The sequence below is a fragment of the Hyla sarda genome, chromosome 5 (assembly GCF_029499605.1).
Source record: "Hyla sarda isolate aHylSar1 chromosome 5, aHylSar1.hap1, whole genome shotgun sequence".
NCBI classification, from domain to species: Eukaryota; Metazoa; Chordata; class Amphibia; order Anura; family Hylidae; genus Hyla; species Hyla sarda.
Window position 1 is genome coordinate 99,041,097 of NC_079193.1, and position 72,089 is coordinate 99,113,185.

General features: G+C 42.3%; 2 protein-coding genes across 4 annotated transcripts; both read left to right on the plus strand.

Moving 5' to 3' along the window:
• The first annotated feature begins 7,718 nt into the window (after positions 1-7,718).
• NR1D2 (nuclear receptor subfamily 1 group D member 2) lies at positions 7,719-42,692 on the plus strand. Of its 3 annotated transcripts, none has more exons than XM_056519978.1 (8): positions 7,719-8,292; positions 19,946-20,263; positions 21,215-21,303; positions 23,729-23,873; positions 26,323-26,984; positions 27,773-27,958; positions 28,172-28,382; positions 36,228-42,692. In XM_056519978.1, the coding sequence occupies exons 1-8, from the start codon at positions 8,277-8,279 to the stop codon at positions 36,422-36,424; spliced, it is 1,824 nt and encodes a 607-aa protein (XP_056375953.1). In that variant the 5' UTR covers positions 7,719-8,276; the 3' UTR covers positions 36,425-42,692. The 3 variants fall into 3 exon arrangements, with proteins under 3 accessions (XP_056375953.1, XP_056375954.1, XP_056375952.1); XM_056519977.1 differs by lacking the exon at positions 7,719-8,292 and adding an exon at positions 8,570-9,287; XM_056519979.1 differs by lacking the exons at positions 7,719-8,292; positions 28,172-28,382 and adding an exon at positions 8,566-9,287 and having other exon boundaries at positions 36,228-36,402.
• A 9,248-nt stretch (positions 42,693-51,940) lies between these two features.
• On the plus strand, positions 51,941-56,808 carry LOC130272573 (uncharacterized). Its single transcript, XM_056518422.1, has 2 exons — positions 51,941-53,347; positions 56,385-56,808. The coding sequence occupies exons 1-2, from the start codon at positions 51,967-51,969 to the stop codon at positions 56,387-56,389; spliced, it is 1,386 nt and encodes a 461-aa protein (XP_056374397.1). The 5' UTR covers positions 51,941-51,966; the 3' UTR covers positions 56,390-56,808.
• The last annotated feature ends 15,281 nt before the right edge of the window (positions 56,809-72,089 follow it).

The following is a 72,089-nucleotide window of genomic DNA, read 5'->3' on the forward strand; positions in this document are numbered from 1 at the left end:
CTATGGGTGCACTACAATGCTCAGAAGAGAAGGAGCGCCATTGGGATTTTGAAGAGAAAATTTGTCCGGAATTGAAGGCCACTTGTGTTTACAAAGCCCCCATGGTACCAGAACAATGGACCCCCCCCCCCCATATGTGACCCCATTTTGGAAACTACACCCCTCGTGTAATGTAATAAGGGGCGCAGTGAGCATTTACGCCCCACAGGTGTCTGACAAATTTTTGGAACAGTGATCCGTGAAAATGAAAAATTTAATTTTCCATTTGCACAGCCCACTGTTCCAAAGATCTGTCAAACGCCAGTGGGGTGTAAATGCTCATTGCACCACTTATTAAATTCTGTGAGGGGTGTAGTTTCCAAAATGGGGTCACATGTGGGGGGGGGGGTCCACTGTTCTGGCACCACGGGGGGCTTTGTAAATGCACATGGCCCCTGACTACCATTCCAAACGAATTCTCTTTCCAAAAGCTCAATGGTGCTCCTCCTCTTCTGAGCATTGTAGTTCGCCCGTAGTGCACTTCAGGTCCACTTATGGGGTACCTCCATACTCAGAAGAGATGGGGTTACAAATTTTGGGGGGTATTTTCTGCTATTAACCCTTGCAAAAATGTGAAATTTGGGGGGAAACACACATTTTAGTGAAAAAAAAAATTTTTTTTTACATATGCAAAAGTCGTGAAACCCGTGTGGGGTATTAAGGCTCACTTTATTTCTTGTTACGTTCCACAAGGGGTCTAGTTTCCAAAATGGTATGCCATGTGTTTTTTTTTTTGCTGTTCTGGCACCATAGGGGCTTCCTAAATGCGACATGCCCCCCGAGCAAAATTTGCTCTCAAAAAGTCGAATATGACTCCTTCTCTTCTGAGCATTGTAGTTTGCCCGTAATGCACTTCATGCCAACTTATGGGGTGCCTCCATACTCAGAAGAGATGGGGTTACAAATTTTGGGGGGGTATTTTCTGCTATTAACCCTTGCAAAAATGTGAAATTTGGGGGAAACACACATTTTAGTGAAAAAAAAATATTTTTTTTACATATGCAAAAGTCGTGAAACACCTGTGGGGTATTAAGGCTCACTTTATTCCTTGTTACGTTCCCCAAGGGGTCTAGTTTCCAAAATGGTATGCCATGTGGTCTATTTTTGCTGTTCTGGCACCATAGGGGCTTCCTAAATGCAACATGCCCCCCAAAAACCATTTCTGAAAAACGTACTCTCCAAAATCCCCTTGTCGCTCCTTCGCTTCTGAGCCCTCTACTGCGCCCTCCTAACACTTTATATAGACATATGAGGTATGTGCTTACTCGAGAGAAATTGGGCTACAAATATAAGTATACATTTTCTCCTTTTACCCCTTGTAAAAATTCAAAAATTGGGTCTACAAGAACATGCGAGTGTAAAAAATAAAGATTGTGAATTTTCTCCTTCACTTTGCTGCTATTCCTGTGAAACACCTAAAGGGTTAAAACACTTACTGATTGTCATTTTGAATACTTTGGGGGGTGTAGTTTTTATAATGGGGTCATTTGTGGGGTATTTCTAATGGGAAGACCCTTCAAATCCACTTCAAACCTGAACTGGTCTCTGAAAAAAAGCGAGGTTCAAAATTTTGTGAAAAATTGGAAAAGTGCTGCTGAACTTTGAAGCCCTCTGGTGTCTTCCAAAAGTAAAAACACGTCAATTTTATGATGCAAACATAAAGTAGACATATTGGAAATGGGAATAAAAAAAAAAATATATTTTGAATATCCATTTTCCTTACAAGCAGAAAGCTTCAAAGTTAGAAATATGCAAAACTTTCAACTTTTTCATCAAATTTTGGGATTTTTCACCAAGAAAAGATGCAAGTTACCACAAAATGTTACCACTATGTTAAAGTAGAATATGTCACGAAAAAACAATCTCGGAATCAGATTGATAACTAAAAGCATTCCAGAGTTATTAATGTTTAAAGTGACAGTGGTCAGATGTGCAAAAAACGCTCTGGTCCTAAGGTGTAAAATGGCCTGGTCCTTAAGGAGTTAAGTAAGGATGCATTCACACCCCTTTTTTTATACAGTTCCCATATCAGGTTTTTGATGAAAAACTGATTCCTTAAAACCGGACTAAACAGTATCAAAACATGTGTAAAAATTTTAACCCGTATACGGTTTGAAAAATAATGTCCAGTTGCACCCGTTTTTTAAGAAAAAAACCGTATACGTTTTTAACTTTTCACTCCATTATGAATAAAGTTTCACTTGTTTGATTAAAATTCCAAGGAAAGAAAACTAGGCAAAGTAAAAAAACGTATGGTGCAAACCGGATGGAACTGTACGCACATATGGTTCTGTACGGTTCCCATTGACTCCCATGTAAAAAAAAAAATTATACGGTTTAATACGGTTTTTCACCCGGACCAAAAATTGTGGTAGGCTACGGTTTTGGGTATTGGAAAAAAAAACGGGCAAAACATTACAAGATGCAAAACAGATGCAACCAGATGCATCATTTGGCATACGGTTTTCAATACGGTTCTGTACGGTTTTGACATTGAAAACGTATACGGGAACTGTATTGCAAAAACGTGGTGTGAATGCAGCCTAAGTGACCCCTCTATGGAATCCTGTTCACCCACACTATAACCCAGTGTATTGGGTTTAATGTGGGTGAACAGGCTGCCAGTTTTCCTTTAGGCTAAGCTTCTACTTGTTTTTTTGTCCTGCGTTTTTTGGGTTGAAAAAAAAAGCCTGAAAAAACGCCAGTGCAATTTCCTGCGTCTGGCGTTTTTTCTGCCGTATTTCATTTGTGTGGAAATTGCACCTTGGCAGGTTTTTTTTTGGTACCCAAAATTTATTGGGTCCCCCCCAAAAAAAAGGATGCAGTAGTGATGGAAAAAATATGTATTTAACGAAATTTATATTTTTTATAAATAAATTTTAATGAATTTTTAACCTGTTAAGGACCCAGGGCATACCAGTTCGTCCTGAGTCCGCTCCCGTTCTACGACGGGGGGGCCACGGCGTGGCCCCGCGTCATAGCGGGTCGGTCCCGGCCTCTAACAATGGCCGGGACCCATGGCTAATAGCGCGCAGCATTGATCGCGGTGCCGAGCGCTATTAACCCTTCAACTTTGAACGCCGCGTCTAAAATGAAAGTGAAACCATTCCGGTTAGCTCAGGGAGCTGTTCGGGATCACCGCAGCTAAATCGCGGCATCCCGAACAGCTTATATGACAGCCGGAGGATCCCTACCTGCCTCCTCGCTGTCCGATCGCTGAATGACTGCTCAGTGCCTGAGATCCAGGCATGAGCAGTCAAGCGGCAGAATCATCGATCAGTGGTTTCTTATGAGAAACCAGTGATCAATGTAAAAGATCAGTGTGTGCAGTGTTATAGGTCCCTATGGGAGCTGTAACACTGCAAAAAAAAAGTGAAAAAAAAAGTGAATAAAGATCATTTAACCCCTCCCCTAATAAAAGTTTGAATCACCCCCTTTTCTCATAAAAAAACAAACAGTGTAACTAAAAACAAACATACCGTATATACTCGAGTATAGGCCGAGTTTTTCAGCACGATTTTTCGTGCTGAAAACGCCCCCCTCGGCTTATACTCGAGTGAACTCTCCGCCTGTCAATCCCTTCTCAGTAGTCTTCAACCTGCGGACCTCCAGATGTTGCCGATGGCTGTCCGGGCATGCTGGGAGTTGTAATTTTGCAACATTTGGAGGTCCGCAGGTTGAAGATCACTGAGGGATTGACAGGCGGTGATGATGAAGGGGGGCGGGGGGGTTATGATGAAGGGAGGGGGGGGATGATGACGGGGTGATGATGAAGGGGGGGGTTATGATGAAGGGGGGATGTTGACGGGGTGATGATGAAGGGGGGATGATGACAGAGTAATGATGACAGGGTGATGACAGGGGTGTTAATGACGGGGGTGTTAATGACGGGGGTCTGGATGATGACAGGGGGAGATGATGTATTTCCCACCCTAGGCTTATAGTCGACTCAATAACTTTTCCTGGGTTTTTGGGGTGAAATTAGGGGCCTCGGCTTATATTCGGGTTGGCTTATACTCGAGTATATACAGTATGTGGTATCGCCGCATGCAGAAATGTCCAAATTATAAAGTAAATCATTAATTAAACCGCACAGTCAATGGCGTACGCGCAAAATCCCCAAAAATATCATGAAAAAATGAATAAAAAGATCAATAAGTCCTATCAATGCAAAAATGGTACCGCTAAAAACTTCAGATCACGGCGCAAAAAATGAGCCCTCATACCGTCCCATACGCGGAAAAATAAAAAAAAAGTTATAGGGGTCAGAAGATGACAATTTTAAACGTATAAATTTTCCTGCATGTAGTTTTGATTTTTTCCAGAAGTACGACAAAATCAAACCGATATAAGTAGGGTATCATTTTAACCGTATTGACCTACAAAATAAAGAGACGGTGTCATTTTTACAGAAAAATTTACTGTGTAGAAACGGAAGCCCCCAAAAGTTACAAAATGGCTTTTTTTCAATTTTGTCTACCAATGATTTTTTTTTCCGTTTCGCCGTAGATTTTTGGGTAAAATGACAGACGTCATTACAAAGTAGAATTGCGGGTGGAAAAAATAAGCCATCATATGGATTTTTAGGTGAAAAATTTAAAGAGTTATGATTTTTTAAAGGTAAGGAGGAAAAAACGAAAATGCAAATACGGAAAAACCCCGGGTCCTTAAGGGGTTAATAAAGTTTGTGTGTTTCTTTTTTTTCTCTATTTTAATTTTTTTTTAGGTAGTACTATTACTCCGAGCATGGAACAGACTGTTCCATGATGGGAGTAGTAGTACCTGTACTAATAGACATATTGCCCAGGCTGTCAGTCGTGATAATATAATATAGCAGAGATGTGGAGCGGCTCTATACAACGCTCGAATCTCTGCACTATACTCCAGCCAGTGATGTGAATAGAACATCACTCATTCATATTTTCCGCCCAGAGTGATGATTGGCCAGATGGTGGCAGCCAATCACAGCTCTCAGAGGCAAATATGAGTGAGTGGCAGAGTGAGTGGCCGGCCGGAGTGTAGTGCAGTGCAGAGATGCGAGCGCTGTATACAGCCGCTCCATCACTGCAATAGACAGGACGATCACAGTGGATGTCAGGAGTGATCACCCGCTGTGATCTGTTCTTACCTGCAGGTACTACTACTTCCAAAATGGAGCACACTCTGCTCTATGCTGGGAGCTGTAGTACTTGCATTAACCCCTTAAGGACCGGGGGTTTTTCCGTTTTTGCATTTTCGTTTTTTGCTCTTTGCCTTTAAAAAATCATAACTCTTTCAATTTTGCACCTAAAAATCCATATGATGGCTTATTGTTTGCGCCACCAACTCTACTTTGTAATGACGTCAGTCATTTTGCCCAAAAATCTACGGTGAAACGGGAAAAAAAATCATTGTGCGACAAAATTGAAAAAAAAACGCTGTTTTTTAACTTTTGGGGGCTTCCGTTTCTACGTAGTACATTTTTCGGTAAAAATGACACCTGATATTTATTCTGTAGGTCCATACGATTAAAATGATACCTTACTTATATAGGTTTGATTTTGTCGGACTTCTGGAAAAAATCATAACTACATGCAGGAAAATTAATACGTTTAAAATTGTCATCTTCTGACCCCTATAACTTTTTTATTTTTCGGTGTATGAGGCGGTATGAGGGCTCATTTTTTGCGCCGTGATCTGAAGTTTTTAACGGTACCGTTTTTGCATTGATAGGACTTATTGATCGCTTTTTATTCATTTTTAAATGATATAAAAAGTGACCAAAAATGCACTATTTTGGACTTTGGAATTTGTTTGCGCGCACGCCATTGACCGATTAATGATATATTTTTATAATTCGGACATTTCCGCACGCGGTGATACCATATATGTTTATTTTTATTTACACTGTGTTTTTTTTTTATTGGAAAAGGGGGGTGATTCAAACTTTTAATAGGGGAGGAGTTAAATGATCTTTATTCACTTTTTTTTTTGCAGTGTTATAGGTCCCATAGGGACCTATAACACTGCACACACTGATCTCCTATGCTGATCACTGGTTTCTCATAAGAAACCAGTGATCAACGATTCTGACGCATGACTGCTCATGCCTGGATCTCAGGCACTGAGCAGTCATTCGGCGATCGGACAGCGAGGAGGCAGGAAGGGGCCCTCCCGCTGTCCTGTCAGCTGTTCGGGATGCCGCGATTAGCTGCGGCTATCCCGAACAGCCCGACTGAGCTAGCCGGGAACTTTCATTTTTAGCCGAGCGGCTCAGCTCTGAGCGCGCGGCTAAAGGGTTAATAGCTCGCGGCGCCGCGATCGGCGCTGCGCGCTATTAGAGGCGGGTCCCGGCTTCACTATGACGCCGGGCCCGCCGTGATATGATGCGGGGTTACTGTGTAACCCCGCGTTATATCAGAAGAGCAGGACCAAGGACGTACCGGTACATCCTTGGTCCTTAAGGGGTTAATAGACAGATCGCAGCGAGTGTACCTTCTGACACCCACTGCGATCTGTCTATTAATGCAGGTACTACAGCTCCCAGCCTTGAGCAGTGTGCGCTCCATGTTGGGAGTAGTAGTACTTACAGTTAAGGAAAGATCACAGCGGATGTCACTACTGACGCACGCTGTGATCCTCCTGTATAATGTATAGAGGCGGACGCTCTTCTATGGTCCCCTGCACTTCCGTATATATACACATATTCCTATTTCCCACAGACAGTTGTGATTGGCTGGAAACATCTGGCCAATCACAGCTCTGTGGGAAATATGAATATGTGTATATATACCTGAGTGCAGGGGACCATAGAAGAGCGGCCGCCGTATCTATACATTATACAGGAGGATTGCAATGGGCGATCTATTAGTACATGTACAACAACTCCCATCATGGAAAAGTGTGTTCCATGCTGGGAGTAGTAGTACTACCTAAAAAAATGTAAAAAATTAAGAAAAAAAAGTGAAAAACATACACACACTACATTTTTAGGTCCCCGCCCGCCTACATAAATTGATCCAGGTTTTAAAAATTAATAAAAATTTAGTTATAAAAAAAGATACATTTCGTTAAATAAATTTTTTTCCTTCACTACTGTGTCTTTTTTTTTTTTTAATGGTACCCTACAAAATTTTATTAAAAAAGGTATCTCCATCACTTTTTTGGATCGCTAAAGTCCAAAAAAAGAATAAAAACCGCCTGCAAAAACGTTAAAAAAAGTTAAAACCTGCATATCGTCTTTCTTGGCGTTTTTTCACTCCCATAGACTTCTATGGATGAAAAATGCCACGATTTTGACTAAAAAAAAAAAAATAAAATTTTTAATAAAAATAAAATCGCCAGTGGCTCAACATACTGCGATTTTGGAAAACCGCCAAGGAGCTGAAAACCGCCCAAAAAAAAAGAGTGAAAAAACGCCAAAAGGATAAAAAAAAAACGCCAAAGTGAAAAAAGCCAAGTGGAATAAGATTTTTGCCATTTGTCATTGATTTACAGCTAACATTTGGCCGCAGCGTTTTTTTTTTTGGCCGAAAAAAGCAGAATTGGCGTTTTTTTTTTGGCATCCCCCCCCCCCTCCAAAAAAAAAAAACAAGTACAAACTTAGCCTTAGTGTGGGTGAACAGGCTGCCAGTTTTCCTTTAAGGGGTTAATCTAGCTTCTCCTATGTAAAGTTCTTGCTCCGGCTGTTTAATCTAGAATCCTAAGCTCTTGTACATTAGAAACGTGTATGAAGAAGAAAACAAGAAGAAGTCACAAAGCAGGACACGGTGCCCACGGTAGGACTCACACAGCATGCCATGCCATTGGATGGGGGCATCGCACCTGTTAGCCTATTTCCAGCAGACATGTGTTAGGACCTGCTGTCTGGAGCTCTGCCCACCCCAGAGGAGGAGCTGCTGGCACCATGTTCTGCAATGGGTAATTCATGTCAAGCCCAGAGATCCGCCCCTGGAGAAGGCTGTGGCATAGGAAAGAGCAAAAATAGTCCCACCACTTATAGGAACCTGGGGAAGGGAAGGCTGCAGAGAGCCAGGGCAGTGGGATCCAGACCCCCAAGTCACACCTGTCTACACCGGATTGTATGGACACCAGCAAGACGGAGGGCATCACTGGCACCCAACCTTCCCGCCCAACATGGATCTGCTGGCAGAATGAGTAGCTGAAGACAGGAGGGAGAGAAGGAGGACACCGGCCCAGGGGAGCCCCCACCTGCACAAAGCACAGTACAACCGCTAAGCCACAGTTCACACTACACCATGGAGGGTAACGCAGGTAAGTCTCCTATATGCTCTGGGAAGGAAGGAGTTAACAGACCCTCCTAGTGATGATATCTATAACAGCGTTTCCAACCAGCGGGCCTTTCAAAACTACAACTCCCAGCATGCCCGGACAGCCGAAGGCTGTCCGGGCATGCTGGGAGTTGTAGTTTTGAAACAGCTGGAGACCCACAGGTTGGAAAACTTTGCTTTAACACAGATAGGAAAGTAATATATAGTGAGGAGATTTAGTGTGCTGCAGTACTGCACTCCTGCTGTGGTCACACTACAAGTCCCAGCGTGCTCTCTGAGAATTGGGTAATGGTCGCAGCATTGGTGTCGAGGTACGGTAAAAAAAAAAAAAAAGACACGAAAGTGGGTTATAGGGAGGAGGGGACGACCGCCAGCGTCTGCAGCCAGGATCCTGTCAGCCAGCGCATTCACATGGACTGGCCGCCCGAGCCATGTGCGAGCTGTGTTTACGTTCTGCCCAGCGCGGCTTTTGATTGGACGCCGGCTGCCGTGACGTAGTGATTACATAATGAGACAGGGCACCGAGCGCCTCTCCACGTGAGGCTCCCGCAGGGGGACGCGCTGCCGTGACCTACTTTCTGGAACACGTGGACTCCAGCCGCGAAGCCTCCAGCCAATCAGCAGGTGGACTGAACGACTGAAGCCCCGCCCCTTGATGCCGCATTCAGGACGGTTCTAGCAGCGCGCTAATTGGCCAGAGGCTGGGATACGGCGGACGGGACGTGCGGGCACACGTGTAACGGGAGCCACGGGCAGGAGAGCGGCATGAGTCAGGCCTTGTGACTGCGGCGCCTCAGGCCACTGGAGGATTAACCGTGTTGTGTAACTGGTGTACAGCTAGCCTCCAGTGCTGTGCCCCGTGTACTCTACGTCATCATACACGTCACTTATGATGTCACTCCATTGGGAGATTAATGTTCATTTAAAGCCTATAGTTTATAATGTGGAAAGTAATGCACTCTTGTGTCATTTATTTATGTATGTATTCATTTATTTATTTAATCCATGTGAGTGTTTATAAATTTTTTTTTATTTTATTTTATTTTTTTTTTCTCCTTTTTCAAAGACCCATTTTTTCATCCACAGAGCCAATTTTATTTATTTTTTATTTTTGGAGGAACATTTTTATTTTGTTAGGCTTCTTTCACACTACAAAATGACTCAGTTTTAAAGATCCGTACAAAGTTCAGTCTGAAAATCAGCTGAAAACGGCAGTTACGAAATCCTATACGGCCGATAGAAAATCCCATTATAGTCTATGGGATTTTTCTAATAGCCGGTTTAACCCGTTATTAATAATGGACGTTATTTTGTGACGGAAGATAGTAATGGGAGAAATAGTTCATGTGGGACAAAATTAAAAAAATAAGCGCCATTTTGTACATTTTGGGGGCTGCCGTTTCCACGCAGAGCACTTTTCAGTGAAAATGACACCTTATCTTTATTCTGTGAAGTCTAGTTTTTATTGGTACCATTTCTGTTATGATTGGACTTTTTTTTTTATTGCTTTTTATTAAAAAAAATGTTAAGGATATACAGTGACCAAAAATATGCAATTTTGGACTTTGGTATGGTTTTATGTATACACCATTGACCATATGGTTAAAGTAACGTTATATTTTTATAGTTCGGACATTTAAGCACATAGTGATACCACACATGTTTTTTTTTTTTAGTTTTTTAAAAGAAAACCACAATTTTGGTTTTTACGCAGTACACTTTATGGTAAAAACAACATGTTTTATTTAGTCTGTAGGTCAGTGCGATTAAAACAATACCAAAACCACCCCCATTAAAGGGTTAATGGCAGACCACAGAGGGGTCCGGCCATTGGCAGTGAATTTTGGTGGCTGATGGCAGCTGGGACCTTCAGTCTACGAAGCAAGCTCAGCCACATGATGCACTAGACTTGGTTCACTAAGTACCAAGGCATCATGATGTGGTCTCTCTACTATATGTGATGTAGTTCTGTGTTGAGGGGGAAAAAAAACTCAGTTGTGCTGTAGTTAGTCATTTCTTGCGTAATCTTGGGTATCTATTTAAAGCAGGGGTCTCGGACTCAAATTATCTGGGGGCCACTGGAGGTAGCAGCTGGGTGATGTTGGGCCGCATGCGCCCCTTACATATAATGCCCCCATCATGTGCCCCTCATCATCCACCAGCAACCCCCCCCCATTCCCCCTACCCCCGTGTGGTAATAGCATGAGCTGACATGATGGGGGTGCTACTTCTTGGGGTTCCCCACATTAGGTAGGCAGCAGGTTCCCCACATTAGGTAGGTAGTAGCAGGTTCCCCGCATTAGGCGGTAACAGCAGGTTCCCCGCATTAGGCGGTAGCAGGTTCCCCACATTAGGTAGGCAGCAGGTTCCCCACATTAGGTAGGTAGTAACAGTTTCCCCACATTAAGTAGGTAGTAGCAGGTTCCCCACATTAGGCGGTAGCAGGTTCCCCGCATTAGGCGGTAGCAGGTTCCCCACATTAGGTAGGCAGCAGGTTCCCCACATTAGATAAGCAGCAGGTTTCCCTCATTAGGTAGGTAGTAGCAGTTTCCCCACATTAGGTAGGTAGTAGCAGGTTCCCTGCATTAGGTGGCTGCAGGTTCCCCGCATTAGGTGGCTGCAGGTTCCCCACATTAGGCAGTAGCAGGTTCCCCACATTAGGTAGCATTGTCGTCGTCGTACCGACTCTCACACACACAAACACAGACAGACAGACACACACACATAGACACACTTACCTGTCCTGCACTTCTCCTCTCCCACACCGGCCTGACGAGTGACATCACTGACGTCCTCCTGTGCGGGTCTGTTGAGGGAAGTCCTCCTGTGCGGGTCTGTTGAGGAAACGTCCTCCTGTGCGGGTCTGTTGAGGGACGTCCTCCTGTGCGGGTCTGTTGAGGGACGTCCTCCTGTGCGGGTCTGTTGAGGGGCGTCCTCCTGTGCGGGTCTGAGGAGGGCGGGGTAAGTTAAGCCTTCCGGCATTTAGCGCTGGTTTCCCGGGACGGGAGTTTGAGACCCCTGATTTAAAGGGTGTTCCCACCTAGGTAAAAGATGGCTCCTGGTCCCCTCTGACCGCACCTGCCAGAGGCGGTCAGTAAGCATTTATTTGGCACATATGGTCTAGTGCAGTGGTCTTCAACCTGCGGACTTCCAGATGTTGCAAAACTACAACTCCCAGCATGCCCGGACAGCCGTTGGCTGTCCGGGCATGCTGGGAGTTGTAGTTTTGCAACATCTGGAGGTCCGCAGGTTGAAGACCACTGGTCTAGTGTATTGGGAAAACCCCTTTTAAAAGGGGTACTCCGTCCCTAGACATCTTATCCCCTATGCAAAGGATAGGGGATAAGATGTCTGATCGTGGGGGTCCTGTCGCTGGGACCCCTGCGATTTCTGTGCAGTACCCGACATTCGTTTAGAAGACTTGGAGTGGGCAGAAGGGGTCATGAAGTCACTGTCACGCCCCGTGTGACGCCACGCCTCCTCAATGCAAGTATATTGGAGGGATGTGGTGGCTGCCCCCTCCCATAGACTTGCATTGAAGGGGCATGACATGATGTCACGAGGGGCGTGGCAGTGACGTCACAACCCCCGCCGCCTGCTGCAAGGGTTCGGAACAAAATGTTCAAAGCGCTGGGGCAGTGGAGTACCCTTTTAGGGTTACATTCACACATATCCATTGAGTAGCAAAATCCAGTATGGAGAATTTGATGCAAAATTTGCACATTTGACCTTACCCTAAGTGATTATAACCTTTCCTTGCCTTATAAATCTGGTGACATCGTATGTTTTGTGATCAATCAATGTCAAATATAAAATATTCATCACTGGGGCATTGTTCCACATAACCTTAGATATTTCCGGTCTAAGATATTTTTTGTTCTGTAACTCCCGGTGAAGTATTAACAAAAAGGAAGTTATACCAATCTCCCACAATTCGATGCCGCTTTGAAGTTGCCAATCCCCCACTACTCTCCTCTTACTTTTTCCAATGACATTTGGTACTGCTAGTGAGGGGGCTGTTCTGGGTATGTTCATTTTTTGTTTCACGTAGCCAATGTGAAGGCATACCAAGAGGACGGCTGTTGATCAGTTGTCATCCACAGAGACCGAGCAGAAAGCGGGAGAGAAATAGGACGGCACATACAGCATTTCCAAACACTTCCCGTGAATCTAGTACAAATGCGGCCACCAACAAACAGCATCAGCTGCAGAATATATTTGCTTGTTGTTTGGCCAAGCCTTGTGGCAGGAAGAATGGTACCTTCAGTTACAACCTACCACATTATAATCCTCTTGGTAGATTGGGGGAGGGGTCTTTTGGTATTAAGTACTATCTTTTATCCAATACTACTACGTGTACGCTACTTCTAGGTGTTTTCAGGAAGTGGCATATTTGCGGTAATCTACAAAGACTGAATGAGGTTATGAATATGCCGGATGGAGGACGAAGCGGGCTTGAAATCAGCATGCAGTTGGAGCTCAGGATAGCCCCATGTGCACCAAGCCTGCTAATTAGCTTAATGGCGGAACAGACCCACAGAGAGTCGAATGGCCAGTATCATTTTCATCAGTGACTCTAACAAAACAGGGTTAGTGTGGGTGATATTGATGATAGATTCTCTTTAAAGGGTTACTCCGGCTGTCAAGTCTCCTCCCATAGACATGAATGGAGGGGGCATGGAGTGACGTAACGTCTCCGGGCCACAGAAACCCAGCATTCTAGACATACTGTTAAGAATGCCGGTTGCGACACAGCTGCTGCACCGAGATCGCAGGGGTCCCAGCAGTGGGACTGCCGTGATCAGACATCTTATCCCCTATCCAAGCAGATGTCAGTGGGCGGAGTACCCTTTAATCCCTTAATGACAATGGACATAAATGTAAATCATGGTGGGGTACTTAACGCACCATGACCTACATTTACGCTCCGCCATTTCTGCGAGCACCGGATCGGTGCTCGCGGCAGGTATCGGCTGCTATCAGCATCCAGGTATGTGCTGGTAATGGCAGACATCCACGATCGCACGGATGTCTGCCGTTAAACCGTCAGATGCCGTGTACAATACAGATCACGGCATCTGCTGCGGGGATCCGATAATCCATAATGGCGGACGGAGGTCCCCTCACCTGCCTCCGTCCATCTCCAGGGGTCTTCTGCTCTGCAAATTGTAAAAAATCACACTTGACCATAGGGTAGATTTCTTAATGCTCTATCTTTAGAATTTCGTTTCATGATACAAAAAGAGATCCACAGACCTCCATAATCTAGTTTATAAATGAATACAAAAGTAACATCACCTAAAGTGCTCACTAGACACGTTTGACAGTCCTCATTCAGCAGCCGGAGTAGCTTCACCCTTTCTCGGGCATCCTGTTGCTGATATTCCTTCCTCTCACAAGGTGGGTAGACAGGTGGGTAGTTGCCGGACACTTCCGACGTTTCGGAGGACTCGCCCCCTTTCTCAAGTGACCCTATCGTGCTCCCTCCACCATTTACATATTAATTCACATCTAGCATGAACTCAATTCTGAAACGAGAGATTATGTATTAAAACCAAAGCACATAGCGCTTAGAAATTAAAAACATATTATATGAATTCCTTTTGCAGCAATATAAAGATGTTAGTTCACAGGAATACTGAAAAGTTACAGATTTCATTCAGCTCATCTGGTTTCAATCCAAAAGACCTCTTTGTAGCAGTCTCCTTTTTATACTCTCTTCTGAACTCCCTTGCACTTCTTCAATTACCATCCAACGTAATTCACTGACTTGGTGTCCAAAGTCAGTAAAATGTTTAGCCACACCTAGTGCACTATAAGGTTCAGTCATTTTTTCTATAAGGTCTTCTACTCTGGTCTGAGATTGAGGAGACCAGAGCAGAAGATAGCTGATAACACTGATCAGTGCTATGCCCTCTGCATAGCACTGAACAGTATTAACAATCAAGTGATTGCTAAAAATAGTCCCCCTATGGGGACTATTAAAATGTAAAAAAAAAAGAAAAAGTATAGAAAATGTAAAAAATTAGAAAAATCCCCTCCCCCAATAAAAATGTAAATCATCTGTTTTTCCCACTTTACCCCCAAAAAGCGTAAAACAAAAAACAAAAACATATTTGGTATTGCCGCATGCGTAAAAGTCTGAATTATCAAAATATAGCAAGCGCTACTTCTGGCTCTTGTGGCGTCCTGAGCTGTCACTGTGCGCCGGGCCACTGACGGTGGCGTCACGTTGAGGACGTCACTCATCATTGCTCAGCGCACAGCAACAGCGCAGGACACCGCAGGAGCCAGAAGTAGCGCGGACCCCAGGAACAGGTAATTATAAAACTGGGGATGGGGGAGGCAATGGGGCACTGGTGGCGGTCTCTGGCAGCGGTGGTGGTTGGACTCAGGACCCCAGGACAGGCAGGGGGAGAGAAGCGGGAGGCGGCGGTGTTCACTGGCAGCATCAGTGGTTGGACTCAGGACAGGCAGGGGGAGAGAAGGGGTGGCGGCGGCTGTCTCTGGCAGCGGCGGTGGTTGGACTCAGGACCCCAGGACATGCAGGGGGAGAGAAGCGGGCGGCGGTGGGCTCTGGCCTCGCAAAAGCCGCTGCAGTTCATTGATTTAAAGCGCCCGCAGAAACAGTTTATCAGGGTATACCCGCATATACACACGCACCCTTATTTTACCAAGGATATTTTTTGGGGGGGGGGAATTAAAATGCACGGAATATCAGTATAAGTTATCGGCTATAAGCCTGAAAGTTCACAGGTTATCGGTGTCGGCTCTAAAAAATCTATATCAGTCGATCCCTAGTCCTTAAGGGGTTAAGGTAATTTAATGGTTCTTTGGACAGTTCTGAAACCACCAAGAATCCATTTTTGTTTCGGGGGGTCTTAGTTCCTTAGCTCCTAGTTGAGCAGTTGGTCAGTATTACAATTCCTAGAATACATTTCTCTCAGCTCTTCACAGCGCTCCGACCCTACCTACTCCCCTTCCTCATTCCTGCCAACTCCCTGTACAGAGCTGTTGCAGGAAATCTAATTTCACTGCAAACTATCACACAGTGAGGTTGCAGTACCTGCTTTATTCATACCCTGTTTGCTACTCTGTCTGTAGCACACCTCATTCTTCCCTCGCTACACCCGACTTCACGGTTTAGCTAGGTAGCTCTCGCATCATGTAGTGAAGATGTTTGTTAGCATATTCATCAAGGGGGCAGAATATTGATGAGGCAGGATTGCTGGGCAAGCTGGTTCCCCGTCTCCATTGCATGCTGGAGCTCAATAGCCATGCATAGATAAAAGTCAGAACACAGGACATTAATAAATGTGATCCCTCTTTTAAAGCTATTCACCAGCACTATAACCCAGTATACTGGTTTTAGTCTGGGTGTCTTAGATGTCAGATTGTCTTTAAACTAGGGATCGACAATATCAGGTTTTTTTTAGGGCCGATACCGATACTCTGTGTAGGTTAGGGCCTATAGCCGATAACTTATACCGATATTTCGGTATTTCGCTATTTCGCTATTTATCCCCCCCGGCGACACCACTGCAGATCATTGATTTAAAGCGGGTGCTTTAAATCAATGAACTCCAGCGGCTTTTGTGGTGCCAGAGACCGCCGCTGCCACCCGCCTCTCTCCCCTGCCTGTCCTGGGGTCCTGAGTCCTATCACCGCCACCACGAACAGTGTCTTTGAGCAGATTGTTGAGGCCCTGTGGTGGAAAGAGTCACACTTGTTGGCTGTTTCCTAACTTTGGTACCAAGACATTGAACAGAAGATCCCACAGCGGCAGACCATGTGTGGTTAATCTGAGAGGTGAGTGTTAAGTAGAACATTTGGCTAACGTGTTCTCAGTAGAGAGGTGGGGTAAGCTGCTGCCAGACCCTTTTGGTATCAGCTTGCCTCTCCAAGAACAAAAGGATCGGGCAGTTAAAATACATCATGCCTGATCTATCTCTCCCCTCTCATCTGTTGAGACCCCCATACATATTACAGTAGACAGTAAGCTTTTCTAAAACTTTTCTAATGTGTACGGGGGCCTCTACTCTGATGTGTGAAACATGATCAGTATCAGAAGAAATGTCTGTATATCAGTAATGTATCATGCATGCATTTTACATCTGAAGATTGCTATGTGTGTGTTTGGCTTTAGTTTTTAGTCTCAAGGTCTGGTGCTCTATATTGGTTGTATGGAGTATATGTCTAGGGTACAGGAATGAGAGAGAATGATGAGCAGATGGTATGTTTTTTAGTGTTGGGGAGACGGTCACACATTTCTATAGAAAATAGATTTTCGATATTTATTACATACTATGCTATGGGAAGAAATCACGTGTTCAGCCACTTTGATCCCACTTAAAAGAGACACATGGACAATCTTAACTAAACATGTGTTTTTAGTATGGGGAGGAAATGTGACTTTCCAAGCGACATTATGTAACCGTATGAGCAGGACTAAGGGAGAAAGCATATCCTGCTTTATTATAGGTACAATGACATAGGATACTCAGTACATTACTCTGTAATGTAGATAATACAGCAATGAATGCCAGACCTATTCTGTGCCTATAAGGTTTTTTAATGACTCTGTGATGGCAATGGTTTTGTAAAGCAATTTATTATGCCTCATTGTCTTTGAATTTTAGTGATTACATTTTTAAAGAGAACCTGTGAGTCCGTGATATGTTAGCTTTGCATGAAAGGTTTTAAAGAACACCATTCTGCCAGGAGAGAGTGGCATCTGTTGGGCATATTACTTTTAGAACAGTACCTTTATTTAGAAATATAATCATATAGATGTATCTGTGCCTAACTCCTCTAGAGAAGGCGAAGTAAAGCAATCGGGTCTCATGGGCTAACATGTAAACCCTATTGCACAAATACAGGGAAGACTGAATCCTTATTAAACCCATCTGACTGGACATCTCCCTTACAATAGTGTTACACTAAAAGGGATTGTTTCAATCAGACCTAACAGGCTTATGGATGCCAAATATGGGGTTCCCTACCCAGGACCCCTCTTTATGAGCCATGAAGTACTGCTCTGGTGAGTCTTGTTGTTTATATATGATATATATACCTATATATCAGGGGAAATGTCAGGCCACACCTTCCCCTGGCAAAATCAGTTATTTGCCTGTAAGCAGACCCAGCAGTGTCATATCTGGGGCTATTTCTGATGATACAGAGGCAGGCTCCCTCAATACAGTGAGCACTTGCATTTTGGAGAAATGCTAGTTTAAAGGGAATCTGTCATCTGCAGTTTATCTTCCATACTACTGACACTGTTAGATAGCTGTTAGGATAAGGAGACTTATGGCACTTTTTATTGTGCTTCCAGAAATTGTGCCAAGTGTGAAAGAGGCGTTACCAAACCCCTGAAGTGTTGAGGGAGGAAAATCCTCCTCCCTCTCCTTTATATCTCTGCTTGATTGACAGTGAGCTGGAAGCCAAGCCCTGTTTCCAAATACTTGAGCACAATTTGTATGCACAGCCCTAGAAGGAGATGTGGAAACAGGGTTCAGCGCTGGAAGCTGAGCCTTGACTTTCAGTCAAGCAGAGATTGGAGGAGAAGCGAAGAAGCGTTCCTTTTCTTAGCACTTCACAGCTTTGGGAACGCTTCTTTGACACGTGGCACCAGAGATTAAAATAATTTTTCTATGTTATGGAAGCACAGACACATATATATACAGTACAGACCAAAAGTTTGGACACACCTTCTCATTCAAAGTTTTCTTTATTTTCATGACTATGAAAATTGTAGATTCACAATGAAGGCATCAAAACTATGAATTAACACATGTGGAATTATATACATAACAAAAGAGTGTGAAACAACTCAAAATATGTCATATTCTAGGTTCTTCAAAGTAGCCACCTTTTGCAACTTTGGCATTCTCTTGTTGAGCTTCAAGAGGTAGTCACCTGAAATGGTTTTCACTTCACAGGTGTGCTGTTGTGGAGGAGGAGGTGAGATGGTGTGGAGGTGCTTTGCTGGTGACACTGTTGGGGATTTATTCAAAATTGAAGGCATATTGAACCAGCATGGCTACCACAGCATCTTGCAGCAGCATGCTATTCCATCCGGTTTGTGTTTAGTTGGACCATCATTTATTTTTCAACAGGACAATGACCCCAAATACACCTCCAGGCTGTGTAAGGGCTATTTGACCAAGAAGGAAAGTGATGGGGTGCTGCGCCAGATGACCTGGCCTCCACTGTCACCGAACCTGAACCCAATCGAGATGGTTTGGGGTGAGCAGGACCGCAGAGTGAAGACAAAAAGGGCAACAAGTGCTAAGCATCTCTGGGAACTCCTTCAAGACTGTTGGAAGACCATTTCAGGTGACTACCTCTTGAAGCTCATCAAGAGAATGCCAAGAGTGTGCAAAGCAGTAATCAAAGCAAAAGGTGGCTAGAACCTAGAATATGACATATTTTCACACTTTTTTTGTTATGTATATAATTCCACATGTGTTAATTCATAGTTTTGATGCCTTCAGTGTGAATCTACAATTTTCATAGTCATGAAAATAAAGAAAACTCTGAATGAGAAGGTGTGCCCAAACTTTTGGTCTGTACTGTATGTATGTATGTGTATGTATATATATATATATATATATATATATATATATATACCGTATTTATCGGCGTATAACACGCACTTTTTAGGCTAAAATTTTTAGCCTAAAGTCTGTGTGCGTGTTATACGCCGATACACCCCCAGGAAAGGCAGGGGGAGAGAGGCCGTCGCTGCCCGCTTCTCTCCCCCTGCCTTTCCTGGGGTCTAAAGCGCTGCTGTCGGCCCTTTTCACCCCCTGGTCATCGGCGCTGCTGCCCGTTCTGTCCCCCTGACTATCGGTGCCGGCGCCGACAGCCAGGGGGAGAGAAGGGGCAGCGGCACCCATTGCCGGCGCCACTGCCCCGTTGCCTCCCCCCATCCCCGGTGGAATAATTACCTGAGTCGGGTCCGCGCTGCTCCAGGCCTCCGTCGTGCGTCCCCGGCGTCATTGCTATGCGCTGAACGGCGCGGCGCATGACGTCAGAGCGCCGCGCCGTGCATAGCAACGACGCTGGGGACGCACGACGGAGGCCTGGAGCAGCGCGGACCCGACTCAGGTAATTATGCCACCGGGGATGGGGGGAGGCAACGGGGCAGCGGCGCCGGCAATGGGTGCCGCTGCCCCTTCTCTCCCCCTGGCTGTCGGCACCGCTTCTCTCTCCCTGGCTATCGGCGCCGGCACCGATAGTCAGGGGGACAGAACGGGCAGCGGCGCCGATAACCAGGGGGTGAAAAGGGCCGACAGCAGCGCTCTAGACCCCAGGAAAGGCAGGGGGAGAGAAGCGGGCAGCGACGGCCTCTCTCCCCCTGCCTTTCCTGGGGGTATATTGGGGTATACACGCGCACACACGCACCCTCATTTTATCATGGATATTTGGGTAAAAAACTTTTTTTACCCAAATATCCTTGGTAAAATGAGGGTGCGTGTTATAGGCCGGTGCGTGGTATACCCCGATAAATACGGTATATATAATATTTTTTTAAAATTTTTTTAAAAAATTTTTTTTTTAATGGTACACCGGAAATCCTATTCACGATTGTGTGACATTTTTACTAACTGGCCACGTCTTTTCTTGTCTAGGTGGTGTCATTGCATACATCAGCTCCTCAAGCTCAGCCTCCAGCCCTTCCTCCTGCCACAGTGATAGCTCCAATAGTAGCTTCCAGTCTTCATCCTCCTCTCTTCCATCCTCCCCCAGTAGCTCTGTTTCTGAGGGCAGCAGTGGTGGAAGCAGTGGTGGGAGCAGCGGGAATGGTACCAGCAGAAGTGACCTTTCAAGTGGGGCACCCACCACCACAGATGACTCTCAGAAGAACCAGCAGGTGGACACACTGTGCATAAAAACAACCTATACTAGTGCAGCAATCTTATCCAAAGGACATGGCGGAGTCCCCACTAGTAAGAGATTCATCATTTTTGCTTTTGTTAATCTTCTATAAAAGCCATTGGTTATGGGGCTAGATTTAAAACTGTAAAGAGGTTGCATCAGATTAAAAAGCATAGCTCTTTTCCTAAAAAACTGTGCTACATTCAAGTAAATTTGGCTGACTAGAAATACAGAACAGAGCCCATGGACACGAATGGTGTTATTCATGGAGAAAAGCAGCCTTTGTTATTTTCATACAGCCCCATTTCAAAAAGACCTAGCAATCATTTTAAAGATATTGGTGGAGATTTATCAAAACCTGTGTGGAGAAAATAGTGGTGCAGTTGCCCATAGCGACCATTCAGATTGCTTCTTTTATTTTTCACAGGCCTCTTCAAAAACGAAAGAAGCAATCTCATTGGTTGCTATGGGCAACTGCACCAGTCTGAAAACATTTGCTGACATGTCAATGAGATGGTGGTGTACATATAGTAAATGAGAGATTTATAAAGCTCAGGGTCTCAGCTGCCCAAAGAAGTCTATGAAGAGGGATGAAAGAGAGACATATAGACACACATTGCTGTGTTAGTAAGTGTCTGAGCGACTGAGAAGAATCTCTTTTTGTCTGTGTGTGCTGTGTTTGGGAGAAATCATAGCAGCTAGTCTCCACGCCACACTGAGCTGAGCTCAAGGAAAACTAAGCATTAGGGCAGTGTTTCCCAACCGGGATGCCTCCAGATGTTGCAAAACTACAATTCCCAGCGTTTGGCAGTCCAGGCATTCTGGGAATTGAAGTTTTGCAACACCTGGAGGCACTCTGGTTGGGAAACACTGAATTAGTGATACAACTGCTGAAAAATCAAGATGCAAGTTACATAATGGTCAGTTATAGGACTCCCTCTCATGTACCCACGCATGTGGCCATTCTACACAATCCTTTGAAACAATAGTTAGTGTTAATGATAATATTTTGATCTTTTTAGAATTCAGTGGAATGATACTTCTTTGTAAAGTGTGCGGAGATGTAGCCTCTGGATTTCACTATGGCGTCCATGCTTGTGAAGGCTGTAAGGTAAGTGCCATTATTTCTACTGTAGTAAATGTGTACATGGTCCATATTGTTTGACCATATTGTCCATAGTGTTGCACTTCAGCAGCTCAGTCCCGCCTCATTGACATTTCAGCCTAAAATAAAAACCTTATTTTATGACCTTGGCATATGCCCTCAGCTTTAGAAAAGGTAATGTTCATGTTATTGCACCATTATGTGTTAGAACATGTCTGCAACTCATAGGTGGAGATTTATCAAAACCTGTGGAGCGACAAGTTGCTGAGTTGCCCATAACAATCAGATCGCTTCTTTAATTTTTCAAAGGCCTTGTCAAAAATGAAAGAAGCGATCTGATTGGTTGCCATGGGCTACTGGGCAACTTTTCCTTTAGACAGGTTTTGATAAATCTCCCCCATAGCGTCCATATGGGCCGACAGATTCACTTTAAAGGCACGTTCACAGATTTGATGCACAGGATTTTCTGCTGCAGATTTGATGCACAGGATTTTCTTCTGCAGATTTGAATGCACAACTTCTAATCGGCAGTTACAAATCCTGCGCATCAAATCTGCGCAGGATCCAGTATGTGTGAACGTATCCTAAATTGGTGCTGGAATACACCTCTCTTCCTCTGGATGTTCCATGGCTACTAACTGACACAATAGGGGACATTTATCAAAGTCAGTGTAGGTGCACCGATGTTATACGCAGGTTTTGATGATGTAGTTGGAGTGACCATGCAACAAATTTATTTAAAGGAAATCTGTCATCAGAATAACCCGCACTAAACCTGTTACACAGGCTTGTAGTGCGGGTGCGGGTGATCCTGATTAAAACGCTTCTTACCTGGTTAAAAATGGTTCAGCTGTTCTTCAGATATCTATATCTTTAGTTTTCTGAAATATCAAGTAGAAGTGAAAGGCACTAGGCACTGCAAGCTGTTAGTGTAGTCATGGACATCTAGGGTAAGTCTTGCTAGCTTCTGTGTGGGGTGCGACTTCTTAAGCAAACAATCATAAATATGAACTATGTCAGATAGATTCGAGAAATGCACTCACCACACCTAGAGGTTTGCTGTGTAACGCTGGTCTCTTTATTGTAGTCCCGGCTTGATACGGTATACAACTTCAGCTGCTAGACAAGGATACAGCGGGGAGGACGGGAGGGAGTGCAGGGGAGGAATAGCAGACTGCTACTCCTCCCCTGCACTCCCTCCCGTCCTCCCCGCTGTATCCTTGTCTATCTTTCGTTTTCTGTTATTCCCTGGCTTGGGACTCAGTGGGAGGTCTTATCATCTCGGACTCAGCTATACGTCATTCTAGCTGGACGGAGCGGCCGCCCGGCTCATGAATATTCATGAACTTATCCTCGTAGTCTAACTCCTTTTTCTAGGTCTGGTGGGGAGGGCCACGCATGCGCCGCGTTCCGTACACCCGGAAGCGGCGTTCTCCCCCCGGCTTCACTCGAGCTGCGGCCCACCAGACCTAGAAAAAGGAGTTAGACTACGAGGATAAGTTCAGGAATATTCATGAGCCGGGCAGCCGCTCCGCCCGGCTAGAATGACGTATAGCCGAGTACGAGATGATAAGACCTCCCACTGAGTCCCAAGCCAGGGAATAACAGAAAACTAAAGATATAGATATCTGAAGAACAGCTGGACGCCCCTGGCATCTTATCCCCTATCCAAAGGATAGGGGATAAGATGTTAGATCGCCGCGGTCCCGCTGCTGGGGACCCCGGGGATCGCCGCTGCGGCACCCCGCCATCATTACTGCACAGAGCGAGTTCGCTCTGTGCGTAATGACGGGTGATACAGGGGCCGGAGCAGCGTGACGTCATGGCTCCGCCCCTCATGACATCACGGCCCGTCCCCTTAATGCAAGTCTATGGCAGGGGCGTGACGACCGCCACACCCCCTCCCATAGACTTGTATTGACGGGGGCGGACCGTGACATCACGAGGGGCGGAGCCTTGACGTAACGATGCTCCGGCCCCTGTATTGCCCGTCATTACGTGCAGAGCGAACTCGCTCTGCACAGTAATGATAGCGGGGTGCTGCAGCAGCGATCATCGGGGTCCCCAGCAGCGGGACCGCAGCGACCTAACATTTTATCCCCTATCCTTTGGATAGGGGATAAGATGTCTACGGGCGGCGTACCCCTTTAATGGTGCTGGACATGTTATACATATGGTGCTAGTACACATTTTTTTGAAATTTCACTTCAGAAACCACTTTGTTTAACCCCCTTCTCTGCGATTTTTCTGCAACTTTTTCACCCATGCAACTTTTCTGAAACTTTTTTTTTTCCAGCAAAGTTGCAACAAATTTACACAAAAAAAAGGTCCCCATACACTTAATTTATAAAATATAGGCCTTTGTCAATGCATGCCAGGGGGTTATGGTACCTTCATTTTGACTCTAATATAGGGATTATGTTCTTTTTAGGGTTTTTTCCGAAGAAGCATTCAACAAAACATCCAGTACAAAAAGTGCCTCAAGAATGAGAGCTGTTCTATCATGAGGATGAACCGAAATCGCTGCCAGCAATGCCGTTTCAAGAAGTGTTTGTCTGTCGGCATGTCAAGAGATGGTACGTAACTATCTGGGGTTAAAAAAAAGTAATGAGAGCATCCAGTCTTCTCCTTTAATATTGTCATGTACCTGGTTATTATCAAACCCTCTCCCCATAGCAGGGATGGCCTTAGACTGCATGGCACTCTATGCATAATTGCCCTTTGGTACCCCCACACTATTTATCCTTGTGAAGCTCCCAGCATATACCCCTGATGGAAGGCTCTGATGTAAAGGTATAACTAGACAAGGCTGAGCCTGATACAAACTCTTGAATGGAACCTGAGCACAAACATTTACAAACTCCATGTGAAAGTTTAGGCAAGGAAACCTTTTTCTGCCAATAGAAAAAAATACAGCAGCACACTGATAGCTTTAGGATATATGTATAATATGTAACTACTATAGAGAAATGGAGGTTCTTATCATACTATTTTGCCAAATAATATTCTATGTTGTTTTTTTTACTCATTACTGCCAAGTCATATTAAAAAAAAATTCAACTAGGCCACCAAATGTTCCCTTACACTTTATGGTCTATTCTTATATACAGTATCCTGCGCATATTTAATGCACAGGATTTGAAGCTGCAGATTTTATTCTGCAGAGTTCAATCTAAACTAGCTTTAAATCTGAAGCTTCAAATCCTGTGCATCAAATATACGAAGGATAATGTATGTGTGAATGCACCCTTCAAGGTTCAATCATCAGCTCTCATATCAGGCATAAAAAATGTGTGTGCCAGACAGGGCTCCACAGAGAACATCCTATGGCTGTATGACATCAGGACAGGGTAGTGCTCCCTCAATCCTTTTCAGCTAGTGAGTGGGGCATTTAAAGGGTTATCACCTTTCCTTACTCCCCAGCGCTCCGCTTCTTCTTCAAAGTAGTCTTGGAATTATGTAGTTAATCAGACATTATATTTAAAGGAGAAGTATCATGTAAGAAAACTTATCCCCTATCCGAAGGATAGGGGAAAAGTTTCAGATCGCTGGGGTTCCAAGCGCTGGGGCCCCTCCATGATCCCCTGTTTGGAGCCCCGGCTCTCCTTCACAGCGGCGTGTCACGACCCCCGCCCGAAGCGGGGTCCGCCACGGCCCCTCCATATAGCTCTATGGGAAAGCCATCGGCAATCTTTGGCTCTCCCATAGAACTATATAGAGGGGGTGTGGCGGCCCCCGCTTTGGGCAGGGGGCGTGACGCGCCGCTATGAATGAGAGCCGGGGCTGCAAATAGGACATTGCGGGGTGCCCCAGCCCGACCCCCCCCACAATCTAAAACTTATCCTTTGGATATCCTTTGGATAGGGGATAAGTTCTCTTACATGATGCTTCTTCTTTAAAGCATATCTGTTGTCAACAAAAACTTTTTATATAATGTAGATAATACCATTATATGTATATTTGTAATATGCATTGGTTAAAAAATATGTATATTTTTGTCCCTGCAGCTATTGCCTGTGTGTCTCTATGATGAGTCCAGATAGAGGAAGTGAGGGTGGACAAGCGGGGCTCTGTGCACTTAGGACAAGCAGAGCTCTGCACACTGAGGGCAAGCAGGGCTCTGTATACTGAGGACAAGCAGGGCTCTGCACAGTAAGGACAAGCAGGGCTCTGTGCAGTGAGGACAAGCAGAGCTCTGTATACTGAGGACAAGCAGGGCTCTGCACACTGAGGACAAGCAGGGCTCTGCACACTGAGGACAAGCAGGGCTCTGCGCAGTGAGGACAAGCAGAGCTCTGCATACTGAGGACAAGCGGGGCTCTGCACACTGAGGACAAGCGGGGCTCTGCACACTGAGGACAAGCAGGGCTCTGCACACTGAGGACAAGCAGAGCTCTGCACACTGAGGACAAGCGGGGCTCTGCACACTGAGGACAAGCGGGGCTCTGCACACTGAGGTCAAGCAGAGCTCTGTACACTGAGGACAAGCAGGGCTCTATACTCTGAGGACAAGCAGGGCTCTGTGCAGTGAGGACAAGCAGGGCTCTGTGCAGTGAGGACAAGCAGGGCTCTGTACACTGAGGACAAGCAGAGCTCTGTATACTTAGGACAAGCAGGGCTCTGTATACTGAGCACAAGCAGGGCTCTGTGCAGTGAGGACAAGTAGGGCTCTGTATTCTGAGGACAAGCAGGGCTCTGCACACTGAGGACAAGCAGAGCTCTGTATACTGAGGACAAGCAGGGCTCTGTGCAGTGAGGCTCTGAGACCTGCTATGGGCTCACACATGAGGATGATTGACAAGCCAGGAGCCTGCACGGAGCCCTGTCTTGTATTTGGACTCCTCACAGAGACACATGCAATAGCTGCAGAGACCTAAAAAATATACACATTTTTTTAACTAATGTATATTACAAATATACATATGTTATTATCTACATTATATAAAAAGTTTTTGTTGATGATAGGTACACTTTAAGTAAAGGTGTCTCTCTCCCGTTTTCATTTTTTATGTTCTTTCTTGACAGCCGTTCGTTTTGGTCGCATTCCAAAACGTGAAAAGCAAAGAATGCTGATGGAAATGCAGACTGCCATGAAGACTATGATGAACAGTCAGTTTGGTAGCTCAAGACACCAAGAAGCACTGCCAGATTATCAAGCTTCACCTTCACTTTTGCCACCTATGCCCCTCCCTGTTCAAGAAAACGTAGAAGCCAATGGTCTAAAGTACCCAGATAAAAAAAACACTCCGCCTGCACCTTCTTCTCTTCCTCCATCGTCAGACGTTAGCAAAGAAGATGTTATTGGTACGGTAACTAGGGCTCATAGAGAAACCTTTATGTATAACCAGGAACATTCTGAAATCAAAACTGAAGCAAGCCACCAGATTGAAGAAAGAATGAATAACCTGAAACACATGACCACGAGCAACAATGGCCTCCTTAATAATGGTCTCAGCACTGCTCGCTGTCCTGCTAGTGAAAGCCAGAATTGTATAAATGAACAGCATCGAGGCAAAAACACTATGGGTTATTCTAATGTCCATGCTTTTGGTTACTCCAATGAACACAATATAAACATTTCAAATGGTTTTTCCCACAAAGGATGCAGTAAAGGAGCCATGTTTGATATATCTCAGGCTGACCAAATGAATGGCTACACATGCAACATTGGAAGAAGAATGCATCTGGTACAGATTTTATTACTTCTTATATTTTATTACTATAAAAGTCAATTTTTTCCTAATCTGTGTGAGTCCAGACAGGCTGAACTCAATTCCTCATGGTTAGATTTTCAGAATAGCTTTTCTTAAAGTGTACCTGTTGCTTTAAAAAACTCTTGACATGTCCTAGAACTATGTCAAGAGTTTTGATTAGTCATTAGATTGTGCAGGAAGAAAAGTGCAGCAGACCAAGACACTCCTATAGACTTACATTATAAGCTTGTCCCGCTTAACACACTCTTCTCCTAGGTAGTTCTGGCTATCGGTCGTGGTCTGAACTCTTAGACCCTGACCAATCATAACTTTTGACATGTCTCTACAACATTTCAAATTTTCACAGTGCCTATTTAATGATTCCCATGAAACAGATAATAGTATGCACCATCATTTCCTTTTAGATAAGAGATGCTCATGGACCCATAGGTATAGCATTTTTTAAAAGTCAAACCAACATGACGTTCCATGCATCCTTATTTTGGCTGTGCAACCATCTCATTGTGTGTCTGGATAAACTGTGCAAGTAGTCAGCACTTAATTCACAGCCCTAAATTTGTTATTGGCTTCCAAGGGCCAAAAGGATTGATGTGCATGTAATAAACAAAACAATTTGAATTGACTTTTAAAGAATTAAAGATCTGATTACATTTTAACAAAGCTAGGGAATCCTTTGTCATTGTTTCGTAACTTTTGTTAATATGTTAATGGAACCATGCAGTGGATTCCCAATAACGTCTTTGCTTGTTTACATCTTGCAGGTCTGTCCAATGAGCATGTCTCCATTTATGGACCCAAATAAATCAGGACCTCAGATCTGGGAAGAGTTCTCTATGAGTTTCACCCCCGCTGTAAAAGAAGTTGTAGAATTTGCTAAGCGTATTCCAGGATTTAAAGACCTTTCCCAGTATGATCAGGTCAACTTGCTGAAGGCTGGAACATTTGAGGTTAGCATTTGATTGATTTGATCACATTCTATGGAGAACCAAGTAATAAGTTTGTACTAGGGCTTAAAATAAATACATTTATGTTGAGAGAGCATGTGTGTTAATCCACTGCAAGTCCCCAAGATACTGTGAGATATGAAACTTACGCTATGTAAATTTTTTTTGATCAAACCCTTCAACCATTTGTTACCATCTTTTCTTTTGTTTTGCCAGGTATTGATGGTACGGTTTGCGTCATTGTTTGACGCAAAGGAGCGTACTGTAACCTTTCTTAGTGGGAAGAAGTACAGTGTGGATGAGCTACGCTCTATGGGAGCTGGGGAGCTTCTGAACTCTGTTTTTGAATTCAGTGAGAAGCTTAGTGCTCTACAGCTTAGTGAGGAGGAGATGAGTTTGTTTACAGCAGTTGTCCTCGTCTCTGCTGGTAAGAACAGAAGAATACTTTCTTTTTTCTCCCTTACATTGCTTGTCCTCTCCTAACATATCTTATGATCCACAATCCTGCTCACTGAGTATTTATCACAAATGCAGTGTTGTTGACTATATCACAAAATCTTTAAAGATGTGGCAGTCTTTTAGGAGCCAAATTGGCTTTGAAATAATTGCTTATAGAGGCATCTTAGAATTCTTGCTGGCTGTTTTGTCCCATTCACAGTGAATTCCGTCAGAAGAACTGCCTGACAGGTCCTTATTTTTCCTCTCTTGATCAAACGTCTAAGCTGATGTATGATCTATGTCAACTTTCATGTGGTCATAAATTACTTTTAGGGTACGGTCCCAAGTAGCGTATACGCAACGTAGTTTGCTGCATATCTGCTGCGTGTTTTTCTACCCATTAAGATCAATGGGTAGCAAAATCAGCTGCAGAAAAAATGCTGTGTATACGCTACATCGGACCGTACCCTTAGAGTTTGTTCAGCAGAGGGGAGGTAAGGGCTAGAAACATCTCTCTGAGGTGTCTTTCTGAAGGGATTTCATTCTGTGTGTGCCATATGTAACAACAAGGAGCCTGCAGAAGAGAGACTAAGCAAAATGTTTACAATGCATTCGGAAAGTTTTTAGTCCTTTTCACTTTTTTCACATTTTGTTATGTTGCAGCCTTGTGCTAAAATTTAAAAAATGTTTTCCCCATTATTTTGCATTTTATACCCCTTAATTTCAAAATGAATACAGAATTTTAGAAATCTTTGCTATTTTCTTGAAAGAAAAACTAAAAGATTGCACTGACATAAGTATTCAGACCCTTTACTCAGTACTTAGTTGAAGCACCTTTGGCAATGATTACAGTCTCCAGTCTTATTTGGTATGATGCCACAATGTTTGCACACCTGGATTTGTTTTTTTTACCATTCTTCTCTGCAGATCCTTTTAAAGGGGTACTTTGGTAGAAAACTTTTTTTTAAACAGGTGCCAGAAAGTTAAACAGATTTGTAAACTACTTCTATTAAAAATCTTATTCCTTATAGTCCTTATCAGCTGCTGTATGCTCCAGAGGAAGTTTTGAAGTTCTTTTCTGTCAAGCCACAGTGCTCTCTGCTGACACCTCTGTCTATGTCAGGAACTGTCCGGAGCAGGAGAGGTTTGCTATGGGGATTTGCTTGTACTCTGGACAGTTCCTGACATTGACAGAGGTGTCAGCAAAGAGCACTGTGGTCAGACTGAAAAGAACATCTCAACTTCCTCTTTAGCATACAACAGCTGATAGGTACTGGAAGGATTGGGTTCAAGTCATGGCTCTGTCTGGGCCACTCAGTTATATTCACAGAGTTGTTCCTAAGCCACTCATGGGTTGTCTTGGCTGTTTGCTTAGGGTCATTGTCTTGTTAGAAAGGGACCCTTTGTCCCAGTCTGAGGTCCAGAGCTTTGGATCAGGTTTTCATTAAAAAATTATCTGCACTTTACTCCATTGTATCTTTTTAAATCATGTCCAATCAACTGAATTTACCACAGTTGACTCCTATCAGGGTGTATAAACATATTTAAGATGATCAAGTGAAATGGGAGGCCCCAGAGCTAAATTTCGAGTGTCATAGTGTGGGGAGGGGTGTGATGAAGGGCAGATGTTATGAACCCTTAGTATTTGTGATGCCAGGGTGTGGTTATCCTCTACACCACCCAAGGTATGACCGCTGGTTCCTGGGCCAGGCGCAGGGCAAATAATCACTCCGATGCAAGGTTACGGAACAATGGCAGCTTTACTGAGGCAGACAGATGTTAAAGTCTTTACAGCTCAGTTTAGGCCCAAGATGGTGACCAGTGGACTTCAGGAGACTTGTGGGCTTGCTGGGACTTGTAGTGGACTTGGACTCATTTATGCAGTCCCATGCTGACTTTAGACATCACAGACTTGACTATGCTGACTAGACTTCTCCCCTGTATTTAGGCTTTCCAGGCTTTGACTTTCACCTTTAGGGAGTTCCATGGAAAGTGGCTACGTGACTTGTCCTTGGTCTCTCTAAGGAACACCAGACACTCTTAGGTCTTCAATTCACTGCAACTGCACTCAGAACAGAACTGGCTAGCTCCTCCCTGCTATATATAGGAGCAATTTGGAGGGGTCCCATATGTCACCAACGAGTCACCTGGTCACTGGCACCTTCCTTGGTTACACAGACTTAGAAACATTATTTAAAGGCACACATGTCTCAAAAGACTAACCAGCATATAACATAAAAAAATAATACATATTTAACACTTGACAGTCCATAAGTGAAATGTGGACCCTGGGGACACTCACAGAGAATCAGCCACACAGGGCGGTTTAGTGTACAGGAGGACAACTCATGTACTGGGCCACCACAATAGCAAAGGGTCTGAATACTTATATCCATGCAGTTTTTTATTTATTTATTTTTAATAAATTTGCAAATATTTCTACAATCTTTTTTCACAGTCTCATTATTGGATATTGAGTGCAGAATATTGAAGAAATAATTATTTAAATTTTTATTTTAATATAAGCCCACAACATATCAAAATGTGAAAAAAATAAATGGTCCTGAAAACTTCACAAATTGTGATAAAGAGCTATGGAGAAAGTGTTTTTTGCATCATAATATGTTCAAAGCAAGTATGAAAATGAACACATTCTAAGGGCTCGTTCACATTAAAGGGGTATTCCAGGCAAAACCTTTTTTTTATATATATATCTACTGGCTCCGGAAAGTTAAACAGATTTGTAAATTACTTCTATTAAAAAATCTTAATCCTTCCAATAGTTATTAGCTTCTGAAGTTTTCTGTCTAACTGCTCAATGATGATGTCACGTCCCGGGAGCTGTGCATGATGGGAGAATATCCCCATAGGAACTGCACAGCTCCCGGGACGTGAGTCATCAGAGAGCAGTTAGACAGAAAAGAACAACTCAACTTCAGAAGCTATTAACTATTGGAAGGATTAAGATTTTTTAATAGAAGTAATTTACAAATCTGTTTAACTTTCCGGAGCCAGTTGATATATAAAAAAAAGTTTTGGCCTGGAATACCCCTTTAATGTCTGCCCCCTTAATTCATGCCCATTCTCAATTCCGTTCAAGCCTTTTGCAAACGGCTGTAAATGAATCCCATTAATGTCAATGGGATTTTTTTTTACAAGCCTTTGCATGCCGTTTGCACCCGTTTGGTTCCTAAACCGTTATTTTTGACGGCAAAAGACATTGCATGCAGTATTTTTTCCCAGTCAAAATTAACAGTATAGAAACAGATATTATAAATTTAACATTGAATGTTGTCTATGGCAAACGGATGAGACTTTAATGTCATCAGTTTGCACCCGGTTTTTAATATCCGTTTTTGAACCATCATTACTTCTGATCATGTTCAGAAGAGGTGAAATTAGCGGACTCCTGCAGTGCTGTGGGACTACTACTACTCCCATCATGGAACAGACTCGTTTCCATGATGGGCGTAGTAGTCCCCCTGCCTGCGGGAGTTTGCGGTGGCTGGGGAGGCTACATTAGTGCTTGTCCTACTACCCCTATCATGGAACAGAGTCAGGGGCTGAGGGATTGATCACGCTGGGTCTTACTTCTGAGACCTGATGCAATCAGAAGCTATTAACCAGGGGAGCAGACGGCATGCTCCACTCCCCTGCAATGTATATACTATAATTTACTTATATTTTCAAATACCCCGCCGGGACCCCTGAATGGCCGGTACCGAGTGGCCATTCAGGGGTCCTAATGGAGTTTTTAAAGTCACCAGTGAGGATCGTGATTGTGAACAGTTTTCTTCACTACACTGGCCGGCTGGGGAAGCGGGCGGCATTGCGCTGCATTCCCCGTCCACCCAGAAGCGCTGCAGGGGGCCATATGTATAGAAGCTCTGCAGAGGGGTAAGATCTATAGCTAGCGCATCGGGGAACTAGACATATAGCACTATATGTCTGGACCCCCCCTGCGCTAGCTATATATCTCCCCCCCCCCCTCTGTGCTAGCTAAAGATCTTGCCCCCCGATGCGTTAGCTATAGCGCTGCGGGGGGGCCAGAGTGCTTCTATATACATATGGCACCCGCAACACCATGTGTGATAAGTATCTATAGCTAGCACAGCAGGTAGCAAGCTATATAGCTAGCGCAGCGGGGGGGAAACTATATAGTTAGGGCAGCAGGGGGCAAGATCTATAGCTAGCGCAGCAGGGGGCAAGATCTATAGCTAGCGCAGCAGGGAGCGAGACATATAGCACTATATGTCTGACCCTCCGTTGCACTAGCTATATATCCTGCCCCATCCCCCCCCCCCCCCCCCCCGCTGTGCTAGCTATAGATCTTGTACCCCATTGCGTTAGCTATAGCTCTGCGGGGGGCCAGACATATATCACTATATATCTGGCCCTCCACAGTGCTTCTATTTATATATGGCCCCCGCAACACCATGTGTGAAAAGCATCTATAGTTAGCACAGCAGGTAGCAAGCTATATAGCTAGCGCAGCGGGGGGCAAGTTATATAGTTAGGGCACTGGGGGCAAGATCTATAGATAGCGCAGCAGGGGGCAAGATCTATAGATAGCGGGGGGGGCAAGATATATAGCTAGCGCAGCGGGGGTCCAGACATATAGTGCTATATGTTCATTGCTGCGCTAGCTATAGATCTTGCCCCTCTGCAGCGCTTCCATACATATGGCCCTTGCAGCGCTTCTGGGCAGCCGGGGAACGCAGCGCAATGCAGCCCACAATTCACAATCACGATCCTCACTGATGACTTTAAAAACTCCACTGGAACCCTTGAATAGCCACTCGGTACAGGCCATTTAGGGGTCCCGGCGGGGTATTTGAAAACATAAGTAAATTATAGTATATACTTCGCAGGGGAGTGGAGAATGCCGTCCGCTCCCCTGGTTAATAGCTTCTGATCGCATCAGGTCTCAGAAGTGAGAGCCGGTGCGATCAATCCCTCAGCCCCTGTACTACTACCCCCAACATGGAACAGGCTCTGTTCCATGATGGGGGTAGTAGTACAAGCACTATTGTAGCCTCCCCAGCCGCTTGCAGACTCCAGAAGCCAGGGGAACTACTACTCCCATTATGGAAACAAGTCTGTTCCATAATGGGAGTAGTAGTAGTCCCAGCCGCGAGAGTCTGTAAGCGGATGATACTAATGGATGAAAAACTGATGCAAAAGGATGCCACTAAATGGCTTCTCTTTTCATCAGTTTGCATCCATTAGTAGTATGGTCCATTTAGGAGGTAGTGACTGATGAAAATCTGAACGGGGGACAACGGCCGTGTGAACCTAGCCTAAAATGTCCATAGCCTTTAAAGGAGTACTTCAGTGGAAAATAAATGTTTTCAAATAAACTGGTGCCAGAAAGTTAAACAAATTTGTAAATGACTATTTAAAAATCTTAATCCTTCCAGTACTTATCAGATGTATAAGACAGAAAAAGTTGTGTAGTTCTTTCCAGTCTGACCATACTGCTCCCTGCTGACACCTCTGTCTGTGTCAGAAACTGTCCAGAGCAGGGGCGGTTTGCTATGGGGATTTGCTCTTACTCTGGACAGTTGCTGACATGGACAGAGGTGTCATCAGAGAGCACTGTGGTCAGACTGGAAAAAAGTACACAATTTTCTCTGTAGTATACAGCAGCTGATAAGGACTGGAATGATTAAGATTTTTAAATAGAAGTAATTTACAAATCTGTTTAACTTTTTTGCACCAGTTGATTTGATATTTCTTTTCCACCGAAGTACCCCTTCAATTTAACTGTATATACTATGACAAAGTTATTTAAAGGGGACTAGTAAATAATTGACTGTGAAATAACAGTACTAGTGCATATTTTCTTAAAACTCAACTCTGAATTGTTTCTTTCCTCTGTTATTCCTTCTGTAAATGTATTAATAGATTGACAAATGGGTGCTACATTGATTATTAATATAATTGCTATGATCCATTGGTCTAAAATAAGCCAAACAAGAGGTGATATAAGGAAAGGTGTATAATATGTCTCATAAGATGTCCCAAATCTACCATACAGTGTGCACCACTTGATGCCTCTTCTGCCTGGTCTAGTTGTCAGTTGTTTAAAGGAGAACTACGGCAGGAGTATTTCTTTTTTCGAACTATGTTAGATATAAAGAAATAAACTACTTACCTCCCGCAGGGCCTCCAGTGTCTTGCTCTCGATGCGCAGCGATTATCCGGGGAAGCACCTGGATCCACTGACAAAATGAGATGTTACTATCTTTAAATAAATAAGGTTGTACCGTTCACTCTTTACAGTTTCTTGATACATCCCATTCCTGAGATATGAGGGAGTGATGGATGGGATTACACAGTTAGGGAGTGTGTATTAGGCATACACGCTCCTCATTGTAAAACGTTAGCACCTCCTGACTGTATAATCCCGCCCTTCACCTGATAATCACTCCCATTAATAATACTGAATACCCGCCCATCTGACAACTGATTTGTCAGACATACAATTAGACCCACATATCTTGGAAATGGGAGGACGTATCAAGGAACTGTAAAAAGATGTGTGATCGGGGGACCCTGAGCTATTTAATGATAATACTTTTTTTTTTTTTTTTTGGGGAGTGGCCACAGGTCCCCTTTAAAATCTGGTGACAGAATATTTGGTGGGCATAGCCATGCATTTAGGAGCTAGAGAATGCCCCCAGAGCACCAAACACTCATTTGCTTAATTTTTTTGTCCATATCTCCTAAATGGCCCCACGTGGATGAAAAAGACACACTGCTGTGATTAGTCTCACCGCCCTTTTACCCAGTACCAACATATTAGTATGGACGACCCTACTGTCAGATTTCCTTTAATGCAACTGATAGTTCCTCCCCTGAGAAGTAAATGAATAGGAATTATTAAACTCAGCTCTCAATTGTACAGACAATGTAAATCTAACACAACATGATCCTTGTCAACAACTAGTGACTATAACCTGGGTTTCATTCTTCCGTGGTAACACGTGCAGTAAGTTAGGAAGCATCACAGAAATTACACATTAATTCTACCTTCCTGTTCACAACTATCATTAAGTGCTCCACCACTAGTCCCCTGATATTGCTCAGTGGTATATACCTCTGTACATAGCTACAAAAAGTAATAGACACCCCATGCCTGATAGCTACAGATCACTTGCCCATTATTAGCAGAAATCACAAAGATGGCTCAATGATGGCTGTATTGAATGGGTTACTTGGCTATCCAAAATAGCTTAACAATCCGGGTGGAGGGTCCAAGTACAAAACAACAGTGGTCCAAGGAAGGGCAACCAGTGAACAGGGTCATGGGCTCCCGAGTCTTACTTGTGCACATGGAGACCAAAAGCCAGCATGCCTGGTCCGATCCCTAAGAAGAGTACAAACTGCTGAAAAAGCTCATACTGGCTATGATTTACTAACACGTGTGCCCCTTGTAAATTAGGCGAGTCTAACACTGGCATGATTTTACATAAGACTTGCGTATTAAACACTGCTCTTAGTAAATTCCCCCTAAAGTGTTTTCCATGGCAGTCTGTGAAAAAACAAATTGTGGCATTACACTTCGTATTTCTGTGGTATCCTACTGTGGGAGCCATCCTTTGATAGCACAAAGTCTCCCTACAGAACCCATCATATGGATTCTATGTGCCTCCATATAGTCTCTGCACACAGCATGAGCCCTAAATGTTATGTTTTCAATAATAAGTAAATGTAAGAGATACAATATGTATGTAGTCTCTATACCCTGTGCTTATGATAACATAGCAGGATGTTCTGTTAATAATATTTAAAAAATGTATTCTTTTTTCATTTATATTTCACTTTATAGATCGCTCTGGTATTGAAAATGTAAACTCTGTCGAAGCATTGCAGGAAACCCTTATCCGTGCATTGAGGACTTTAATCATGAAAAACCATCCCAATGAAGCCTCCACCTTTACCAGACTCCTCCTGAAGTTAGCAGATCTGCGCTCTCTCAACAATATGCACTCAGAGGAGCTCTTGGCTTTCAAAATTCACCCGTAGGCCTATATTTGACTAATGTATGACATCTACTGTATAATGTGTGACAGATTAGGTGTGCCCTTAGGGTTATGTTTGGCACAGTGTATTTATGACAAGTGCAAAAATAGCCTGTAGAAGAGGCAAAGCCTTAAAGTGAAGCATATGTGCAATTCACTAGACTTTAGTGAAATGACTGAGGCATTAGTCCCTAGAGGATACAGTATATACTCATGAATAATGGTGCAGCCTACAAATTGGCTACCTCTACACAACCTAGACAACATGCGCACTTTATGCTTCAACAAACAATGATCACACACAGACTCCTCAAGCCTTATTCTGCATTAAGTAGGAGGTTTTTAGAATTGGGCATGAATCTTTAAAAAAAACATAACTCACAAAAAGTAAGGGAAATGTCCTTGAGCCTCAAGAAAGAGACCAGGCATTCACTTACTTTACACTTTGTAAAACTTTTAAAGAACCAAATTTTATTTTACCAAATCTTTGCTGGGCCTAGTCAAGGCTATATAAAATAGTTTATAGCTAGGGGACATGATTATCACTTTTTAGGTGTCTGGAAATTCATATATATTACAAAGTATGTATCTTATTATCATTTCCAAATGCTTTGCTGGTCTGTTATGTGCCTCTGCCAGGAACTGGGTTGTTGTCTGTCACACAGATGTTAAGCACGTTTGAGTCTATTCCTTTTCTGTATTTATGTGTATATGATATAACCTTTTACTGACACACTATTGATGGGGGAATGTATCTTTCCCTGTGCCGGTGCAGATTGGCAAAATTGTGCCAAATGTTTTGCACCAGCCCCAAGTTTGCGCATAATGTTGTGCAAACTTGGAGTTTCCACTGATGCGGAGCTTGTGCAAATTGTTGCCGTTTTGCCATTCTGCACTGGCTCAGGGGGTGATAAATTCCCCCCCTATGTGTTTAGAAATTGTAAATAGTCCTAGATAGAATGTTACAGATAAATCTAAATGCTAGCTTCCTTGCAATATTTTAAACTGTGAAGGGAGCTGTTACAAATAGTTATTGTTATCTATGAGATTTATAAAATGTATGAAGATATCCGGTAATTGAAAAAAAATGACTAAATATTTACTTGTATATTTTTGAGAGCCATTAAAATGCTGCATATATTTGTTACATGGAAGGCCCCCCACCCCCAGTGTAACTGGGTAATTTGCGGCCAAGCTGCAACCTTGTGACTTGCTGTATAAAAGGACTGTTGGGCAAGTAACAGCAATGTCATGTTAAGTCCAGGCCAATATCATGTAGGCTTGTGTATACCGGTTTTCTTAAGGCGCAGTTCCACCTAAATCACAATTCATTTATAATAATGAAATAGGGACAATGTAAAATGAACGTTCTCATTGCCATATCAGGGTCCCATAAAGTGCTAAAGTGACAGATAAGCAGCACAAAGTGGCACTTATATAAATTCTGTGGACAGGAATTTACTTAGTCGGAATGGGACTGTCACAAGCGCGGAAGTACTGCTGCCCTTCTTTTACAGATTTTTGTGTCTCCATTAAAAAGAAGTTGGGTAAAGCTTTATAGATACTTGTGTGCTCAAGCCAGCAAAATCTGCATGCAGCATTAATAATATTAGGGTTAAAATATTATTTCCAAGATCTAAACACTGTGCTAGGTTTTCAGATATAATAGATGAGATATATGCACTTTATATCCGGCAGCATAACCAAACCAAATTTTACAGTGCTAATCTCAAAATGGGGGTGACCTTTCTTTTAAGGTCCAAGACAAGTTTTGTAGTTGTAAGGGAGATGGGTATGTTATCGATTACTACAAGCTCTAACTTTAACACTGCTTTGTAGAAAAAAAGACAAACCCATTCATACCTGTTTATTTGATAGCAGCTACAGGGCTTTTTATTAGTATAATATTTAGTATTTTTATGTCCCACCACTGGGTTCATGAACCACCCAACAACGAGGGCTAATCTTTCTAATAGCTGCTGCATTTGACCATTTAGGCGGTCTCTTTTCAATGGCAGTACCTAAATGTTATGTAGAAGAATATTTTTATTTTGTGTAACATCACTAAGTTAAATAACATTTGATGCAAAGCTGAATGTTAAACACTCTACCACTCTATCTCTATAGTTCTGGGGAAAATGTTTGAATGATTGTATCTCCCCCATTGGATATCGAGTAAAAGCACTATTTCTACTTAGAAACATTCTGGGCAAAATGAAAAATATAGATTTACCCAGTGTTGGGCATCTCACTTTTAACCACAAGACTTTTTCAACCACAACAGGTGTTTTTGGGTTAAAGTGTAGGGAGTAGCATGAGGCTTCTCCATGGTGCTCAGATAGAAATTCTCTACTAATATTGTTCTTTGCCCCTCTAATGCCCCATTTACACTATGAAAAGGTGTGGATTCAACTTGCAGCAGACTCCAATTTATCTCAATGGGAATCTGCTGCTCAGTTGAAGGGGTTATCCAGGAAAAAACTATATATATATATATATCAACTGGCTCCAGAAAGTTAAACAGATTTGTAAATTACTTCTATTAAAAAATCTTAATCCTTTCAGTACTTATGAGGTGCTGAAGTTGAGTTGTTCTTTTCTGTCTAAGTGCTCTCTGATGACAACTGCCTCGGGAACTGTCCAGAGTAGAATCAAATCCCCATAGCAAACCTCTTCTACTCTGTGCAGTTCCCGAGACAAGCAGATATGTCAGCAGAGAGCACTGTTGCCAGACAGAAAAGAACAACTCAACTTCAGCAGCTGATAATTATTGGAAGGATTAAGATTTTTTTTAATAAAAATCATGTACAAATCTGTTTAGCTTTCTGGAGCAAGTTGAGATATATATACGCTGTAGTGAATGGGACAGCACTTATGATCATTAAGCGACATTAAGCACCGATTCCGCAGAAGGCTGCTATAAGTGGAATCCATACAGAATTTTCAGTGTGAACTGGCCCTAACACTGCATGTATGAGACAAACACTGCTGGTTAATATAAATATATCAGTTATATGTCTTGTACATGTGGGATAAAGCAGATTATGGGCCCCATCACCAAGGAGAAAGATCCCATGATCAGCTTTTTACTAACAACAGTAGGAGTTTTGGGGATTGAGGAGCGCCAAACGTCTTTGGGTAAAAAGGAAGCAATAGTTTATAAACAGCTTAGAATAGTTTTTTCTAAACTGACTGTGTTGCACCAAAAAGGATATGATATAAAAAAAAAAAATTTTATATTTTAAAAATGTTTTTTTAAATGTGGTTAAAAGAAGAAAAGTGGGTTCAGTAATTCTTTTGTGATGGAGCTTTTCTTATTTTTGCTCTCATTATTATTTATTGCATTTTATGTGATTCTGTCTCTTCATTCTTGTGCCATACCATTTCTGTTTTCTGTGTTACTTCATTTAGAAACAGTTGTAATGCGTTAATATGACCTGTTCAATGTATGATTTATAATAGCACAGATATCTATATTGACACTCCCTACCTACAGACATCCTGAAGCAGGTTCATGGGATTCAGGGCTTCATTCATGCACATCTGTTGCTTCTAACGTGAATGGCAGCCATTGTGAATTGTACAATACAACCACAATGGTGACTTCATTTGGTCAGACCAAATGGATAGGCTCGATTTCACTGCCATCACAGCCAGATGCACTTTAGCTATAGGGCTACCACTGCGCCAAAATATTAACTAGTGTTTATTATACAACATTTATTAAAATATCACAATATTCCAGGATTAGTTCAAGGGTAATATTTTTTTTTTACCAAAATCTTATGTATATTTTAATTTGTTAACCTTTTGGAAAATTACATTTTAAATAATTTTCTAGATTTCAGAGGTCATAACTGCAGACATATCATTGTGAATATTCACACGTGGCTTCCAGCCCATTTCAAAAAAACTTTTTTGTCCAAACTTAGTGAAAAAATTTTCAAGAGATATATTATGCTGGGTTCACACTATGGAATTTTCAAGGCTGCTGCTTGGAAATTCAAGTGCAACAGCCTCTTGTTTTTAATGAGTTTCCACTGCACCTTACACACTGCTGAATTCTGCTGCAGAAATTCATATTCTGGACTCCACCAAAAGAATGAACATGTTCATTCTTTTGGCTGACCTGCACAGAAATGCATTGCCCTCGTATCCGGCACATATCCGAGTGGTCCTGACTCAGTCAGCACTACTGTGCACGGAGTGTTCACCAGGAATTTTTTCAGACAAACATTCTGTAGTTTGAACCTGGCCTTACAATGATTAAATAAGGTCACCAAAACCGAAAACAAGCAACATCACTGGTGCAGTTCACAACATGGGCACCTCTACTGGGTATAGGTAATCGGTTAACAGCAAGACATTCCATACCCGTAAGCCTCATACATGGCCTCACATGTCATGTATGTATTTTACATCAAGAAAAAATTGGAAGGCACAGTCTTTTCCTCTTACTACATGCCTAATAGTTGTTTTGTGTATAGCTCTGATATATATCTCAGGAAATGTTTGGCCACTTAGGGGCCTGGAGACCAAGTCCAAAGGTTAATTCTTAGACATAAACTACTGTCTGGAGGGAAATAACTGCTGCTAAAACCTATGTCAGCGTTTTACCCAGTTTACCATCACTATCAAGTGTGCAGTGATCTCTGGATTTATAGTATTTATTTGTGGTCCCTGACATGGCACCTATGAGAGCCCAGCTGTTCTTATAGCCCTACCTCTCTCACCTTTTCCAGTCTTGTCTTTGTTTTTATGGGGCCCCATGTGGACCCTAGCCTTTTGAGTACTCTTTTTAAGTCTTTTGTCCTCTGTACGTGAACATGTATACGAGTGGTGCTAGAATTTTTTCTGTCTCTTGAAAGTGAACTAAACAAGTTCTCCACAATGTACACTACTCAAAAAAAATAAAGGGAACACTTAAAACAACACATTGTAACCAAGTCAATCACACTTCTGTGAAATCACACTGTCCACTCCGGAAGCAACTCTGATTGACAATCAATTTCACATGCTGTTGTGCAAATGGAACAGACAACTGGTGGAAATTAGAAGCAAATAGCAAGACATCCCCAATAAAGGAGTGGTTCTGCAGGTGGTCACCACAGACCACTTCTCAGTTCTTCACTCTAGTGGTACCATGAGACGAAGTCTACAACCCACACAAGTGGCTCAGGTAGTGCAGCTCATCCAGGATGGCACATCAAAGTGAGCTGTGGCAAGAAGGTTTGCTGTGTCTGTCAGCGTAGTGTCCAGAGCATGGAGGCACTGCCAGGAGACAGACCAGTACATCAGGAGACGTGGAGGAGGCAGTAGGAGGGCAACAACCCAGCAGCAGAACCGCTACCTCTGCCTTTGTGCAAGGAGGAGCACTGCCAGAGCCCTGCAAAATGACTTCCAGCAGGCCACAAATGTGCAGGTGTCTACTCAAACTGTCAGAAACAGACTCCATGAGGTTGGTATGAGGGCCTGATGTCCACAGGTGGGGGTTGTGCTTGCAGCCCAACACCGTTCAGGACGTTTGGCATTAGACAGAGAACACCAAGATTGGCAAATTTGCCACTGGCACCCTGTGCTCTTCAGATGAAAGCAGGTTCAAACTGAGCACATGTGACAGACATGACAAAATCTGGAGACGCCGCAGAGAACATTCTGCTGCCTGCAACATCCTCCAGCATTACTGGTCTGGCGGTGGGTCAGTAATGGTGTGGGGTGGCATTTCTTTGGGGGTGAGGGGGCTGCACAGCCCTCCACGTGCTTGCCAGAGGTAGCCTGACTGCCATTAGGTACAGAGATGAGATCCTCAGACCCCTTGTGAGACGATATGCTGGTGTGGTTGGCCCTGGGTTCCTCCTAATGCAATACAATGCTAGATCTCTTGTGGCTGGAGTGTGTCAGCAGTTCCTGCAAGAGGAAGGTATTGATGCTATGGACTGGTCTGCCTGTTCCCCGGACCTGAATCCGATTGAGCACATCTGGGACATCACAGACTGTCCAGGAGTTGGCGGATGCTTTAGTCCAGGTATGGGAGCACATCGCTCAGGAGACCATCCGGCATCTCATCAGGAGCATGCCCAGGTGTTGTAGGGAGGTCATACGGGCACATGGAGGCCACACACACTATTGAGCCTCATTTTGACTTGTTTTAAGGACATGACATCAAAGTTAGATCAGCCTGTAGTGTGGTTTTCCACTTTGATTTTGAGTGTGACTCCATATCCAGACCTCTATGGGTTGATAAATTTGATTTCCATTGATAGTTAAATGTGCTGACAACAAAATCTCACAAAAAAGTAAAGATGAAAGTATTTCATACAATTAGCTAATTCATTCAGATCTAGGATGTGTTATCTTAGTGTCCCCTTTATTTTTTTGAGCAGTGTAATATCTTATGATCACCCCATCTGGAGATGGTGAATGGCATGGTATGACTGCCAAGCTGCTTTAACCTTCTCTGCTGTCGGCATGGTGACAATTTTGCTTTGAGGTAAACCATTGTTTTTTTCTGACAGACTGGTTGCCAGGGAGGCACTGGCTGACAATGGAAGTCTTTTCAGTTGTCTGGTAGTGCATCCCAACAACAGTTTAGTCTCGGCTTACTCAGGTCTTTAGCTTAAAGCAAATTTGACACTTAAATTAGGACAGATTGGGGGTAAAGATGGTTGGGGTACTTATACTTTGCTTTTCTCTACCTCTTACTGCCATTTTAACAAGAGATGTGAATTAAAGGTGGGGATCCTCTTTAGTCAGGAGCAGTTGCTGTTGTCCAAGTTTCTTGAGAGTTCTTAGTGGACAATGACAGTACTGTAGGACTTTGTTTCTGATCTCCAAAAATGTGTTGTGTTTAATTTTTATATGAGCCCAAAGATCCTTTCAGAGGGCTATGTAATTGTGCTGCTTTAGACATAGTGCAATGTTGTGTGAAATTGCAGTTATAAATGTGTTTGTTGCGTTTATACACAAAACACCTTAAGGGCTCCAGAAGATTATAACATATATCGAAGCAGTAGACTGTTTCGGACTGGAGTAGGGACTTTTTTAATCAGAATATTTTTATATTGCAGCGTTTGCTGATAACAAAAAGGCTCTTAGGCACATGTGCTCACATACGTGCACACCCCAAATAAATATATATGATGAATGATGATAATGTTGAATCTCTCAAATGTTTTTGTCAATATTTGCCATTTCTGTAAGTAAAAGATAAAGCCTTAACTTACATTGCGGTACTAATTTAACAATGCATCTTTGTTAGATACCATGTTAAAAATGCTGTTTTATTTCCACTAGCTTGGAAATAGCATGTGAAAGCATGTTAATATTTTACAATAATGTAGGTTAAGCTGGCCATACACATTCATACTTGGCTGAGGGTGCATGTTTATGGCTTAAGAAAGAGTTAAGCCTTATCTACCGGAGGAACAAAGAATCTGGCATATGGAAATCCAACATGGCTGGACATTGTTTGGCCCTAACAGTTGGGATGTCCATAATATATATTCATTTGCTGGCAGAAATGGACAGCTGTATAGTTATTTTAAAGGACATCTGCAGCAAAATACAACTTATCCCCTATCCACAGGATAAGGGATACGTGTCTGATCGCTGGGACCCCCGCAATCTCCTGCACGGAGCCCCCGCATTGCCGCTCTATGTGAGCGGCTAAGTCGACCTCTCTGAGGTAGACTGTACGCCCCCTCTCCATACAGTTGTATGGGAGAGGCAGGGAGACACAAACGCTGCCTCTCCCATAAAGATACATGGAGAAGGCGTGTTGGCCACAACGTCATGCTGCGGCCGGCACGCCTCCTTCACGGGAGAGCCGCTGCCCCCCGTGATCAAACACTTGGTCCCTATCCTGTGGATAGGGGATAAGTTGTCTTTTGCTGCAAGTTGTCTTTTGCTTTAACTGACCAGCATCCCATGCTATAAGGCCATCAAGCTGACTGCAATTGTTGTAGGTAGATTATGGCAAAGGACATGGCAAATCAGAATAGCCATCAACACAAGAGAAAAGATACCACAACCATTGAATACTGGAATACTGGTCATTATCTGATTGTTCACTTTTTGTATGTTGTAGTTTTCCATGTTGCTGCTGTTGGTATGTGATTGTTTATTGTAGTAGAAAGACAATGCTAAAACTAAATCTAAAGTCTATTTCATGACATCTTTGCATTTGCAGAGGGCATCCATGCAAAGCCTAAGGCCAGCCACAGGGCACAACAAATCAGGGAAGCCACCAATCTGGCATTGCTTAAAGGAGAACTTCCTCAATACCTATAGAAAAGCCTTTTAGAGAGTTAACACAAGTATATAAGTATGTTACTTCTGTGCCGAATTATCATTGGTTGAATTTACAACTCCTGTCACCTGTGCAGTTTAGTGTTGCTATTAAGGGGCTGGATGTCTTTTTACTTTTTGATTAGTTGCTGAGACCCAATATTGTCCCTATGACAACTGGTTAAAAAAGTATTTTTAAGGGCTCTATATAGAATTCCTTGTAGTTTTCTGATAAATGTTCTCTGCCTAAATATATACGCACAAATATGTAATAGAAAAAAATGCTGTTGACCACTTCATGTCCCCTTTTGTTCCCAACATTCAGGGCCACTTAGGCTTTAAGATAATGACAGACAGGCCTCCATACACATTAGAAAAAGAGTCAGGCTGGCTTCACACTACGTTTTGCGTTTACGATTAATGCGCACGTTTTTATACTCTTGAAGATGATAGAAACATAAACATTGACTTCTGTAGTGTAACAGACAAACAGAATATTTCTGCTTGTTTTTTTTTTGTTTTTTTTGCTGTATACTCTAGCGTAGTAGTCTGCATTATTATATCCATAAAAAAAAAAAGTGTTTGTTACATTACATTTTGTGGTTTCCTTGTGTGTTTAATATTTAAGTCAATGGGATACAAATTCTACTGTATTGGCATGTAGTCTAATCCAATTTTTGCATCTGTTTTAAGGTATTTATTTTTATCCTTTTTAAGGGTATAAAAAGAAAACACAATGCAAACCCAGCCTCAGCTGAACACACTCATTGGCCACATCTAATGCTTATGGAGGCCTCCAGACTCTACCTCAATAAAGAAAAATGCCTGATTCTTTTGTATTCTTGGTCTGGAAGCAATTCTTCTTTTCTGTCCATTTAGAACATGTAAACGCTCAGCTGAGATAGCTTAACAGGAAAGATAGCTGAATGAATTTTTGGTCAAACAGTCATTGAAGATTTATGGCCAGTTCGTCTGATGACTGTAAGCTGTTTAGCTCGCTGCTAGATTGCCACCATGTTGGCAGTAGAGAAGGGGAAGTGTAGCCGTCCGGTCAGGTCATTCGCCTTCTTGACCTGTTTTATTAATTACATTATTCTAAAATGACATGTTAGGTGGAGAACCATTCAGATTTTTTGTCCCATACTGTAATATCGCACAAAGTATGTAAAAGGCCAAGAGGTTTAAGTGGCACCCCTGCAAGATCAGTTACCCCATGCATCTTTGCTCTATAATGCTTAATGTTATGGGGGTGCTGAAACACTGAGATTACTGATGACCCTCTATCAGAAGAAATAACTAAAATATTGTGTTTTATATTATGTGCTGTTGATTTTCACAATGATATTCCGAGCTGCATTTCTGAGAGATTTTGTACTGTATTATTGTAAATGACCATTGTTGCCTGCAAAGATGCAACGCAAGATGTAATTCTCTATATAGACATATGTTAGAATAGAAGTAATCCTAGGCTGCATAAGGCTGTGTGCTTTACTGTGGACCCTGTAGCGACTAGGAACTTCACTTCCAACCTATTTCTCAACTTTCACTGAATGTATTATTTTAGAATTTGAAAGTATAGCATAGGTTCTGTTGTACATGGTGAAAGAATTTAGTTATTTTCTACATTGTATTGATATGTCTGTGCTGACTGATGAAATGTCCTGAAAATGAAAAAGGCTTTTGGATGATATATGTTGGATATAAACCACTTTTACAATCATTGTGGGAAAGAAATGGTTGGGGCAAAACAAAAAAGGTGCAAAATGTTTTGACCTGGACATGTAATCCATTAGTTGTAATTTCTTGTTACACGGAGGTGTCTGTACAAAGTATATGTTGTTAGCCTTTTCAAATAAACAACTTTACACAAACTGTGTCTGTTATAGGTGTAACGTAAATACAATGCATGAACATTCTGAAATAGGCTACAAGTGCAACCGGAACAATACAGTAAAGATTGTCAATTTGTCCCTGAACTGACCTTAGGTCAGTGTAAAAAAAAAAAAAAAAAAAAAAAAAAAAAGTTTTTTATGTTTTTATTCTCTTGCTATACCTCTGCATCCTTTGATAGGGATTTTACAATTCGGTTGACTATCTGCACTTTTTCCCTGAATAGTCTGATGGACAGTAACCTCAAAAGGGCATGTGAACGCATTTACCTTCCCTGATTTTCACCCGTTAAGCATTAGTGCAGATGACCCTGTTTCTATCTATCTTTTGTTAGATAATGCGTTTAGTGGGCAATCATAATGCAATATAATGACCTAAAGTCAATTAAAATTATGACCTGGTGAATTACAGAAAAATATAATCAATGCAACTCACATCTGAACTATTTCTCAGATGGATTAAATGGGCATTATCAGATCCATTTGGAATATGGATGTTTAAAAAATCTGAATATTTTAAAGAAAATCTGTTATCAGTGTCACCTGCACTAACCTGTCAGTACAGACAGGTTGTGCAGGTTACACTGATGACAACCGTACTTACCTTGTCCTGTTCCGTGCAGTCGTTCTTCAGTAATCTTCTCAGGTATCTTCAGCTCTGGGCCCGGCTTGGAGCATGGGCAGAGCTTAGTGACTGTCACTAAGCTCCCCCCATGCTTCGAGCCGGGCCCGGAGCTGAAGATACCCGAGAAGATTACTGAAGAACGACTGCACGGAACAGGACAAGGTAAGTACCATTGTCATCAGTGTAACCTGCACTACCTGTCTGTACTGACAGGTTAGTGCAGGTGACAGTGATGACCCAGCAGGGAACAAAAGCGGTGACGTCACTAAGCTCCCCCTATGCTTCGAGCCAGGCACAGAGCTGAAGATACCGGAGAGGATTACTGAAGAACGACTGCACGGAACAGGACGAGGTAAGTACCATTGTCATCAGTGTAGCCTGCACTACCTGTCTGTACTGACAGGTTAGTGCTGGTGACGGTGATGACAGATTTCCTTTTATAAAGAAAACGGCTCCTGAAAATCCCACCACTAGGGGCCCCCATATGTACTGACACATTAGCCAGTCCTGCAACAGCATCAGGCTGCATGAGCAGACACACCAATCACCTCCCCACCCCCACAAGGGAGGGACACGCCTCCTTCCCCTGAGAGGATTTCTAACACTGTGAGCCAATGAAAAGAGGTATTTTTATTATAAATATAGATGATAGAGGAATAAAAACTAGATATACTTGATCAGGAGTAGGTTTGATTAGGATTAGTTTATTTATATTTTTGTGTGGAATCTGACAGGTAGTTCTTTTGATGATTACGCTAGGGAAGTAGTTTTGAAATATAATAAATTAATATACAGTTATTAAAATATGCAGATTTATTGGTTATAAGTAATGAACATTGAGTAAATAATAATCACAATGATGTATATGAATAAATAACGATCATTAATAAAGCATTATAAGCTTATGTTAGTTAACTATAAGTCATACAGTCATGACCGCAAATGTTGGCACCTCTGAAATTTTTCAAGAAAATGAAGTATTTCTCACAGAAAAGGATTGCAGTAACACATGTTTTGCTATACACATGTTTATTCCCTTTGTGTGTATTGGAACTAAACCAAAAAAAGGGAGGAAAAAAGCGAATTGGACATAATGTCACACCAAACTCCAAAAATGGTCTGGACAAAATTATTGGCACCCTTAACTTAATATTTGGTTTCACACCTTTTGGAAAAAATAACTGAAATCAGTTGCTTCCTATAACCATCAATAAGCTTCTTACACCTCTCAGCCGGAATGTTGGACCACTCTTCCTTTGCAAACTGCTCCAGGACTCTCTTATTGGAAGGGTGCCTTTTCCTAACAGCAATTTTAAAGGGGTATTCCAGGAAAAAAAAACATTTCATATATATCAACTGGCTCCAGAAAGTTTAAGATGTATAAATTACTTCTATTAAAAAAATCTTAATCCTTTCAGTACTTATGAGCTTCTGAAGTTGAGGTTGTTCTTTTCTGTCTAAGTGCTCTCTGATGACACCTGTCTCAGGAAACGCCCAGTTTAGAAGAGGTTTGCTATGGGGATTTGCTTCTAAACTGGGCGTTTCCCGAGACAGGTGTCATCAGAGAGGACTTAGACAGAAAAGAACAACCTTAACTTCAGAAGCTCATAAGTACTGAAAGGATAAATTTTTTAATAGAAGTAATTTACAAATCTGTTTAACTTTCTGTATATATAAAAAAGTTGGTATATAAAAAAGTTTTTTTCCTGGATTACCCCCTTTAAGATCTCTCCAAAGGTGTTCAATGTGATTTAGATCTGGACTCATTGCTGGCCACTTCAGAACTCTCCAGCGCTTTGTTGCCATCCATTTCTGGGTGCTTTTTGATGTTTGTTTGGTGTCATTGTCCTGCTGGAAGACCCAAGATCTAGGACGCAAACCCAGTTTTCTGACACTGGGCTCTACAGTGCGACCCAAAATCCGTTGGTAATCCTCAGATTTCATGATGCCTTGTACACATTCAAGGCACCCAGTGCCAGAGGCAGCATAACAACCCCAAAACATCATTGAACCTCCACCATATTTCACTGTAGGTACTGTGTTTTTTCCTTTGTAGGCCTCATTCCATTTTCGGTAAACTGTAGAATGATGTGCTTTACCAAAAAGTTCTATCTTGATCTCTTCTGTCCACAAGACATTTTCCCAGAAGGATTTTGGCTTACTCAAGTTCATTTTGGCAAAATGTAGTCTCTTTTTTATGTCTCTGTGTCAGCAGTGGGGTCCTCCTGGATCTCCTGCCATAGCGTTTCATTTCATTTAAATGTCAACGGATAGTTTGCGCTGACACTGATGCTCCTTGAGCCTGCAGGACAGCTTGAATATCTTTGGAACTTGTTTGGGGCTGCTTATCCACCATCCGGACTATCCTGTGTTGACACCTTTCATCAATTTTTCTCTTCCATCCAAGCTCAGGGAGATTAGCTACAGTTGCAAACTTCTTGATAATGTTTCGCACTGTGGACAAAGGCAAATCTAGATCTCTGGAGATGGACTTGTAACCTTGAGATTGTTGATGATTTTCCACAGTTTTGGTTCTCAAGTCCTCAGTTCTTTTCTCCTCTTTCTGTTGTCCATGCTTAGTGTGGCACATACAGACACAATGCAAAGACTAAGTGAACTTCTCTCCTTTTTATCTGCTTTCAGGTATGATTTTTACATTGCCCACACCTGTTACTTGCCCCAGGTGAGTTTAAAGGGGCATCACATGCTTGAAACAATCTTATTTTTCCACAATTTTGAAAGGGTGCCAATAATTGTGTCCAGACCATTTTTGGAGTTTGGTGTGAACATTATGTCCAATTGGCTTTTTCTCCTCCCTTTTTTTTTACACACAAAGGGAATAAACGTGTATAGCAAAATTTGTTGCGGCAATCCGTTTCTATGAGAAATGCTTAAAGAGGGTTTATAACCTCCTGATCACATGATATCAAAATGGGCAACATGTAATTTATAAATATATAAGGCCTCCTTTACATATATAAGTTGTTTGGCTGCATTTTCCTCCAGCATCCACTGGTGGGAAACTGATAGCAAAACTGGTCCCATTCATTTGAATGGGACAGTTCACATTCATCCAGCGTCTCAGTTCGGATGATTGGACTTGCCGGACCGGCACCGGTCAGGGGAAGGCATCTTGCTATGTTCCCCTGTCCAGCGTCCAGAGACAATGGACGCCGGCTGCTACACAACTGATGCATGTTGTCATCAGTTGGGGCATCACTTGTGTCGAGATTTAGGCTGGGATTACGTATACCAGACGCCGGACATATGTAATCCTAGCCTAACATGGAAGTGATAAATAAAACACCCTGCCCACTTGTAACTAACTCATTTCACATGAATCTGGGTAAGAGTTTTCAAAGACACAGTATAGGATATATGATTTACTGTACACTAGATTTGGAAGGAATACTTATAATAAAAGTTTCCTTGTTTGTGGGAATATCACTTATACCAATTAGATGGGGAAGGATACAAACATTATATGAATGCAATGATCTATATGCCAGCCTTTACAATCTCAACCTGAAGATTACAGCAAATGATTGATTCACCATACTAACTTTTATGTCATCCACATGTTAAAATTGGTCTTAATCAAATGAGAAGCCATTTATATCTAACCAAGATCATGTGAGATCTAACTTTTGCACCTGGAAAAGCTGGATCTATCGCATTGTCATGGGTAGCCATTGTGTTGTTACAGTGTGAACATTTCAGGTGATGACTGGTGGTGTGTGTATCCACATGATCCCTTTAATGGTCTACAGCTAAGCTCTATATTTACACATGGCTAATACCAGAAATATCATCAATACATACCCCCTAAATGTGGATTTTATTACAAGACTGGAGGCTCCATTTTGCATACTCTTCTTTTACTACTCAGGTGTTAGCAGCAAGGTATAATCACAAGGTACATAGAAAAAAACGTTACATATGCAAATAAGGTGTGTCAGGCAACCAATCAGGTGCTAGCATAGGTGATAAGAGACAAGGTAACATACAATACTTCCTCTTCTTTGCTGCTCCGCTCAGAAGTTAAGTATTCATCAATTTTGCTCTTGTCTCATATACTTTTATAACGTTTTTTCTCACATTAATTCACACTATATATATATTGTGAGTATTATCATACATATATATATATACATTCTACAGTTTTTCATCACCTTTTTGTCACCATACCAATACTGCCGTCCGTTCCATTAACCTCTTATCACCACATATAACATATATACACTTTCCCAAGCTTTCCCCTGGGTTTATCTTACTTTCGCTTCCTCACTCTTATCTCCGTTTCTTATACACTCCTCTTTCAAGAAAATACCCATTAATCTTCCCCTCGGTATCGCTGGTCTTGGCACCGCCGGACTTCTAGTGATATCACGTGAGCTGGTCCTCAGCTTCGCGCTCTTTCACCTCACGTTCTGTGACTGAAATTCCTGTCAGTCAGAACTTGGTTACTCCGGAGACGGCCGCGTCAGCATTAGCTAGTGCTTCTCAGTCATTCTTAGCCTGTGACGCCACCTACTGGTAAAAACCGGTATTTACCATCCAATATTGCGAATTGGATAGGAGAAATAGGTTTACTCCTTGTGTCATATATATATATATATATAATTTAATCTATACATATATAATTCCCCATATATATTCTCCATATCATTCAGTATATATATATACTACAATATGGCTGACGAGGATACATCTAAGGATATGGGGTCCAATTGTAATTTTCAAATTATGGATGGCAACGCCATACAATCTATGGTGAACCTGTCGGTTCAAAATACAATGTCCAGCATACCTGAAATTGTGGCTCAATCAGTAGCCTTGGTCATGTCCCATCCTAATTACCAAAAATCCCCCAAAGCTGGACCATCTACCCCGTCGGATCAATTTTGGTCCGCGGAGGATTCCACATCCAAACTAGCCAAAGGATGGGGGAAATCTGGGAAGGCCTCCCATAAACGGCCTATGCCCACTACCGGTCCTTCAAAATCTTATAAAAAGTCTAGAGTGACTAAGGATCAGGTCCCTTGTCCTGCTACTACAAAGAGCAGATATACTGATGCTAAAAAGTCGCATCCCATACCCTCCACCCGGGAGGAGAAACATGACAGCCGGGTTAAGAGAGCATCCCGTAGAGAGAAACCGGACTCTTACAACACTTCCCCTGACCAATCCTCATCTGAGGAAGGGGAGATTTCTGAGGGGTATTCAGACTCCGAGTATGAGGACATCTCTGAGAATGAGGAATCTCCAGTAACAACTGAGATCCCCAAGTCAGTTATTATGGACAGTGCGGGTACTCCGTACTTTGACCCCAGTCTACTTAAACACCCCCGTTCTGGGGAATGGGAACCTCAACCCCAGGTATCCCAATTTTTGAACCTTTGGGTAAGGAAACCCATTGATAAGGCTACCCGCAACAGACTACGGGCAGAATGCCCACGACCTAGTATCCCTAACAAACTATCCATTACTCCAGAGATCGATCCTCCACTGGTTAAATACCTTAATAATACGGGTAAAAACCCCAAAAAAGGAGTAGATCGGTCCTTCAGGACGATCCAAGACAGATTTTTGGACCTACTTGGCCCACTGGCAAAAATTTTAGACCTCACAGAGGAAGCCAATACCTCGGGTAACCCAGTGAATTTAGAGGTCCTAAAAGGCTGGGCTCAAAGGGCCCTATGCATTTTTGGTGGCATTAACACTACCATCTGCACTGAACGCAAGAGGTCCATCCTTTTAAAATTGGATCCACAATTAATTAACTTAGCTACAACAGAACCGGATTCCCCCACTGATGGACTCCTCTTCGGTGATGACTTCATCAAAGAGATAAATAAATATGTGTCTCTCTTTTCATCACTAAATAAAGCCCAATCTTCCCTCAAGAAGGTTTTTCAACCTCGGGTTTTACCCAGGGCTGGGAAAAGAAGGGGCAATTTTCCCAGCCGCCAGTCTCAGGAGAGACAATATAATCGTGCCCCCCCAAGACCAGACAGGTTCCAGAATCCTGCCCCTGCCTATCAACCCAGTCCCTTCTTCCCCACAAGAGGAAGACCATGGAGAGCCAGAGGTCACCGCGGATACCCCAGATCCAGACCCAACAACGGTAAGTCCTTATCCGATGTTTTCTTCCCCACTTCCATTAGGAGGAAGGATTGCATATTTTTCCCATACTTGGGCCATGGTAACATCCGACCCTTGGGTCCTAAACTCAATCCTAGGTTATCAGATAGAATTTGTCCAAACTCCAATTCAATGTTCAATTCCACAACCAATTCATTTCTCAGAGGAGAACAAATCCCTTATAGAGACAGAAATCAAGGAGTTGATTTCCAAAAATGCAATCATTCAGGTACCCTTACATTCTCAGGGTTTCCTGAGCAACCTTTTTCTAGTGAAAAAGAAGGACGGGGGATACAGACCTGTCATAAATCTAAAAAATTTAAACAATTATGTGATCTATCAACATTTCAAGATGGAGGGCATCCACCTTTTGAGAGATCTGCTATTACCAGACGACTGGCTAGCGAAAATAGATCTCAAGGATGCATACCTCACAGTTCCAATACATCACGAATCTCAACCATACCTCCAATTTTTATGGAAGGATCAAAGATGGCAGTTCACCTGCCTACCATTCGGCCTATCCTCGGCCCCATGGTGCTTTACAAAGCTACTCAAACCAGTCGTGGCAGTTCTAAGAGCACGTGGAGTCCGTCTGATTATATATCTGGACGATATACTTCTTATGGCCCAATCTTTATCTCTAATTCGACTCCACATTCAATGGACTCTATCTCTTCTCTCCAATCTGGGCTTTATTATCAACACGGAAAAATCCATCCTTGCTCCCTCCAAGGAGGTAGAATTTTTGGGGTTCCTGATAAACACCCAATCTGCCCTACTCAGCCTCCCTTCCAGGAGGATGAAGACCATTCGGAGGGAAATTTATTCCATCCTAAACAAACAAACAGTCTCTCTTCGTTCCATAGCCCGGGTAGTGGGTCTCCTTTCTGCTTCAATCCAAGCAATTTTCCCAGCCCCGCTTCATTATCGAGCTCTCCAACGTCTAAAAGCGCATCATCTTCGAAACGGCTTAGGATATTCAGACGAAATAGCCCTAACCCCAGATACCAAAGAAGAACTTCTTTGGTGGCTAAAACATCTTCAAGTTTGGAATGGAAAGACTATCTTCAATTCTGTTCCAGATCTGATTATAGAATCAGATGCCAGTCGTTCAGGTTGGGGGGCCCGATGCGGATCCTCTTCAACAGGAGGAAAATGGTCTCCAGAAGAATCTCTATTCCACATCAACTGTTTGGAATTACTGGCAGGGTTCTTCGCTCTCAAGAGCTTTGCGAAGAACAGATCAGATTGTTGCATCCTCTTACGGATGGACAATATCTCCGCAGTACAGTATATCAACAAACTTGGTGGTACGAAATCTTTTCTTCTGGCCAACATCGCCAAAGATCTTTGGCACTACTGTCTTCACAGAAACATCACCATCAAGGCAGAATACTTACCAGGTCTTTCCAATATCATCGCGGACTGGAACTCCCGTTTCCTTACGGATTCCAGCGATTGGCAATTGGATCCTCAGATATTCAATCGCATCAATTCCTTGTGGGGTCCTTTCCTCCTAGACCTCTTTGCATCCCGATTGAATCGACAGATTCATCGCTTTTACAGCTGGCGTCCCGATCCGGAGGCAGAGGGCATAGATGCCCTCCTCCAACATTGGCCCTTGGAGAACCTTTATGCATTTCCTCCCTTTATCCTGATTCCGAGAGTTCTCCTTCTCATAAAATCTCAGAAATCAACAGTAACTCTCATCACTCCTTGGTGGCCAACACAATCTTGGTTCCCTCAGATTCTGGAAATGCTTATCGATTTCCCTCGCTTACTCCCTTCTCATCCTTTCCTACTTCGGGATTCTCTAGGGAACCCTCATCCTCTCATAACATCCAACAATCTTCTGTTGATAGCCTGGTGTGTTTCGGGTCACCAGACCCGGGTTTCGGACTTTCTAACTCATCTAGAGAAATCCTCTCAGACGCCTGGGCTCCAGGTACCAGATCTGCTTACAGATCAGCCTGGAAAATTTGGTCTGGTTGGTGCATGCAACGGGGTTTGGATCCCGTACATGCACCTTTAAATCATATTATAAATTTTTTATCTTCATCTTTTGATACGGGAAAAGCTTACCGTACCATAAACGTCTATAGATCAGCCATTTCCTTCTACCACGCTCCTATTAATTATATATCTGTGGGTAAACATCCCTTAATTTGTAAATTACTAAAAGGCATAAAATTCAGACGTCCACCATTACCCAGATACCAGTCTACCTGGGATGTGAATATTCTCTTGCAATATTTGAATTCCTTAGGTGATAACCATTCCCTTACATTAAAAGTACTATCTTTTAAATTAACGGCCCTCCTTTGCTTGATATCCCTTAAACGAATTTCGGATGTCAGAGCCTTAGATATATCTCACAGACAGTTCTTACCTGATGGTGTTCGTTTTTCTATATACAGACGTACTAAAACTTCTCTTCATTTAGTATTCTATCCATCTTTCCCTCAACAGACACATCTCTGTGTAGTTTCATGCCTACAGGCTTACGAACAAAGAACACAATCTTTCCGTAACCCTTCTGACACTCAATTACTCATTTCCTTCTGTAAACCTTACCGTCCTGTTTCATCCCCTTCTTTGGCCAGATGGATGAAGCAGATTATGCAATTGGCAGGTATTGACATTTCTATCTTTAAAGCCCACTCCTCCAGAGGAGCCATGTCCACTAAGCTGAAACAATCAGGGGTATCCCTTTCGGATATTCTTAAAGCCGCCAATTGGAGTTCCGAATCAACTTTTAAAACCTTTTATTTCAGACCAGACTCGCATGTTTCTATGGCAATTGTTTAAACTTGTATATATCCTGTCATATTTTTATTCAAGTTTCCTTTCCATAGCTTTAAACTTGCAAAATGGAGCCTCCAGTCTTGTAATAAAATTGGGGATTTTCCTAGTCCCTTATGACGGAAAATATAGATTTTATTAAAGACAGGAGGCGAACATTTTCCCTCCCTTTATCCCTTCCCTTTATTATTATTATATTATCTTTGTTCTTTCAGTGTAACTTTTGGTTTGACAATTATCTTCGAGTCAACAGAACACTTGGCTACCTACATCTTCTAGGACTTGTTTCCAGTTCATAAAGTTGCTCCAGTTCATCGCTCAAAGGAACTTTTCCTCCACGTGATTTCCAACCTCAAGAACAAAAAATTTTTTGTGTGGACTTTACTCCATCTATATATATTTTCTTGTTTACCAACAAGTGGACTTTAGCGTTTTTTCCTGTTATGTTTTAGGTTTATGCTATACTATATCGTTATACTGTGACATCAAAGAAGAGGAAGTATTGTATGTTACCTTGTCTCTTATCACCTATGCTAGCACCTGATTGGTTACCTGACACACCTTATTTGCATATGTAACGTTTTTTTCTATGTACCTTGTGATTATACCTTGCTGCTAACACCTGAGTAGTAAAAGAAGAGTATGCAAAATGTTCGCCTCCTGTCTTTAATAAAATCTATATTTTCCGTCATAAGGGACTAGGAAAATCCCCAATTGTGCATTGGGTGTATACTGGGTGTGAATCTACTGTTATCATTGCCCATATACAGTGGGACAAAAAAGTATTTATTCAGCTACCAATTGTGCCACTTAAAAAGATGAGAGGCCTGTAATTTTCATCATAGGTATACCTCAACTGTGAGAGACATAATGAGAAAAAATCCATAAAATCACATTGTCTGATTTTTTAAGAATTTATTTGCAAATTATGGTGGAAAATAGGTATTTTTTCAATAAAAGTTCATCTCAATACTTTGTTATATACCCTTTGTTGGCAATGACAGAGGTCAAACGTTTTCTGTAAGTCTTCACAAGGTTTCCACACACTGTTGCTGGTATTTTGGTCCATTCCTCCATGCAGATCTCCTCTAGAAAATTGATGTTTTGGGGTTGTTGCTGGGCAACACAGACTTTCAACTCCCCCCAAATGTTTTCTATGGGGTTGAGATCTGGAGACTGGCTAGGCCACTCCAGGACCTTGAAATGCTTTTGACGCTCTTCTGTTGCCCGAGTGGTGTGTTTGGGATCATTGTTATGCTGAAAGACCCAGCCACGTTTCATCTTCAGATGTAAGGAGGTTTTCACTCAAAATTTCACGATACATGGCCCCATTCATCCTTTCCTTTACACGGATGAGTTGTCCTGTCCCTTAGCAGAAAACCAGCCCCAAAGCATGATGGGGGAGATTTATCAAAACCTGTCCAGAGGAAAAATTGCCCAGTTGCCCAAAGCAACCAATCAGCTTGCTTCTTTCATTTTTAACAAGGCCTCTGCAAAATGCAAGAAGCGACCTGATTGGTTGCTATGGGCAACTGGTCAACTTTTCCTTTGCACAGGTTTTGATAAATCTCCTCCGATGTTTCCACCCCATGCTTCCCAGTAGGTATGGTGTTCTTTGGATGCAACTCAGCATTCTTTCTCCTCCAAACAGGATGAGTTGAGTTTTAATATCAGTAAATCTCAGTAAATCTCAGTAAATCTTGTTATTCTGTATTGTGACTTTGCATGGGTTATTAAATGGTGGGCTATACCTAGAGGAGAGGGTCTTTCTTTTTGGCTGTCCCTTCCATTTCTTGTAGAATCCCCTACGGAGGGCCCACACTTAGTAAGAGCAGGGACTGTCACCGTGGTTGAGGCCACCCTATTAAAAAGGTGGGTCCCTCAAAAGGCAGGGACAGAGGTGTGGGATTAGCCGATGAGGGGGCACTACTGTCTCAGGCCTATGATTTCAATTTCTTTTCATCTTATTTAGCAACAAATGATATCATACCCCGGCTACTTATTTTCAACATCTAGGCTGCTGTGGAAGAAGAATTTACTAATGAAAAAGAGGGTACCTTTCTTACCGTAAATCATCACCATCTCCTTCTTATATGGATATAGGGATGGGGTCCATCATAATAATTATTTAAAATCTATTATGTTAATCTCTTACAGTCCCTATGTAGGAAATGATTCAGTTCTATTCCACAACCCCTGATAATTATTACTCAACTCTATACATGTTAATTATTCTACTACCCCTGACAATTATCCCTCAACTCTATATATGGTAATTATAAACCAGCTTTGTCTATCCTAGTTAGTACTCTGGTTTGTCCCACCATTCCCATGCCAACCTGATATGGTGCAAGATCTGTGTAGGCCATAACAACATCAGGCATACTACGTCCTAGTGCAATATCTGTGTTTAATTGCGATCCTAGTGATCACATTTATTACAAATGGCAAGTACATTGAGTTAGTCTGTAATCTAGAACCGTCAATTATCTGCCGAATGTCTGCTCCAGGGGCTGTGAGCATGCGCAGAGCTCGCACCGCTGAGCACATGTGAATGTTTACATCACGTGACAGTTGTGGAGAGACATCATACACATGTGTAGTACTGACACAGCTGAATGTATTTGTTTGTTTTTGTCACATGATAACGGTGGTGATACACTATACGCAGCGCCCGAAGTGACGATACAGCACACATGCGCAACAGAATGTCGGCGCGCGGTATGCGAAATAATTGTATCTTGCAGCATCCAATATCTAGGACTAACCAGTAAGCCTTCTATTATAGAGGCGTAACATTCAAATCTGCAGTATTTGAGCAGGTTAGCGGTGACACGCTGGTCCAGAAGTGAACATCGCGTCACCGGAAGTCCCCGCTGGCGTGCACCGCGATACACATAAAAACTATGCACAACCACACTGCTAGTGCAGACGTATCTGGAGACACACAGACCAGGGTGCACGTCTGACCAGCATGAGGGATGTTAACATATGAGGTAGGTCAAGGCTATTCCTTGCATATTGCCATGTATCTGTGGGAGACGTAATGCTTCCTTATGTATATTAGTTAAATCTTACTCTATTACTACACAGGTTTATCGGTGCCATCTATCAGCCAGCCTCACTCTGACATCGGTCCATTATCATTGCACTATTTAATATTAGAGTTCCTTGAGAAACCCCGACACCATATGGGGGGAAACGCGTCGGAGCTATAGGACAACAGACTGTAATGTTGTTTCTTTTTATCTCTTCACTTTTTTTCACAAGAGCTGTTATAAGTTTTTAATGATACTCAATATTAATAATAAGGTGACTGCTATCCTCCCCTTTGTTTTTGCACTTCCTTTGGTCAGTCTGACCAAGTGTAATTAAAGGGCTATTATCATAATACTTACTGTTCGGTTATATCTATAGATCGTGGTGAACTGACTCACCTTACATAATACCAGTAACCTTGTGACCATTGGTCAGGATTGATCTTTTTGGTCTACTATAAGACTACATTGGGTACTGTGGTTTATCTATTTTTTGCTTGTCACGATTGTTTAGTCACAATAAGTAATAATTTATGACTTATGATTTTTAATGCATACCATTAAAAGAATTGTTTTATTAATGTCTAAACAAGGGTCGATAAGGGCTGTGAGACGAGTTGAGTTTTTACCAAAAAGTTCTACATTGGTTTCATCTGACCATATGACATTCTCCCAATCCTCTTCTGTATCATCCATATGCTCTCTAGCAAACTTCAGATGGCCCAGACATGTACTGGCTTAAGCAGGGGGACAGGCCTTGCACTGCATGAGCCCCTGGCGGCATAGCGTGTTACTGATGGTAGCCTTTGTTACTTTGGTCCCAGCTCTCTGCAGGTCATTCACTAGGTCCCCCCGTATGGTTCTGGGATTTTTGCTCACCGTTCTTGTGATCATTTTGACACCAGGGGGTGAGATCTTGTATGTCTTCCATTTTCTAATAATTGCTCCCACAGTTGATTTCCTCACACCAAGCTGCTTGCCTATTGCAGATTCAGTCTTCCCAGTCTGGTGCAGGTCTACAATTTTGTTTCTGGTGTCCTTCAACAGCTCTTTGGTCTTGGCCATAGTGGAGTTTGGAGTGTGACTGTTTGAGGTTGTGGACAGGTGTCTTTTATACTGATAAGTTCAAACAGGTGCTATTAATACAGGTAACGAGGAGACTTTTAACCTCTTCAGGACCCATGACGTACATGTACGTCATGAGTCCGCTCCCGTTCTATGACGCGGGGCCACGGCGGGACCCGTGGCTATGCAGCACCGATCGCGGTGCCACGCGCTATTAACCCTTTAGACGCGGCGTTCAAAGTTGATTGCCGTGTCTAAAGTGATACTAAAACGTTGCCGGTTAGCTCAGGGAGCTGTTCGCGATTGCTGCGGCAAAATCGCGGCATCCCTAACAACTTACAAGAAAGCCAGAGGGTCCCTACCTGCCTCCTTGCTGTCCGATCGCCGAATGACTGTTCAGTGCCTGAGATCTAAGCAGTCAAGTGGCAGAATCATCGATCAATGGTGTCCTATGAGAAACCATTGAACGATGTAAAAGATCAGTGTGTGTGCAGTGTTATAGACCCCTATGAGAGCTATAACACTGAAAAAAAAATTTTTTAAAAGGGAATAAAGATCATTTAACCCCTTCACTAATAAAACTTTGAATTACCCCCCTTTTCCCATAAAAAAAAAAAACCAGAGTAAAAAAAATTAAACATATGTGGTATCGCCGCATGCGGAAATGTCCGAATTATAAAAATATATCATTAATTAAACTGCACGGTTAATGGCGTATGCACAAAAACAAAAAATTCCAAAGTCCAAAATAGTGTATTTTTGGTCACTTTTTATATCATGAAAAAATGAATAAAAAGCGATCAAAAAGTCCGATCAATACAGAAATGGTACCGCTAAATCCTTCAGATCACGGCGCAAAAAATTATCCCTCATACCGCCCCATACGCAGAAAAATAAAAAAGTTATAGGGGGTCAGAAGACGACAATTTTAAACGTATACATTTTCCCGCATGTAGTTATGATTTCTTACAGAAGTACAACAAAATCAAACCTATATAAGTAGGGTATCATTTTAATCGTATGGACCTACAAAATAAGGAGAAGGTGTCATTTTTACCGAGAAATGTACTGTGTAGAAACGGAAGCCCCCAAAAGTTACAAAATGGCCTTTTTTTTTCAATTTTGTCTCACAATGTTTTTTTTTCCGTTAGTGGCGCAAAAAAAAAAAAAAGCCATCACATGGATTTTTAGGTGCAAAATTGAAAGAGTTATGATTTTTTAAAGATAGGGAGGAAAAAATGAAATTTCAAAAATGGAAAAATCCCGGGTCCTTAAGGGGTTAAAGAAGAAGTTACAGGTCTGTGAGCGCCAGAAATCTTGCTTGTTTGTAAGTGACAAAATACTTATTTTCCACCATAATTTGCAAACACATTTTTTTAAAATCAGACAATGGGATTTTATGGATTATTTTTCTCATTATGTCTCTTAAAGTGGGAGAACTTGCACAATTGTTGGCTGACTAAATACTTTTTTGCCCCACTGTACATACTTCCTTCCAGTTTAATGGTCATGTATTAATCCACCAGGTGGCACTCTGGTAAAATTAATTAGACTTGCTACCAATTTTATCCCTTAACCCCTTAAGGACGCAGCCCCTTTTCACCTTAAGGACTGAGCCCTTTTTCGCAATTCTGACCACCGTCGCTTTACTTATTAATAACTCTAAAATGCTTTTGCCGAATATTCTGATTCTGAGATTGTTTTTTCGTGACATATTCTACTTTATTTTGGTGGTAAATTTTCGTTGTTACTTGCATGCTTTCTTGGTGAAAAATCCCAAAATGTCATGAAAATTTAGAAAATTTAGCATTTTTCTAACTTTGAAGCTCTCTGCTTATAAGGAAAATGGATATTCCAAATAAATGTTATTTTTATTCACAAATACAATATGTCCATTTATGTTGGCATCATAAAATGGACATATTTTTACTTTTTGAAAAAATTTGAGGGCTTCAAAGTAGAGCAGCAATTTTCAAAAATGTCATGAAAATTGCAAAATCTTAAGGGACAGATGTTACAGAACTACAACTCCCAGCATGCCTGGGCAGTCTAGGCATGCTGAGAGTTGTAGTTTGGCAACATCTGGAGGGCTACCGTTTGGGCACTACTGTAGCAGGGGATAGGAGGAGATTGCAGCACTGCGACCTCGCTCCTATCCCTCAGGATGATCGGGGCTGTCACTGACAGCTCAGATCATCCCTATTTTCCAGGTGATCGGGTCACCAGAGACCCAATCAGCCCGGAATAGCAGAAAATCGCATTTTCTGCGATTGCCGACATGGGGAGGTCTCAGGACCCCCCTCGGGGATGTGCCGGGATGCTTGTTGAATGATTTCAGCAAGCATCCCGGTCTGGTCCCCAATCGGCTAGCGGCAGGGACCGGAATTCCCACAGGCATACATGCATATGCCCGGCGTCCTGAAGAGGTTAAAACATACCCCCCCCCCCCATGTCGGCGATCGGCGCAAATCACAAGTGAATTCACACTTGCGATTTGCGTCTATTCTGGGTCATACGGGTCTATGGTGACCCGATGACCCAGAATATAAGGGGGATTGCGGTTGTCTAAGATACCTCCTATCCCCCTCCTATCCCTGCTATTGGTCGTCAAAAGCGATGACCAATAGCAGATCGAGGGCGGGGGGGTTACTTTCGTTTTCCCCGTTCTGCCCACCCACAATAGGCCGGGCAGAACGGGGAAACAACAGAGGACCGGGCACCGAAGTCCACTTATCCATCGGCGACGGCTGCGGGCTGAGATCGAGACGGGGATCGGCGGAAGAAGAGGACGGCGATGCGACTCCCTGGATCCTACGGAGGCCAGTAAATTGCCTAGCAACATCTGGAGAGCTACAGTCTGAGACCACTATACAGTGGTCTCTATACTGTAGCCCTCCAGATGTTGCAAAACTACAACTCCCAGCATGCCCAGACAGCTGTTTGGGCATGCTTGGATTTGTAGTTTTGCCACAGCTGGAGGGTCACAGTTTGGAGATCACTGTGGAGTGATCCAACTGTTATCTTGCAAAACTACAACTCCTAGCATGCCCACACAGCAGTTTGCTGTGTGAGCATGCTGGGATTTGTAGTTTTGCAACATCTGGAGGGCCACAGTTTAGAGATCACTGTTCGGTGGTCTCTAACTGTAGCCCCCCAGATGTTGAAAAACTGCAAACAAATCCCAGCATGCCCAAACAGCAAACAGCTGCCTCGGAATGCTGGGAGTTATAGTTGAGTACCTCTACCTGTTGCATAACCACATCTCCCAGCATGCCCTTCGGTGATCAGTACATGCTGGGAGTGGCACACAGGTTGGAAAATACTGAGTTAGATAACTGAAGGTTTTCCACCCAGTGTGCCTCCAGCTGTTGCAAAAGTACAACTTCCAGCATGCACGGTCTGTCAGTACATGCTGGGAGTTGTAGTTTTGAAACAGTTGGAGGTTCCCCCCCCCCCATGTGAACGTACAGGGTACATTCACACAGGCAGGTTTACAGTAAGTTTTCTGCTTCAGGTTTGGGCTGCGGCAAATTTTTCGCCGCATCGCAACCTCCTAGCGGGAAACTCACCGTAAACCCTGCCAGTGTGAATGAACCCTAAAAACACTACACTAACACATAATAAAGGGTAAAACACTACATATACATCCCCTTACACTGCCCCCCCCCCAATAAAAATGAAAAACTCATTGTTTCCAAAACAGAGCCTCCAGCTGTTGCAAAACAACAACTCCCAGCATTTCCGGACAGCCACTGACTGTCCAGGCATGCTGGGAGTTTAGCAACAGCTTGAGGCACCCTGTTTGGGAATCACTGGCGTAGAATACCCCTATGTCCACCCCTGTGCAATCCCTAATTTAGTCCTCAAATGCGCATGGCGCTCTCACTTCAGAGCCCTGTTGTATTTCAAGGAAACAGTTTAGGGCCACATATGGGGTATTTCCGTACTTTTTTCCTTTTACCCCTTATGAAAAGGAAAAGTTGAGGCCTACACCAGCCTGTTAGTGTAAATTTTTTTTTATTTTTTTTACACTAACATGCTGGTGTTGCCCCATACTTTTTATTTTCCCAAGCTGTAAAAGCAAAAAAAAAATAAAATAAAATATTTGTAACGCAATTTCTCCTGAGTAAGGAAATACCCCATATGTGGGTGTAAAAGGCTCTGCGGGCGCACAACAAGGCTCAGGAGTGAGAGCACACTATGTACATTTGAGGCCTAAATTGGTGATTTGCAGGGGTGGCTGATTTTACAGCGGTTCTGACATAAACGCAAAAAAATAAATACCCACATGTGACCCCATTTTGAGAACTACACCCCTCACGGAACGTAACAAGGGGTATAGTGAGCCTTAACACCCCACAGGTGTTTGGCGAATTTTCATTAAAGTTGGATGGGAAAATGAAAAAAAATAATTTTTTTCACTAAAATGCTGATGTTACCCTAAGTTTTCATTTTCACAAGGGAAAATAGGAAAAAAGCCCCCCAAAATGTTTAACCCCATTTCTTCTGAGTAAGAAAATACCCCATATGTGGATGTAAAGGGCTCTGCTGGTGAACTACAATGCTCAGAAGAGAAGGAGCGCCATTGGGATTTTGAAGAGAAAATTTGTCCAGAATTGAAGACCACGTGTGTTTGCAAAGCCCCCATAGTGCCAGAACAATGGACCCCCCCCCCACATGTGACCCCATTTTGGAAACTACACCCCTCACAGAATGTAATAAGGGGTACAATGAGCATTTACGGCCCACAGGTGTCTGAAAGTTTTTTTGGAACAGTGATCCGTGAAAATGAAAAATTCAATTTTTCATTTACACAGCCCACTGTTCCAAAGATCTGTCAAACGCCAGTGGGGTGTAAATCCTCACTGCACCCCTTATTACATTCTGTGAGGGGTGTAGTTTCCAAAATTGGGTCACATGTGGGGGGTCCACTGTTCTGGCACCACAGGGGGCTTTGTAAACGCACATGGCCCCCGACTTCCATTCCAAACAAATTCTCTTTCCAAAAGCCCAATGGAGCTCCTCCTCTTCTGAGTATTGTAGTGCACCAGCAGAGCACTTGACGTCCACACATGGGGTATTTCCATACTCAGAAGAAATGGGATTACAAATTTTGGGGGTCATTTTCTCCTATTACCCCTTGTAATAATGTAAAATTTGGGGAAAAAATTGCATTTTTTTGGGGGAAAAAATTCTTTCATTTACACATCCGACTTTCACAAAAAGTTGTCAAACACCTGTGGGGTGTTAAGGCTCACTGTACCCCTTGTTACGCTCCTTGAGGGGTGTAGTTTCCAAAATAGTATGCCATGTGTTTTTTTTTTTTTTTTTTGCTGTTCTGGCCCCCCCAAAAAACCATTTCAGCAAAATTTGCTTTCCAAAAGCTAAATGTGACTCCTTCTCTTCTGAGCATTATAGTTCACCCGCAGAGCATTTTATGTCCTAACATGGGTATTTATATTCTCAGAAGAGATGGGGTTACACATTTTGTGGGGCATTTTCTCACATTACACTTTGTTAAAATTATAAATTTGGGGAAAAGACAGCATTTTAGTGAAAATTATCTTTTTTTCATTTACACATCCGAATTTAACTGGACCCCTTGTTACATGCCTTGAGGGGTGTAGTTTCTAAAATGGTATGCCATGTGGGGGTTTTCTGCTGTTCTGGCACCATAGGGGCTTCCTAAATGTGACATGCCCCCCAAAAACCATTTCAGCAAAATTCACTCTCCAAAATCCCATTGTTGCTCCTTCCCTTTTGAGCCCTCTACTGCGCCCTCCGAACACTTGACATCCACATATGAGGTATTTCCTTACTCGAGAGAAATTGGGTTACAAATTTTGGGAGGCTTTTTCTTCCATTACCCCTTGTAAAAATTCAAAAACTGGATCTACAAGAACATTTTGAATTTTCTCCTTCACTTTGCTGCTATTTCTGTGAAACACCTAAAGGGTTAACAAACCTTCTGAATGTCATTTTGAATACGTTGAGGGGTGCCGTTTTTATAATGGGGTCATTTATGGGGTATTTTTTTTTTTTTTTTTTAATAAGAAAGCCCTTCAAATCCACTTCAAAAGTGAACTGGTCCCTGAAAAATTCAGATTTTGAAAATTTTGTGAAAAATTGGAAAATTGCTGCTGAACTTTGAAGCCCTCTGATGTTGTCCAGAAGTAAAAACATGTCAACTTTATGATGAAAATATAAAGTAGGCATATTGCATATGTGAATCAAAATAAAAAAAATTGGAATGTCTGTTTTCCTTACAAGTAGAGAGCTTCAAAATTAGAAAAATGCTAAATTTTCTATTTTTTCATAAAATTTTGGAATTTTTCACCAAGAATTGATTCAAATATCGGAGAAAATTTACCACTACAATAAAGTAGAATATGTCATGAAAAAACAATCTCGGAATCAGAATGAAAGGTAAAAGCATCCCAGAGTTATTAATGCTTAAAGTGACAGTGGTCAGATGTTCAAAAAATGGCCGGGTCCTTAAGGTATAAATGGGCTGGGTCCTTAAGGGGTTAAGGGGTACTCGGCTTTTTTTTTTTTTAAATCAACTGGTGCCAGAAAGTTAAACAGATTTGTAAATTACTTCTATTAAAAATCTTAATCCTTCCAGTACTTTTCAGCTGCTGTATACTACAGAGGAAGTTATACTACAGAGGAAGCAAATCCCCATAGCAAACCTCTCCTGCTCTGAATAGTTCCTGACATGGACAGAGGTGTCAGCAGAGAGCACTGTGGTTAGACAGAAAGGAAATTCAAAAAGAAAAGAACTTCCTCTGTAATATACAGCAGCTGAGAAGTGCTGAAAGGATACACTTTTTTAATAGAAGTAATTTACAAATCTGATTAACTTTCTGGTATTAGTTGATTTAAAAAAAAAAAATAATGTTTTCCAGCAGTGTTTATTGGACATATACATCGGGGAAAGTAACCGATATGTATACGTTCAACATATACTGATGAGTAGTGAGCAGTGGGGAATAGCTGCAGGTGAGTATAAATTAAAAACAATTAGCCTGGAAATAAACAGCTGAACAATCCCTTTAAGTAGCTTTTATGTTAGTAGATTGGACACACAATTGTTCCCATTACACTGACCCCTCAATGGACACTCAATTTGCGATGTCCTATTCCCTATTATAATTCCTTCATGTCCCCTAGGAAGATCTACTGGATGAAGCACATCTCAACCTTCTCCTCAACCTTCACAGTCAATAAAGTGCGAAAAGTATTGCGTCACCAGGCAAATCTTGATTCCACACCTTAGTGTTGTTACGTGGTACCCATAATTAAAAAATTGAAAACCCTGCAATGATATTCACTTAATGGGAGAGCAGTGAGCATCATAGATTTAGTGACAACTTCTTTGAAAAGACCACACAAAATTGCATTGAAAAGTGGGTTGTCTATGGGGGTGCTCTTCTAAAAAATTAAAAAAGCAAAGTAGTCACTATGCATAACATAATATATGGGGCCCAGAAAATCTGTCACACAAAATTGGGTGTGGATAAGGAGGTTTCAACCACAAATGTTATTCCCCTTCTAACAAGCTTTCACCTATGTGAAAAAAAAAATATATACAATTCTCACCCCCGAACCACACCCAGAGTCTGGTGGTTACCCTGTAAAAGACAATGGGGGGAATAATGGCTGTGGTATGTTTTTTTATTTTTTACATCTTTTTTTTTTCATGGGTGGCTTTTTAACTCACTGAACCAAATTTACAAAAAGGCACAAGTTGGCCTATAAATTTGGTGCAATTTCATATGTCATGTGTGAATTTACCCACCTTTCAGGTGAGATAGTTCCAGGAAGCTTTTTCAGAGGTGATACCTTGTGTGTGTTACTGGAATTCTTTCAGCGCAAGATGAAGTTCCAGTTGCAGTACCCTGCGGTGCTACGTGTCATTCATGATGATGGCTCTTCTACGTTGTTCTCCAGCCCATCTGCAGCTGAAGCGGCCTTTAGTGGCCCTCCTCGATCTGTCCACCATCCCAGGCGTTCTTAGAGGGATTCGACCACTTAGTCTCCCAGACGTTCCTTGCCTCCTGATGGATGTGACGTCTCTTGAGCTCTGGGATCTACTGCTCCTTTGCTGCTGTTAGCCATGTTCTGGATGATGCAGGGCTCCCGATCTGGTTTGCTTGACATCTCCTGAGCCTTACCTCTCCGGATCTAGCGGTACCACCTATGTGCCTACAACTTTCTGACTGGCCCTGTTCTACTTTGTTAACATGTCCTATCTGCCTCTACGCCGAGTTTATTGTTCCTTGAGGGTGGGTGTGGGCCGTGAGTATTGCTAACGTTGTGTTTATATACATAGTTAGTATGGTTGAAAAAAGACATACGTCCATCAAGTCCAACCAGGGATTTGAAGGGAAGGGTGTAAGGGGATAAGGGAAAGGGATATAGTTTTATAATTCTGCATAAGCATTAATGTTATTTTGTTCCAGGAATGTATCTAACCCTGTTTTAAAGCTGATAATTGTTCCTGCTATGACCAGTTCCTGAGGTAGACCGTTCCATAAATTCACAGTCCTCACGGTAAAGAAGGCGTGTCGCCCCTTTAGACTAAACCTTTTCTTCTCCAGTCGGAGAGAGTGCCCCCTCGTCCTTTGGGGGGGTTTAACCTGGAACAGTTTTTCTCCATATTTTTTGTATGGGCCATTTATATACTTATATACGTTTATCATATCCCCCCTTAAACGTCTCTTCTCAAGACTAAACAATTGTAACTCCTTTAATCGCTCCTCATAGCTAAGATGTTCCATGCCCCATATTAGTTTAGTCGCGCGTCTCTGCACCCTTTCCAACTCCGCAGTGTCCCTTTTATGAACAGGCGACCAAAACTGAACAGCATATTCCAGGTGAGGCCGTACCAATGCTTTATAAAGGGGGAGTATTATGTCCCTGTCCCTTGAGTCCATGCCTCTTTTGATACATGACAATATCCTGCCGGCTTTGGAAGCAGCAGCCTGACATTGCATGCTATTCTGTAGTCTGTGATCTACAAGTACACCCAGATCCTTCTCTACCAGTGACTCTGCCAGTTTAATCCCCCCTAAGACATACGACGCATGCAGGTTATTAGTACCCAGATGCATAACTTTACATTTATCCACATTGAACCTTTATGTTTAGTTCCTTTCCACCCATAGCCTTTTACTTACTATTAGGGGGGAAGCTGTAGTATTTCATATAAGGGGGCCTTGTTGTCCATTTGGTTGGGCTCCTGTGGTACGCCAATGGGTCATCTATTGTAAGCACATCCTCCTTATTGATCTATGGGTTCTATCTATCAACTGACAACATGGTGGGTGGGGAAAGTGGTTGGAGCACCAGCGGTTAATAGTAAGGCGGGCACTTTAATCCTTATCCATAAGAACATTGGGGGCACGGTTCTCAGTAAAGCAGTTGATGTTGAGGGGAGGTGGGTGCAGCTCCATGTGCGCTACCAGGGCCACGATTATAGTATCTGCAGTTGCTATGCTCCCAATGGGGATAAAAAAGTGTACTTCAATTTGTTAGAGGCGATGCTTCTTACTGACCCCCTTCCTCTCAAAATAGTGGGGACATGAATGCGGTTTTGGTGTCTCTGGAGGACAGGAGGGGGGTGTGATGGACAGGACTCATCCTTGTCCTAGTGACAGCGCTTTTGCTAAATTTGTGGAGGCCTCTGGCCTTTGTGATCATTGGAGAATTTACACATTACTCCCATAGTCACTCTTTTTGGTCCAGGATAAATTATCTCCTTACCTCTCCTGCATTGCTCGCATGTGTAGACACCTCGAAGATTCACACAATAGTCATTTCTGATCACTCCCCAATTTCCATTTCACTGACCAAAGGGAAAACAAGCAATGTGTGCAGCTCACAACCAGAGATCCAAGGTTTAAGTGGTTAAATGCCGATCCCCACCAGCAAAGAAAGGAGAGTACGTAACAAAAATTATTAAGCACACCTCAAAGATCTCACCATGCTTGATGGTACACAGTGATATGAATGAAGACAGAATTGTTTTAAAAAATGCAGAAAAGAGATTTTCTTACAATATAATTAAATATAAAATGATAATAAATATATTAATAAATGTATGTATGTATGTATTTACATATGTTTTATTAATACCTTTATTATCATTTTATATTTAATTATATTGTAATAAAATCTCAGCATTTTTTCAAACAATTCTGTCTTCATTCATATCACAAAGAATAATTATTGTATATAATAATCTAGAAATAAACTACCATATGCAAAACCAGTCCTCAAAGGGCAGTGAAGTGTAAGAATAGGGGATAGGTGATAGATGAGGTAGATAAGGTGATGTTATAGTAATAATATTTTACATTAAATATATAATAATATAATATGATAATAAACAAATTAAATTAAATTAAATGTTAGACCTGAATCAGAGATAAGTAGAATAAATAGACATTTATTCATATGAGATAAGATAAAATGACATAAAGTAACACATCTGGGCAGGGCCCTTGCACCAAATGTGAACTAAAATGGTTTAAAAAATAGTAAAGGTACAGAAAAATTTAGTAAAAAATAATAATAAATCAACTACCTACATAAAAGCACAATTTAGCCTAAACAATAGCAAAAAATATGTGGGGGAAAAATTGTGAAGCAAAAATAGTTGCTAAGTCCACAGTCAAACAGTTCTCAATAGCCGGTGGGTCCGTGTGTTATTTCAGTGAATGGTGTAGCCAGATGTTTAATAAAGTAGCGAAATGTAGCAATATTGTTAGTACCTGCAAGTCGCAATAGGTCTGGGGGTTACTCACGGTCTGTACGGCCGGGATTCATCTAGCTGACAGTCTCGGCAGAGAAAGCAGGGTTCAGCACTGACAGGAGTGGTGTCCTGCTTCTATACAGATGGGTGAGTCGACTTGGTTGTTGTGCGGTCCTGATGGGTGCAATAGTAGGTTGGCACGGATGGGCATCCGGCCGTAGTCGTTTAGGATAAATGTGATCTCGGCAGATGTCCGGACTTGGCGTAGTTCCTGGCGTCCTCGTGTAGAATCGCGCGCGCGATCTTGTAGTGGTCCGTATTATAAGGTGCTGCAGCGCTGCCAAAGGCTAAAAGGTGGGTTTATAAGTTCTTAAAAGTTCATAGTAGTGATCAAAGGGGGTGATAGTAGAAATAACAGGCTATACGCGTTTCAAGACCGTAGTCTTATTCCTCAGTAGCCAAAAGTATATATCAATTGACGGTCTCAAGATTCAGGTTTATATAAGAGAGTTCGGTGATGTCACATTTGGAAAAAGAAAAACCTAAACTCTGGAAAATTATTCCACTTATCGGGTATATACAGATTATACAGAATGTATCTATAACATACATAGGAAAGCAAGGGGGTTGAGATAAAGGACTCAGAGGGTGAAAAAAAGAATGGAAAATAAATAAATGAACAAAAAGATAAATTGTTTACGACAAGTTATATACTATAATGTTGTTTAAGACAGGTTAAACCGTGTATTAGAAGTCATATACTGATAAGCTTAGAAGGTTAGTGTGTGGGGCACGGTAAGAATAATTGTCTCTATGGATCTAATAGTAAAGACTATTTGCATGAGATAAAAAAATAATAGTATATTTTTTGCATGAAATAAAAAATAATAGTATATTTTTTGAATAAATACACATAAATAAATTATACATCAATAAATTATCGTAATGTGAATCAAAAGGGTGAGTGCAATATTATAGTTTATAAAAGAATATTCTGAAAGTTGAATGAAAGTAGTATAGCTCAAAAGATACTCTTAATACAAAAATGATTGAATGGT

Bases quoted from the DNA above. Each gene is read 5' to 3' on its own strand.
- NR1D2 (XM_056519977.1), top strand. From the start codon at position 9,251: ATGTGGAAAGTAATGCACTCTTGTGTCATTTATTTAT. The intron at 20,264-21,214 runs GTAAGAGATTCA...TGATCTTTTTAG, and splicing joins ACATGGCGGAGTCCCCACTA to AATTCAGTGGAATGATACTT. The intron at 27,959-28,171 runs GTTAGCATTTGA...TTGTTTTGCCAG, and splicing joins TGAAGGCTGGAACATTTGAG to GTATTGATGGTACGGTTTGC.
- LOC130272573 (XM_056518422.1), top strand. From the start codon at position 51,967: ATGGATGGCAACGCCATACAATCTATGGTGAACCTGTCGGTTCAAAAT.